Below are 68634 nucleotides of genomic sequence, written 5' to 3' on the forward strand. Positions count from 1 at the left end.
AGCTCCCTGGGCGGCGCGGCTGGAGCTCCAGCTCCCCCGAGCGGCGCGACCGGGGCGAGCTCCCTGGGCGGCGTGCCGGAGCTCCAGCGCCCTCGAGCGGCGTGGCCGGGGCTCGGCGGCGGTGGGGGTGAGCTCCCTAGGCGGCGCGACCGGGGGTCGGCGGCGGTCGGAGCTCCCTCCCTTGATGGCGCGGCCGGAGCTCCGCTCCCTTGATGGCGCGGCCGGAGCTCCGCTCCCTGACAAGCGCTTTGGATAAGCTCCCCCAAATAGACTAGATAGCTTCTCTGAAAAGCAGCTTTCTAGGGAATCAAGTGGAGCTTTTCCAAGTTGAGCTTTTGGAGAAGCTTAAGCTCCCCCAAACAGGGCCTTAATCTGTGGCTTCTAAGCACCTGGGTAGACCAAGAAAGTGCATGATTTAATTGGATTCATGGTCCAGGTGCTCTGTTTTCCATAGCACATCTATGCATCAACTGTTCGTTGAAATGCGTACCTAGGATATAAATGATATTACCAATAGTTTGCACATTATTCCATTATTAAAAAATAGCAGTAATTAGTCGCGCACACTACCTAGACTCATTTGTGCTGGTAGCTTGTTGCAATTTAACAGTACATTTAGCTTTTGCACTGCTCTCTGTTCCCTAGAAGCTGACTCTTTGTATTCTTTTATCTGACTTGCAGAGCATCACATTTCAGTGTGAATAAGGAGAAGAGTAACAATAATGGTTTTTACCATTTAATCTAACCCATGATTTTCCTGTTTATACAATAAGTGCACATTGGTAAAAGAATAAATCTTGCTATCTAATTTAAGGATGCATGCTCCTTGGAAATTTAATAACTCGGCTCATAAATAAATGTGGGATCTGTTTGCTTCATGCATATGTTCAGCTCTGAATGTCTATTGCATGATATTATGGTTCTAAAAGAAACATAGTGGTGCATTGATCTATTGCATTCTCACTTGATGATTGAAACCAAAGGGCTGGTTAGGCTTCAAGCCATTTTAAAAGGGCTGGTTAGGCTGGCACATGATTTGATTACAGATTACCATATTTTCCTATAGAAACATATCGTGCTCTTGTTAGAAAATAACTGACATGGTCGTGCAACAATTTAGTTTGTGAGCTTTTAGTTTTTTCGTGCAACAATTTAGTTTGTTTGTGAACTTTTAGCGTAGTATTAAATTACAGAATGGCTGGTGTGATAGTATTGGTTCTGTGGAAGATATCCAAACAAAACTTTTAAAGTGGCAGGAAGCTGCAGCTAAACGCGAGCGAGCCATGGCCTAGGCTCTTACTCATCAGGTAGTTTATCCAACTTTTATACCATATGCTGTAGCTACTTTCTCTGAAACTGAGCCAACCTCTTAAGAGCAAACCAATAGTATTGATATGCATATGTCTCTGTTTTGTAGGTATTTTGTGACAATCTTGAAATAGAAACACCTGCAGAAATAACTGTGATTGAAGTCAGCAAGCTAAGTTGGAAACAAAACACATGCTTTTGCTAAGTCAAAGCTAAGCAACAAGGTGGCATGTTAGCTTCTGGTGGAACTTCAACCTTTTGCAAGAACAAAACTTTGCTGTTGTAGCTTCATGTACCTTTGGTTGTTTCTGCTCCTTTTTGTTGTCTTTTGTCCTAAGCCTTTTTATTGTTTCTGATCCTTGAATGTTGGGATGCTAGTGCTACTGGTTGGAAAGACTGTATGTGATCCCTTATTTTGATGTTATTCTGGATGGAATATGGAATATTATGGTCATATATTTTGGTCTGGTATTTTTTGTTGTGGTTTATGGGCTAGAACTATTAATTTCATTTATGGGCTATATGAAAATTGGTGGGCTGAATTGTTATATGGGCACATCCACAAATGGGCTGTGGGCTGTGCTGCTGATATCACCATCCACGTCACCTATCATTGCCATGTCAGCAACCATGACATCATCATTGCCATCCACATCATCGCCATGTCATCAGCCACGTCATTCTCCATGTTATTAATTTGTGACATGGCAATTGAATCTATGACGTTAATTTTCGTCATAAAAAATGGGCTTGGGTTGGGCTTCGGGGGTCCAGGGCTATTTTATGACGGATTCAAAACGTCATGGATCAAGCAATCCGTGACGAATTTTTAAGGAATGTCATGAGGTATGATCTATGACGCTCAATAAATGATGTAATTTGAAATCGTCATAGATACTGATTTATGATGGTTTTTTAGTGATCTGTGACGAAATTTAATCGTCATGTATCAACAGATTTTTTGTAGTGTACTGTAGCACATTTCGTTGTTACTTGGCAAATAATATCCAATTATAGACTAATTAGGCTTAAAAGATATATCTCGTGCTAATCAGTTAGTCTGTGTAATTATTTATTTTTTCAACTGCATTTAATGCTCCATGTATGTGTCCAAAAATTTGATAAGTTAAAAGATACATCACGTGCTGATCAGTTAGTCTGTGTAATTAGTTATTTTTTTCAACTGTATTTAATACTCCATACATGTGCCAAAAATTCGATAAGCTCTTGGTCGTGAACTTCGAATTGCGGATGTACTGTAGAAAATTTTGTGGGAACTAAACATGCCTTGGTGAGAAAAAAAAAGCGCTAACAAATGTGGACTGCTAGTGGAACTGGAGCCATTTACCAGGAAAAAAAATGTGAGCAGCACTTACCCGCAAAATAAAAAAGTGAGCAGCACAGGAAATAGGAGCTAAGAAATTTTGGGCAGCACGTAGGCACAGAACGCCAGTCGTCGATAGGAATATGCTGAGGTGCATAACAGCTCAAAGTAGTTGTCATTCTTTGGTCATTTGTTCTTCGGTTACGTTAATCTGGATCAATGAAACAACCGACGGTAGCTAGATCGGAGTAGATTAGCCTCTGTTTAGTCATGGCAAACCCGTGACTTCACCCCCTGGTTGTTTGTTTGCTTAGTTGACTTGTGGGTTAAGGTACAGTACTCTATGTTTCCAGCTGCAAATAGACAGCGAGTGTCGCAGATGATAATTTTCATATATATAATGCAGCTGTAAGGTAGCTAGATTTTGATTAGATTATTATTAGATGCAGCTGTCGGGGCAATATTAGCAGCAGGTCATCTCTGTCGCGGCGCGGTGCTTGAGTTGCCGCCATGTCCCGCATTGACCTTGCACCGTTGCGCGGCGACGTGCGCTCCAAAACATTCCGATCACAGCAGTCAGCAGCACCTTCTTCCTCGCCGTGACGGGCTAGCTAGCCTATAAATAGACATGGAAGATGGCAACAACTCTTCGTCCCTGCAGTCCCAAGCCTCTCTAGCTCTGTCTCTCGATTGGATCAACACTCGAGCACGCAGAAGACACTCCTGGCAGAGTGCGCGAAGCAGACATGGCCGCCAATAATAAGCTCGCTGTACTCACCGTACTCGCGCTGCTCGGCTCCGTGTCGTGCCAAGCGGGCTACGGCGGCTACGGCTATGGCGGCGGCAATCCCACACCCCCGACGACACCCACTTATCCTCCGGCACCCAACCCACCCACCACCTATCCTGCCGCTGGCCTGAGGGTCGGATACTACGACGACAAGTGCCCCGGAGCGGAAGGCATCGTCAGGGAGGCCGTGCGCGGCGCCGACGCCGGCATCAAAGCTGGCCTCGTCCGCCTCTTCTTCCACGACTGCTTCGTCCGGGTAAGTCGTTCATCCACGGCTCGCTTCATGTACGTCGCGGCTTGCATCAAAGTCGTATGAGCGCTTCTCCATCTGACAACACTCAACATCGCGACACGTCCAGGGCTGCGACGCCTCCGTTCTGCTCCAGCGGACGGACGCCAACCCGCAGCCGGAGATGCTGGGCATCCCGAACCTGAGCCTGCGCGGCTTCGAGGTCATCGACGCGGCCAAGGCGACGCTCGAGGCGACGTGCCCGGGCGTCGTGTCCTGCGCCGACATCGTCGCCTTCGCCGGCCGCGACGCCAGCTACTTCCTCAGCGGCTACGCCATCAACTTCACCATGCCCGCGGGCCGCTACGACGGCAACGTGTCCCTCGCCAGCGAGACCCTCCCCAACCTGCCCCCGCCCTTCGCCGACGTCCCGCGCCTCAAGGCCATGTTCGCCGCCAAGGGGCTCGACACCGTCGACATGGTCGCCCTCTCCGGCGCGCACAGCATCGGCCGCTCCCACTGCTCGTCCTTCTCCGACCGCCTCCCGCCCAGCAACACCTCGGACATGGACGCCACGCTCGCCGCCAAGCTCCAGGCTGACTGCGCGTCGCCGACCGGCGCGGACAACACGGTGGCGCAGGACTACAAGACCCCCGACCAGCTGGACACCCAGTACTACATGAACGTGATCGGCCGCAAGGTGCTCTTCGCGTCGGACGCCGCGCTCCTCAAGTCGAACGAGACGATTCCGCTGGTGTACGCAGCCGCCCTCTCTCCCAAGCTGTGGCAGTCCAAGTTCGGGCAGGCCATGGTGAAGATGGGCGGCGTCGAGGTCAAGACCTCCGCCAATGGGGAGATCAGGAAGATGTGCGGCTTCGTCAACAAGCCATACTCCGGCTGATGGTTCGAACCTGACGTGTGAGATGGACACAACACGACGCGCCTACGCTCCTGTTCGCTCTGCTATTTCTCTTTTTGTTTCACTATTTCCATTCTCAATTCTGCTATTCTTTACCCTTGCCCCCCTAATGTTGCTTCATTGTTTTGTTGAATTTATATGATGAAAATTTGATTGTATTACCATTTGAGATTCCAGAAAGTAATGAAATGACAGTACTGATATTTACTACAATCTTCATCAGTAAGGAAACTACGCTTCAGAAGTTCAGAGCTGATATCATGTCTTGACTCGTGAGCTTACTAACTATATTTTGCTAAAAAAAAGCTTACTAACTGTATTTCCAAATTATTGATTTGCTATAAGTATAGGCTAATTTTGTGCCTGTGCTTATACTTGCATTCCATGAGCTCAGATCAAAGTATTAACTTGTCATCTTGGTGGCGCCAAGTGATGGATCCCGATATGTCCTCAGAAAAAAAAAGGTGATCCCGTTATGAAAAAATGGGATTTCAAGGCGAGATTATGTTCTTGGGCCCAACAAGTGATGTTCTTGGGCTGAGCAGTTTTCCCACCCATCATATTAGCCCATGGAAACATGGGCCTACGGCCTACCATACTCTTCTTCTACCTAAAAAAGGTTTTGAGTGTATCTCAAAAAAAAAGTTTTGGGAAATAGAGGTCCTTTTCGTGGAAGTTTTAGATTTTCTTGGATCCTACACAGTCCGGTTCTGTAATAATGGCATCCACAAGCTAGAGCTTGATCATTCACGTATGCTTATCATGCATTTATCTACAGCGAATGAAGATTATGCCTGGATGGAACGTCTTTCCTTTCCTTTCCTTTCCTGCTGTTCTCATACTACGCACCGACAGCACAGTTTGCTTTATTTTCTAAACAAGTAGCCTGACCGATGCAGACACATGGAGTAGCTGTCAGGTATGATTCCAAGATCTGACTGCAACACCGCAGAAGAAATAACTAATTACCTTTATTATTATTATTATTACAGCACAATAGAACAACAAAAAGAATGAATCGGAGTTAGGTGGGAAAAAAAGAGTAGATAAAACAACAGGGTCAGAGAGTTTGATCAGTAGTAGGCACGCGCACGACCGGCCGTCCGATCATCACGGCCTGCTGTTGACGACACGGCACTCCCTCCTGATCTCACCGGTGGCGGCCGTCTTGACCTCGATGCTGCCCATCTTCACCATGGCCTCCGCGTACTTCTGCTGCCACAGCCACGGGAACATCGCGTACACGCGCACCAGGTAGCTCGTCATGTCGTCCTTCTTGGAGGTGAGCGCGGCGTCCGACGTGAAGAGGACCTTGCGGTCGAGCACGTTCTGGTAGTACTGGTTGTCCAGCTCGTCGGGGGTCTCGTGGTCCTGCGCCACCGTGTTGTCGGCGCCGTCTGCCGACGAGCAGTTAGCCCGCAGCTCGGCGGCGAACGCCGGGTCCATGTCGGAGGTGGCGGCGCCGGGAGGGAGGCGGTCGCGGCTGAAGGAGGAGCAGTGCGAGCGCCCGACGCTGTGCGCGCCGGAGAGCGCGACCATGTCGAAGGCGTCGAGGCCCTTGTCGGCGAACATCCTCTCGAGCTGCTGGAGGCCGGCGAACGGCGGCGGCAGGTTCGGCAGGGTCTCGCTGGCGAGGGACACGTTGCCGTCGTAGCGGCCCGCGGGCATGGCGAAGTCGACGTCGCCGCCGCTGAGGAAGAAGGACGCGTCGAGGGCGGCGAAGGCCACGACGTCCGCGCACGAGACCGTGCCGGGGCACTTGGCCTCCAGCTCCGCCTTGGCCGCGTCGATCACCTCGTAGCCGCGCATGCTCGGGAAGTTGGGTATGCCCAGCTTCTCCGGCTGCGGGTTGTCGCTGGTCGGGTCGAGCAGAATGGAAGCATCGCAACCCTGAACCACAACAATGCCATTATCGGTTAATTACTAGCTCCTAATTTTATGACCATTTTTTTTTAAGAAAACAATTTTTTGATCATTTTACTACCAATGATGCACAATAATATTGCAAGGAATGGCTAGCTTGGTCGATCGAGGCCTTACACGGACAAAGCAGTCGTGGAAGAAGAGGCGAATAAGCCCGGCTTTCATGCCGGCATCGAAGCTACTAACGTGCTTCCTCACGATTGCCTCCACGTCCACGTGAGGCCCGCATCTGCTCTCGTAGTATCCGACCTCGAGCTTCTTCCCTGCGGCATCATCGTCTGAGCTGGGTGGAGGTGAAGAAGGCAAAGGTGGTGGCGGGCTTGGACTCGGCGGAGGATAGGTAGGTGGCTTTGGAGATATAGTTGGTGGTGGGCTCGACGAACTCGCCGGAGGATAGGTAGGTGGCTCTGGTCGTGAGATCACAAGCGGCGGTGGGCTCAGACTTGTCGGAGGATAGGCGGGTGGCTCGGCGGTGGTGGGCATGATAGGCGGTGGTGGGCTCGGCGGACTCGTGGGTGGCTGACTCGTCGGAGGAGAGGGCTTTGAACTCGATGGAGGATAGGTGGGCGGTGGTAGGATGGTCGGCGGGTACGCTGGCGGCTGTGGCGCTGGGGCTGGGCTACCACCTCTGGAGCCGGCTTGGCATGATACGGAACCGAGCAGCGCGAGCACGGTGATGAGGACAGCGACCGCGGCGGCCATCGTCCTTCTTCTTGCTTGTGCCTGCTTTGACTTGCTTGCTGGCTAGAGAGAGAACGAAGCCGGGGTAGTAGCTAGGGAGATGAATTATAGCGGTCGCCATCGTCTGTGTCCTATATAGCTCCGGCTTGGAGTGGAGTAGTGCAGTGGGAATGTTTTCTGGAGCGTGCACGTTGTGAGCCGTGCGAGTCAACCGATAGAGAACGAGAACATGGCGAGTAGGTGAGTGAGATCTACTCGGAGGGTTGACTTGCTGCTAGTTTATTTGACACCATAAATTGGAAACGGCCGGTTTCTTTGACTTTGGTGCTTCCGCATTTGGGTCACAGACGCATGGAGCCGGGCTCACATATCAGTGACCGGGACTAAAATCAGGGAAGACTTATATCCAATAAATTAACCAAAGCATATGCATGGTGGCAGTGCGGTGATTATGCGCCTGGCGCAAATGATATAATTAAAATTACAAGTGATTTCTTCTCATATGCCTGGATCAATACAGACTCCTTTCACATTATTGTTTTTTATAAAAAAAACACTCCATTAATTCCCATTGTTGGGGACGCCATGCTTACATTAGCAAGTTACATTTCACCTAGCAGCCACCAGGTGGAGTGAGAAATTCCTGATCCAGCTAAAGCCTGCTAAATCACGTACTATTTGAGCTAGCATGATTAATTATTATTTATGAGGAGCACCGTCCCAACCTCCAAACGAAAGGTAGGCTAGCTAGTTGTAAATCGAGCACTTCTTCCTGATCTCGGCGTCCGCGCTGGGCCTGGTCTTCACCTCGATGTTGCCCATCTTCACCATCGCCGCCGCGAACTCCATCTCCCACCTGCTCCCCACATCGGCGGCGTATGTATCCACCAGCGCCGCCGTTTCCGAGGCGTTGAGCGCGGCGTCCGAGTCCAGCAGCACGGCGCTGTCCTTCACGTTCTGGAAGTACTGGCTGTCCAGGACGTCGGGGGTCTTGTAGTCCAAGTTCACCGTGGCGTTACCGCCGCCGCCGCCGCACCTCTGTCTCAGCTCTCCGGCGAGGGTGGCGTTCATGCCCGGACGGCTGGTGGAGACGAACATGCAGCGGGCGTGGCCGATGGTGTGCGCGCCGGAGAGCGTGACCATGTCTTTGGTGTCGAGGCCCTTGGCGGCGAATCTGCTCTTGAGCGTCTCGAGGTCGGAGAAGGGCCCCGGCAGGAAGTTGGTGGTCTCCGAGGCGAGGGACACGCGGCCGTCGAGGCGGCCGGCGGGCATCGCGAAGTTGAGCCTGCCGTTGCTGAGGAAGGAGGACGCGTCGCGGGCGGCGAAGGCGACGATGTCCGCGCACGACACGACGCTGGGGCAGGCCGCCTCGAGCGCCGCCTTGGCCCTGTCGATCACGCCGAAGCCGCGAAGGCTCTCTCTGTTGGGTGGGCCCAACATCTCCGACGGGTCGCTGGAGCCACTCGAGTTCACGAGGAGAACGGAAGCATCGCAACCCTGAAGAATAACAAGAATAATGTATGAGCACGTGGCAAAACAGCAGGCAAATCTTGATTCGGAAAAGCCAATTTTTTTTGGTATACTTTGGCTAGCAATTCATCAAAGTACATGCAAGACACTACATTGCATAAATTTTGCAGCTATAAAATAAATAATGATGCAAATCAAACTTGTGCTATATGGGCTGGAAGAGAAATAAAATTTGTACCCGAACGAAACAGTCGTGGAAGAAGAGACGAATGAGGCCTGCGCCCATGCCGGGTTCTTTGTCGACGGCGTCTCTGACGACCTGCCTCACAATGCCTTCCGCGTTGGGGCACGAGTTGTAGTAGCCGACCCTGAGAGCTGCCCCTGAGGGGGCAGATCTTGGTGCCCTGAAAATTTTAGGGCTCGGCATGAGGCCTCCGGGGCAGCCCAGGCGACCAAGGGCTGATGAGACTGGACGAACCCAACCACCCAGGCAAAGGATGCCGCCGCCGCCGGAGCCCTGCTGGCACTCCACGGACCCGAGGAACGCAAGCAAGGTGATGATCAGCAGGGCGCCAACCTTATTACTAGCAGCAGCCATCTTTGCTCGCTTGGTCTGCTTGTGCTAAGTAGAAGCTGTTGGTTTTTCGTGCGCCAAGGCAAACTGCGTGTGCTCTCCTCCGGGGGCTAGTACGTGCCCTATTTATAGCTGCGATCCCGGGGTGCTGTCCAGTGTCCAAGCTAAGGCTAGCTCGCCACTAGTGCTCGCACGTTGCGATGGAGGACGCGAATTTCATCGAAGTCGGCGTAAGGACGACCGCCGCAGGCCCGCAGGCCGCAGCTGACCAAATCCAATCTAGGCGCCGTCACACGTAGTGATTGTGTGTGCGGTCGTTTGACTGGCACCGCTCTCCGGAGACGGATCTGATTTGAAAAGGTGGGAAATTTTTCAGTTTTGGTACCGTACATTTTTGTGCTGCTTGGCTGTAGTCATTCACCGGTAAATGATCGAGGCCGGAAGTTTCTATAATCTAAAAGAACATTTTTGTGCTGCAGTTATTACAAAACTATTTCTAGAAGTACTTTTTAAGAAACATCGTACGCCATTTTAGTGCTGCAATTATCACAACGTCCGGTTTCGTCGGTTGGGAGGGAAATCCGTTTCGTCGGACAAGAGGACGAGTTTTTTTTCCCCTAAAAAGTTGCCTTGGGTTTCGTCGGTACGGGCAGTATGCGATGGGGCCAACGAAAATGGTGCATGTGAACGGTACAGGCAAAGCATCAAAATTCAACAACTTGCCAAATTTATAAAAAATAAATTTAACTCCATATTCCATGAAGAACACACTATGCTAGATTTGTACTCCCTCCATTCCAAAATGTAGGTCGTTTTGACTTTTCTAGATTCATATATTTTGTTATATACCTAGACATATGTTATATCTAAATGCATAGCAAAAACTATGAATTTAAAAAAGTCAAAACGACCTACATTTTGGAACGGAGAGAGTACCATATTGCTACTATCATGCTTGTTAAAAATATGTTATCTCAAGAATGATAAATGTTGTTTACTGTAGCACGATGTTGTCTAATCATGGGTCAATCAGACTTAAAAGATTACATCCGGGGTTGTAGAATGAGCTTTATCAGTTATTTATATTTAATACTTCTAATTATTGATCAAATCTTCAGAGTTATTGTAGCACTGGAAAATTTTGAGAGGATGGAAGCGCATGGCACGGAGATGCACATGTGCACCGCAAGTCTTGGTCTTGCCGTGTGTCAGAGCTATACTCCTGCCTCACGTAGTCGCATCGTTGACCAGTAAATGGACTTGGAAATAGTAACGCGTTCTGCTTCTGCATGCACTGGTACGGTGGTGCTACTTACCACTATAGTACAGTCTTTAGCTTGGTATATATACCAAGCGAACTAGGAGCCTTTTGGTACAGAAACCGCTTCAACTCCATGCTACAGTCAATAATATTAATATTTTAGCGATACTGTTTTGCGCAATTCCGCACTATAGCAAAAAGCCGAAATGCACTATTGTATTATGCACTGTAGCAAAAGGCCGAAACGTGAATTATTGGATGAGTTCAAGAGGAACCTTAATTTATTTTTTCTCAAGCCATTCTTAGTAAAGGAAGAGCATTTTTTGCTTGTTGTAGAGATATAAGCCATGCGAAGGAATAAAGCATTCTGGCCGTTCAAATCAGGGTGAAAACTAATAAATAATTGGCGGATGATATAGAAATTCCGTACGCGTGCCGGTTTCATCTGGGCCTGTTTCATTCTCGTGTGGACGTGTTCAAGAGCTGAGCGGGCCCATCGATCCTCTGACTGAAGGAAAAAGCCCATTTTTCTGGTTATGGTGAAACAAGTTGCTTCTTTTCTTTGGTCCAGATGAAAGAGCCCATTTCCCAAGAAGAAGAGCCCATTTGCTGCGTGTGCCATCACCGAGAGAGTGAGCTTTCAGCATATGGAACCCCGCGGTTTTTTCTTTTTTATATTTAAAAAAAAAATTCAAAAATATATGTCCGTTTTGAAATATTTCAAAAATATACCTGGTCGCCCTCCCATAGGGCGACAGGCCCAAAATGTAATTTTTTTTCTTCAAATTTGCAACGAAGTCCCTGGAGGAAGGGGGGGGGGCTGTCGCCCCCCCAACGGGCAACAGGGGCTTGTCGCCCACCCCTCGGGCGACAGGGTCTTGTCGCCCGTTGGGGGGGCGACAGGCCCTTTTTTTTCGAGGCAATTTTTTTCCAGGGACCTATTTTGAGCTATTCGAGCGTGTATTCGTCATCATCGTCGGCAAGATCTCGACCGCTAACTCCTACCGCACGTAACTTGTCCTTTATTAAATCACGGAAAAAAATCGCAAGAACTTCCCTTATTTCACGAGCATTATGGAACCCACAAACATAATAAGTTCACATCAATAATATCTATAGAAAGAAATGACAAGTAACCTACCACAATCATAAACATCGGATACAAATAAGCGGTCCACAGCTATCTCATTACAAATAAACATCAGATACATCTAACCACCCCTAAGGCGTCGGACTCCATTTGGCCCATACATAACATTATATTCACCATAAAATACTTGAAACTGCATCTTGCTCGACATATCTGCATATCACATAATACTTATCGAGTTATACTCTTTACTTCACTACCTTATTCAATAATCCATAAAAACTAAGTATGAAATTCAACTACAACGTATAAGTATTCATAACTACGTGATGACACTCAAATTCTATACTGCATATGCCAAATTCTATTCTAAATCATAATTAATTTATAAACACGTCTCTAATAGTACTGCAATTGTAATAATAAATGCGTAGAACTAATTTTCTAAACTAATTTACTACTACGTAACTACAAACTAAAGTATCATTGAACTCCTACTTAAATGGTTCTACTATAGCACTAATTAAATTAAATTACTCACCCCTACTTAAATTACTCATATTTAAATACGTAGTACTTAAATATAACAATATTTAAACTAAATGTACTAACCTGCAGATCACAAGTGCTGAATCCGGCAGGGCTTCGCCGCTTTCCTTCTCCTCACTCCTCTCTTTTTTTTCTGAATTTTTGGTGGAATTTTCGGGCTCAAATGAGGAGGGAAGAGGAGGGCTGGAGCTTTTATAGGGGGGAGACCCCGGTCGCCCGCGGGGGGGGGGGGGGGGGGGGGGGGGCGACAGGCCCCCTGCCGCGCCCGTGGGCTGGGCCCAGCGGGAGGGCGACAGGGCTTTTTTTTCCCAGGGACCTCATTGCGAATTTGAAAAAAAAATTTACACTTAAGGCCTGTCGCCCTATGGGGGGCGACCGGGGGGTATTTTTGAAATATTTCAAAACGGACATATATTTTTGAAATTTTAATTTTTAAAAAATATAAAAAAGAAAAAACCGTGAATGACATATACCCCCGACACCCGGCTTCCGTTTGCACTTTCTTCTTGAACATTAGAAGCATTTTTTGCACAGAAAACTTTCCACTGCCATCAAAAGCCCAAAAGATAGAATCACAATCCTCAGTAAAGGTGATTGATTCTGCAATAGAAACTAAACTAAACTATTAGTTTCAGGGGTATTCTACCAGCACATACGCCGGCTGTTTGGAAGCTTTGTGTGCCAACAAGGATTCACATCTTCCTTTAGTTGCTTTCTAACAACAAAACTTTAACTAGAACGAATTTAGCCAAAAGAAGACATGTTGAGGATATTACTTGCCTCTTCTGTAATGAAAATGAATATGTTCATCATCTTTTTTTCGGTTGCTGTGTTGCCTCTGTTATGTGGCGCCATCTCTCTGAAATTTTTGATGTTAATCTTGGTGCTGACTATGAATCGGTGGCTAGATGGTGGCTGAGTAATAACAGACATGCTATTATGAACATGACTTGTGCCGCATTAATGTGGTCTATTTGGAAGTTACGCAATGATCTTTGTTTTCAGGGAAAGGCATGGCGAAGCGAGAAGGTATTACTGTACAAGCTCCTCGGGACTTTGAGGAACTGGCAACTACTATGCAAGGAGGCGTATCTGGTGGATTTGGCGAGTGTCTTGGAGGCGCTGGAGCTCAAACTACGCCAACCACTACGTCTGCAAGACGGGCCTCCGAGATCCAAGGAGCTGGTCTCGTCAAGTTTGGGGCCATCAGCTGGGAAGGCTTCAGAAAGAAGCACTTTTAGTACCAGCATCGGCATGGAAGGATCTTTGATTAATTTTCCGCAACAAGTGAACCAAATATCTGAACTATATATGTGTCCACTGAGTTTTGAGCAGCTTCAATTATTAGCTTGCATTGGCCCCCTCTCTTCTGGACCTATTTTCCCACAGACTTGCCTATAGTTTGTAGTACTCTTGGTCGTCCCCAAGCTAAACACATGCTAAGAGTTACACGTGTTGAACTTTTGCCTCATTATAATTTTTAGGGACCAAAATGAACCACCAGGACGAATTAAGTTAATTTCCATGTCAACCAATGAATTGATGAAATACCCGGCAGCAAAATTAAATAAGCCACAAGGTAAAGCTTTGGAGAAGCTAGCAGGCCAAAGTAAATTAAAGCAAGTCACCTTATATTACAGCAAAATGACATGGTGACATATATGCAATAATAACAAAAGTAGTGATGAATACAGTTGTAGTAGTATGGGGAAAAAACAACAACAACAGGTCATGCATGGTACTACTAGATGATCGAGAGAAATACTCTGCATGCATGCATATCTTCATCTCAATCACATGCATGCAGCAGCTACACAGTAACACACGACACGACCAGGGCCAGGCCGCCAGGCTAATAGGCCTTGTTTGGCAATGCTAGAATTCTAGCATGCACACATCCCGAAAAAAGAATCTTGCATGCATGAAGCACTAAATGAAGTCTATTTGCAAAACTTTTTTAGGGATGGGTGTAACTTTTCGCGACGAATCTAATGACGGTAATTAATCGATAATTAGCTATAGTGATGCTACAGTAACCATCCTCTAATCGCGCGGTCAAATGACTCATTAGATTCTTCAGGTCACTAGCACGGGGGTTCTGAAGTTGGTTTTGTAAACTGACTTTGTTTGACACTATAATTAGTGGTCAAAGTTTGTTACTATTCACTAGCGCTACAATTCTTCCCAAACCAAACAAGGCCTAAGCGTTGACTCTCGAGCATACCTCCCTGATTTCGGTTTCGCCGGGGACGAGGGCGGTCTTGACCCCGATCTTGCCCATCTTCACCATCGCCGCCGCGAAGTCGATCTCCCAACTGGTCGCATTGGCCTTGTTAACGTCCACCTGCTGTTTGGTCGCCGGGGACGAGATGAGCACGGCGTCCGACCCGAACAGCACGAATTTGTCGATGTTCTTGTAGTACTGGTTGTCCAGCACGTCGGCGGTCACGGGGTCCTGGCTCACCATGTTGCTGGGGCTCCCGGTGCCGTTGCAGGACGCGTCCAGCCGCTGGGCGTAGTCGCGGTCCATGGCCGCCAGCCGGCCGGTGAAGAAGAGGCAGCGGGCGCGGCCGATGCTGTGCGCGCCGGAGAGCGTGACCATGTCCTCGGTGCTGAGGCCCTGGGCGGCGAACATCGTCTGGAGCTGCTGGAGGGAGGAGTCCGGGCCGGGCAGCTGGACGGTCTCGTTGGCGAAGGACTCGCGGCCGTCCTTGCGCCCCGCCGGCACGGGGAAGCTGATCCTGCCGCCGCTGAGGATGTCGGACGCGTCGCGCGCGGCGAAGGCGAGGATGTCGGCGCACGACACCCTGTTGCCGCAGGCGGCCTTGGTGGCCTCCTTGGCGGCGTCGATCACCTCGAACCCGCGCAGGCTGTCCTTGTTGGGGCCCCCCTCCATCTCCGTGCCGGTGCCGGCGAGGGCCGTGCTCTGCAGGAGGACGGACGCGTCGCACCCCCGGACGAAGGCGTCGTGGAAGAAGAGACGGATGAGGCCGGCGCCGATGCCGCGGCCCTGCTGGTCGATGGCGCTCTGCACGGCCGTCCTCACGGCCGCCTCCGCGCCGGGGCAGTAGGAGTCGGCGTAGTCAGAGTTGTTGTAGTAGCCGACGCTGAGCCCTGCGCCTGTGGGCGGGTCCCTCCAGATGGGAGGCGTGTAGGGTTGGCCCAGGAGCCCGCAGATGAGAGAGCGCAGGAATAAAAGCCGCGGCCAACCAACGAAGACGACGCAGTCGGTGCCGGTGCCGATGCTGATGCTGATGCCGAGCAGGCCCGCCGATGGCCCAACGAGGAGCGCGAGCAAGGCGACGAGGACGGCAAGCTGCTTCTTATTAGCCATGGCCGATCGACCGATATTTGCTCGATCGGCTTCTGTGCTTGCTAGCTTAGCTCGGCTAGGTTTCTTTGCTCTCAAGTCGGTCGCGTGTGCAGTAGTGTGCTTGTCCTGGGGCGCGGTGCAATTTATTTATAGGTCCGATCGATCCCCCGGAAGGAAGGAAGAGGAGTGTGGCATGGCATGGCCACGCACTACTACTGTCTCCGGCCGTGCTTTGCATGTTAGCCATGGACGCGAACGAACAAAATTCAATTCCACCGGAAGGAAGGAAGGAAGCGCACGTACAGCTCAAGCAGCTGACCGGCGGCGATCAAGCTGCCAAGTTGGGCGTTGTTAAGCTCGCCGCGCGGCGCACGCGCTCTGATTGCTGCCTCTGATTGATTGACTGGCTCCTGACGAGGCGCGGCTTTGATGATAGGCTTTGCTGTTGTGTGCATGCTCTATTTAGAGTACTCTGAATACTATATGCATGCGCATCAGTTGTTCACCTTCAGAAAACGGTACAGTGCAAAATAGACGTTGGATGGTCACTACTGATCGATCGAAGGGAAAAGATGTACAATTACAATTGCATTTCGTATATATAGCTTTAAAAAAACAATTGCATTTACACACACACACGGACCGGGTCTACAACTCTGACTTTTCCGTGTCGACGACAGGGATGACGTTTCCCTCTCGGCGCGCGCGGCGGCGCATGCATGCAGGTAGCTAGCTAGCGATGGACAGAGATCCCATGAAAAAAAGTGAACATGCATGCATGGCGCCGCGGCCGGCTACTAGTTGCCTAGTTTAGCTCACGCGTACAGCTCAAGCAGCTGACCCGGGCAGCTCATCGAGCAACATGTTTACGCATGTCTACTCTCATCGTCATTCATCTAGTCGTCCTTGAGCTTCGTTAAAAAATTCGCCACGCGGCACGCGCGTTTGATTCTCCGCTCCAGAGATTTTTATCATCTGATCCATATATATATATATATATATATATATATATATATATATATATATATATATATATATATATATATATATATATATATATATATATCTCAAACGCGGCAGCAGCTGTTTTGATATTACTATTGCAGTAGGGAGGGAAGACATTATTGCATCCGGGACAAGCTAAGGGGCAAGGCTTCAAAAGTGACTTCTTCTTCGAAATAAATTCTTCTTCTTCTTCTGCAAAGCAAAATAGAGCACTAATACACAGTGGCGAAGCCAGATCAGAGAATTAGGAGGGGCCAACCTTAGTAATTGAGGTGCTAAACTAATAAACAGTGTTAAAATTACTGTTTATCAAATGGAGTTTTTGCATGATAAGGGGACCATGGCTCACTTTGGCCTCCACTTAGTGCGTAGCTGTCTCCAGTGCCCATATTGGATCCATAATGCAACGGTTTGAGTTGGCAATGTTCAGAACATAAGTGGCGTAGCTAGTATAGGGTGGCCGGGTGGGCCAAGGCCCACCCTAAATTTTGCATTTCCAAGGTATAGGTATCAAAGTTATTCATCTAACAATATAACTTATATGAAAATTTCAAGATTAATTGTTGATTTTAAATGTTTAAAACTGTATGACACCTTATTATGTGTCGGGTACCATGATTAGGGGCACCATAATCAGGAGACTAAAATTGTCCTAAAAACACAAACACGTGTTAGGCAACCGGGCCCACAAAGACCTATAGCCTCCTTCCGATCTGGAAGAAAGGAAATGACTCAAAGAAGCCCAATACGCGGCCCATGTACACAGAGCGGCCCATCCGCACCCCCTCGGACCCGCGGGGCAATCTCCACCTCGCTCGAGGGCTCCCCGCCAAGGCCCTCGACCGCGCCCCGCGCCTCCGCCTCGCTCGAGGGTAGCGAGCCTACCCTCGGGGGAGCGGAGCACCTCCGCCCCGCTCGAGGGCAGCGAGCCTACCCTCGAGAGAGCAGATCGACTCCGCCTCGCTCGAGGCCACCCCTCGACGGGAAGGACAAACGGCCCTTCCGCTCACCCGCCCGCCGTACGGAGGCATTAAATTCCAATCACTCCTCCACAGCACCCGGGTCAGACGGCGTCCGGCCGCCATTCCTCACAGTGGCTGTGAACGGAGTCCCGTCCGCCAACTCCGGTCACTGCTCCGCCATATCGGACGCTGTGGCGACACTGTGGGAACCTGCAACGCAGTGCAAGACGTGCTCGACACTGCTCCAGCCACTGTACTGCCAACTTCCCATACCTCCTTCAAGTTTCCCCTCCGCGGAGCCCTCGAGCGGCATGGACACGACCCTCGGAAGCGGCTCCGGCCTTGACTAGGACGAGACCCTGGCCCGCAGGACCCTCGGAACGTCGTCACGCCACGCCTGGAGGACGATACCCCCTACAGCAACGATCACGCCGCCTGCTGGAGCTACAAGGACACCGACGCGATCTCCGCAAGGCCAAGGACGACGCCCGGGACGACGGCCACGCCAGGTGCCATACCCCACAGTGTACTTTCCACAGTGCTCGACCACTGCACACCCGCGATTCGGGGAGAAGACGACGACTTCCACGATTTCCAATGCATTAACACCGCCCCTCCTTGTGTCTATAAAAGGAGGAGGCGGGCTTCCCCTTAGGGGTCGATCGATCGGGTAGAACACAACACTCGGCACTACTCACAGAGCACATACGCTCTTCTGAGCCCCGATATTGGCACTTGCCTCAATCAACTGCTCCTCTAGCAGAGACCTGGGAGCTTCCCTCCCTCTCTCGCCTCGCTTGTACCCCTACTACAGGCACCCCCCGTGCAAGACAGTACAGTGCTCTCGCACACCCCTTTGCTGGACGTACGCCCCCCCGGCCGGAACTAGGATAAACCCGTGCGTGACTGTGTTGCCTCTTGCATCAACTATCTGGGACGAGGAACACGCAGCATCATCACTAGTTGGGTCAGGACACCGACATTATGTGTCTTTGTTAACTTTTACACTTGTCTGAAAATTTTATGTCAAAATTGGACCACCCTATTCAAAATCCCTAGATACGCCAATTCAGGCTCAGTTTATGCTTGGTAGAAAATGCATAACAAAGATTACCAAGAGCAGCAAAAAGCTTCTGATGGTTTTAATCATCTACCTTTGGTGGCATCTATTAGGAAGGAAGGAAATAGAAGAACCTTTTAGCTAGGATGCCTCCAACTTGAAAAAATGAGGTACTAGATCATGTCAACCTTATGGCGATCCCCATCACTTATTTATTTATTTTTGGAATATGGCAATCCCATCATCATCCAACGAAAATCTCTTTTATCTCTTGCCAAATGAATAGAACTTTTGAGTTAGCATGCCTTTTAATATACGACATTTCAAATTTAAAAAGGGGTGAGTATCTCTTTTTTTTGGTGAAAATTGAAAGTCTAAGCTCCGTTAAAACAGAGAGTTCAGGTTTCAATCCACCAAATGGTGAAATCGCGAAAGAGTGTGAACAAATAAAATACACCAAAATCCCCAAGCATTCAATAAAAAATAATTAAATTTCATTATAATTTAATTTGTATAAGTGTGTTCTATATATGACATGAACATGTACAGTTGGTGGCTGGAAAAAAATAGTTGTATACACGGTGCTATAGTCAATCACATGCAGGCACCATAATTTAATGTGGCATGCATATGATGAAGCAGCAGTACGTGATCACAGCAAACCATCCGATTAGTAGTGGATACTTAGTTGACCATCCAGCATTTCTTTCTGATCTTGCCGCCGTTGGTGCTGGTCTTGATCCCGGCGCGGCCATCGTATAGCTGAATTATGTGATAAAACGATGTTCACGATGCTAAGCATGGAAACCAACCGGTAAACTTGAGTGCAGGGAGACCAAACTCTATATAGACAAGCTAATCATGATGGTAACGTGTTGACACATTTCTCTTGTGCAGTTCTTCCCTGTAGTCAATTTTCACCTAGAAAAATCTTCCAATATTGATTTCTCTTTAGCAGCTTTTGTTAGGGTTTTACGTTCATAATAGGGTAATGCCCTTATTAAGAAACCTCGATAAAATATTATGATACACTCATAGTTCTTAGAAATTCGTATAGTGAGTAGAATAGGAGAATAATTGATTTACATGGTAGTTAAAGTAAAAAATATTCTAGATTTTAATTGCTATGAATTTTCCATGAACAAAAAGATTTGAAAGGGCGTAGATAAACCACAATTATATCATCTTTACTGTATAACGCTGAGCTAGAGTTTCTTTTTTTTTTTGAAAGATGCCAGGAGCACCAGCCCAATTGGACATCTGCGCCGAGAGCGCGCTCGAATGCAGGTGGGCAGCCGACAAGTCTAGGACACGCCTACCGGGCTCACACAACCACACCCACACACTCCTCTGGGGAATAATCCCCGGTGCAACACCCCGCGTTCGTTACGGACGGGAATCGAACACGAGCGGGCAGCGCTGTGGGCTCACGCACGCACACGCACGCCCACGCGTTTGTTCCCGACGGGCCGCCCAGGAAGACGACACGGGGGCATTGCGTCGAGCAGCCAATGTTGGTGGCTGCAGTAGAAAGTTGTCTCTTTCTCGATAGTGGAAGCAGTATACGGTACCACCCATACATAACAGGAGACAAGTACTGCACCCAAGCAAATCATGCAGTGGAAGACGACTCCTGGTCTCATTCAATTACGTCTCGTTTTGCTTCCTGTTTTGGTGGTGGCATTGGCATAGCATGCGATGCATTCGCATGAAAAGCATTTTGTTTTTCGATCATAAAAACACACGCACGCAAGTGGGTTGGCAATACTTCAATGAACGGATTGACTTGTTGACAATGCTCCAGACCCAGATGCTGTTTCAAAAGTAACCAGGGACCCGATTGACGCATGACTAGCTATCACTGCAGATGCTACTCTTCACAGGAAGCAATAATTCTAGTATAGTAGTACATCACTTTGAATGAAAAAAAAACACATAATCTGGCTGGCGTGTTGAGCCAGAGAAAATTCGATAGCATTTTTATATTACCAGCATTACCATGTCAGTAAAATAAAGGACATGATCCAGACTTACAGCATTACAAGCATTACCAAGACAACGCACACAAACAGATTGTTTGGCATAGCAGCTTAGGGATACTTACTGACAACACCTGGTCCATACTACACTACAACAGCAAAAGGCTATGGTCTTGATTTACAGTTCCATTAATTGTAGCAACTAATAAAGCCATATAATAACACAAAATTATTTGGCCGACAGAAACATTAACTGGTAACTGGTGGTACTCCACTCTCTTCCATAACTGCGCATCATAGGGGGATCCACCAACCTGCAAAGTGCAAACAAAAGAACAATCAAAATCCACTACGACGATTGCCACATACCAAGCAAATTAAAGCAGCAAACAATAGCAACTCAAGATCTATGTTGTACCAACCATAAGACTTCAGGTGAACATAGTCATGGTGCTTCGCTTTCTCAGTTGGGTCATAAAAAATGACAGGGCACTTGTCGTAATCACACACCTTGTTTTTGTTCTTAGGGTGGAAAAGCTTGGAGCGGGAGCGGAACTAAATGCAATAGAGATACAAACTTCAGTTCAATATCCATACATGAATCAAACAAAGTCACAATTTCAGTTCAAGCAAACAAGTAGATGAAGCATGAACTGCGGCAAACTACATGGTGGAACTTGATGTATACAGGTGAGGAGTTAGGCTGCTCTTTCATGCAGAGGTGGCAGGAAAAGAACTCTTCTGGGCGAAAAGCATAAGCAATTGAGTAGGTCCCGTAGAACAGCTTCTCCTGGTCCGGTTCGGGATGAAGGGCATTGACAAAATAGTCATTTCCGCTGGCCATTTGCTGTTGTCAAGCAAATATAGACGGTAGTGGCACTGGAGTCCAGAGAAAATTGGATTGATGGTTGAGGTCTTCCCAAAAAAAATTCAATAGTACCCGTCACATCGAATCTTTGGACACATGTATGGAGTATTAAATGTAGTTAAAAAATAACTAATTATATAGTATAACTATTCCACACGAGATGAATCTTTTAAGTCTAATTAGTTCATGATTGGACATTAATTGTGAAATAACAACAAAATGTGCTAAATCTAAACTTTTTCGCAAACTAAACATAGCTTGAGTAGGAATAACAACTTTTTCAATGATATATGAAGAATTGAGAATTTTTATAATTATTCGTAGGGACCAGGGAATTGCCTCTAATAAATGGGTGGGTTGGGTTGGGAGGATAAGCTGGCGGTGGGGTGATTAAGAAAAAAGAAAAGGCCACCATGACGGGCCATATGGATTATGGGCTAGGTATTGGAAGAGTCAAGAGTCAACGGCCTGCGCATCCAGAATCCTTTTCTATGTCAGACTCGCGGTCAGACTTACTCCGCCGATCCGCAAGTGAGGGACGCTAGAAACTCCGATAAATCCTCCACCCTGCGAGGCTCGATCCCCTGTTCCACAGGCTGCCGCCTCCAACCAGAGCCGCCCCCATGGAGCCGCCGCCGGCCTCCAACGCCGCCGACTGGTCCAAGCTGCCGGCCGATATCCTGGCCTCTGTCCTCTGCTATTTCGAGTTCCCTGACCTCTTCATCTCCGCCGCTGTCTGCACGTCGTGGCGCGCCAGCGCCCGCGACCTCTGCCACCGCAGTCGTATCTACACCTGTCCGCAAACCCCCTACCTCTTTTACATCTCCCCCGCCAGCGCTGAGCTCTACAGCCTCATCGCTGGCAGGTCGTACAGGCTGCCCGACCTGCTGGACCCCCTGTCGCGGACCGGTACATTTGGGGCTCCTCTAACGGCTGGCTTGTCACCGCAGACCTCTGCTCCGATCTCTACCTCCTCAATCCGGACACCGGCGAGCAGATTGGCCTCCCGCCCATCGCGACCATGGAGCATGTAACACCCGTGCTCGACGAGGCCGGCGAGCTCAGCAGGTACGACCTCTCTTTTTTACCAGTGTTTAAAATAGCGGGCTAAGACATTTAGTGGTTGGTGTTTGTAGAGGCTATGAAAGGCTATAGCGGGATATAACCTAGCTAACTCATTTAACGGTTCTGTAAATACTATGTGTGGAGAAATTGATGACTATAACCAACTCTATATGGGAATCTAACTCTTTATTCACCATAACTTAATACAACACAGAACTCTTGCATTTTTTATGTAGCTACCATAGCATGACACTATTACATTACATGGCAATCTTGCCATCTCCTGCTTGAGACCTCTTATACCATGGTATGGCAAGAGGGGAGGGAATCACCCCCTATTTATAGGACTCTATGGCTCATATGATTTTGCCATTTATTCATCTTCTACACACTTCTTTAACAAATATCTAACTCTAGATTTTTTTTCATACTTATCTAACCATACAAATATCTAATTTCTAGAGTATTTTATATTTCACAATGAAAGATGGTAACCATGGTTCATGTATACTCTCTAATGTTCTAGAAGCTTCTCACAAATATGCATTTCTACCCCACCATGTATTAATTTTGCATATAAATATGAAATCAAGAAAATTTCATATATGAAGTACGTTTTGGGCTTCATTCCCTTGTTACATCATTGACGAAATACTAAATTTTGTAAACGATGAAGTTCAATACTAAACTAAAAATAAATAGAGATTAATTATATGGTTTAGCTAGCTAAATAAACCTTAATTTAGCGGCTATAGCGAGATATAATTGTCTATTAGCGGATTTAGCCTTTTAGAGCCAAGAGGTGGATATTCTAGCTTTCTCCTCTTCCGAAGGCTGTAGCAGCCTATAGCGGTGGCTATAGCCGGCTATTTAGAACCTTGCTTTTTTCGATGCCACGCTCCCGAGGAAAGAAACCTGTCCGCCGCAGCGCTACGAGTTTGGCGAGCTCAAGGAAGTCCTCTGAAGGCGGTCTTGTCCTGTGACCTATCGCGAGGTGAATGCATCGCCATGCTCATCCTCCATCCCAAGAGGCAGCTCTCTTTCGCGAGGGTTGGGGGCCAGCAGTGGCATTGGATCACTACCTCACCCCTGTACTCACAGTACTCCGATTGCATATACCATAACAATGCTTTCTAAGCGATGACTCTCTAGGGTGGTATCCATTGTTATACAATTGAAGGTTCTTGTGCCTCGTGTGATGTAGTTTTCAAGGACACTTTGCCATACATTGCATATAACGTGTAAATTGCTCGGACATTGTTCGGCGATGTGTTACAAATCTGGAGATTCACGGACACCCCATGTGAAGGGAAGGAGGTGCACACGGATGGTATTGAAATCTATAAGCTAGACTTTGACAATCAAAGCATCATCAGTTTAGATTCCCTTTGGGATGATGCTCTGTTCATTGGACACAGCTACACATGTTGCCTTTCGACAAGAGATTACCCAAAGCTGCTCCCAGGGATCATGTTTATTTTACCGACGACGCTGAATACTGGCTAATCGAGTACAAAAACGTCCGTCGAGATGTTGGAATATATAATTTAGAGGACGACACTTCTCTTGATGTATCTATTCGCAACCATGGTTGAACTAGCCTAATCCCATATGGATTACACCAAGTTTTACAAAGATCAATCAATAGGTACGCAATTTTACAGTCACATTTTTTTCTTTTGCTTCACTATTTTTTCTCATTATATGTCTACTAGTGACCGAGGAAGCATTTTTTGTTTTGATGTGTCAAGCGCGTAGCATTATATTGAAATAAACATTTGCTAGTTGCTGATGAAACTTTTTGTCCTGAATTATAATTTGACCTGTTTACTTAAAATTGAAGAAGCATAATACAGAAAAACCGTTGCCTATGTTTCAAGCGCTGCTACATATACAAAGCACAACCATTAGTGTACAACTTAGGATCCAACAATTGAGATCACATGGTAGGGCCGATAGGATGGTCTAAATACTTGGAGTTATACCCGAATGGTTGTACACAAAGCATTTTCCCTTCTGAAATTAGCATATACATCTTTGAGGATTTTTTTTTTTGGTAGGAAGACCTATTTCTATTACATAATGATAACACATAGTGTTTTCTTGCAACAGTATTTACCACCATAAAGGGAAAAATAATTGCTGCAATCTACCTTTCTCATGAGGCTGAGCAATTTTAAAAATGCAACAACAAATCTTGAAATGCTCATAATTAGTAACCTCTTTACTAACCTTTTGCCCAAAATAACTTTTTAATCAAGAATTGTGCTATTTAGATTTTTTGCACACCTAACGTCCAAAGCATGGAACCTCATACAACTATTATAAGAAATGTTACCAGAAGACGATGCGAGTCAAAATAAAAAAATAAAATTGGTGTTAGGGAAATGAGTAGGATCAATTGTGGTTGTATCAATACTTTCCTCAATTTCGTAGGCTAATTAATAATAAGATATATGACAGTATATAAAGTACCATGCAGAGGTTTAAATTATAACTGGAATTTTGTCAATTGTATTAAGAGTTTTGTACAACTGTATTTCTTGTTAATCCCTTTTTTTAGCTGACCGAAGGTTATTTCAATCTTTAGCAGAATTATTATTGCTCCACAGGGGAAACCTTTTTTCTTTGGCCATTAGTCGCAGAGTGGACTATGAAGAAATAAAAAGGCAACTGTCTGATTGAGCTGCATTGTTCTGGCAGGCTAAACAAACTTGGGAGTTTACTGCTGCAGAAGACTATATAAGTATATCAGTGTATTGCATAATAAGTCATTTTGACTTAGATTTGTGTTATTAACTAGCCCACTAGTTGTGTCTGTATTACTTTCTAACCAATTGAGGGCACAGATAGTGTATAAGCTGTCCTTGAATGGATTGCAAAGAAGCCCATTCGGTCTATTTGCATAAATTTGGGAAGCACTATCTGTGTAATTGAATACATTATCATAACTGCGTAGAATCCAGATTGATATCAATAGCAATTAGTTTGTTGGTTTTATGTTGGAACTGGTAAATGAACGTTTTAGCCAGGATCTTCACTAAACAACTAGTAGGCGCGCGCACAACTTTTTACAATTCAGTTTGGCATTACCAATCAATTTGCATTGACATATTTGGGTTGAATAAAGCTTGCTTTGTTGAAATGTTTGCTCATGTCTGTTAGGAATGGAAAACAAATAAAAAGAAACATGTCTACATTGCTAGACCATCATATAGCTGAATTATGTGATAAAAGGATGTAGTCCACAATGCTAAGCATGGAAACCAACCGGTAACTTGAGTGCAGGGAGACCAGAATTATATATAGACATGTTAATCATGGTGGTAACGTGTTGACACATTTCTCTTGTGCAGTTCTTCCCTGTAGTCGATTTTCACCTAGAAAAATCTTCCAAGATTGATTTCTCTTTAGCAGCTTTTGTTAGAGTTCTACGTTCATAATAGGGTAATGCCCTTATTAAGAAACCTCGATAAAATATTATGATACCCTCATAGTTCTTAGAAACTCGTATAGTGAGTAGAATAGGAGAATAATTGATTTACATGGTAGTTAAAGTAAAAAATATTCTAGATTTTAATTGCTATGAATTTCCCATGAACAAAAAGATTTGAAAGGGCGTAGATAAACCACAATTATATCATCTTTACTGTATAACGCTGAGCTAGAGTTTCTTTTTTTTAAAGATGCCAGGAGCACCAGCCCAATTGGACATCTGCGCCGAGAGCGTGCTCGAATTTAGGTGGGCTGCCGACAAGTCTAGGACACGCCTACCGGGCTCACACAACCACACCCACATACTCCTCTGGGGAATAATCCCCGGTGCAACACCCCGCGTTCGTTATGGACGGGAATCGAACACGAGCGTTGAGCAGCCAATGTTGGTGGCTGCAGTAAAAAATTGTCTCTTTCTCGATAGTGGATGCAGTATACGGTACCACCCATACATAATAGGAGACAAGTACTGCACCCAAGCAAATCATGTAGTGGAAGACGACTCCTGGTCTCATTCAATTGCGTCTCGTTTTGCTTCCAGTTTTGGTGGTGGCATTGGCATAGCATGCAATGCATTCGCATGAAAAGCAGTTTGTTTTTCGATCACAAAAACACACGCTCGCAAGTGGGCTGGCAATACTTCAATGAACGGATCGACTTGTTGACAATGCTCCAGATCCAGATGCTGTTTCAAAAGTAACCAGGGGCCCGATTGACGCACGGCTAGCTATCACTGCAGATGCTACTCTTCACAGGAAGCAATAATTCTAGTATAGTTGCACATCACTTTGAATGAAAAAAAAAACACAAAATCTGGCTGGCATGTTGAGCTAGAGAAAAATCGATAGCATTTTGATATTACCAGCATTACCATGTCAGCAAAATAAAGGACATGATCCAGACTTACAGCATTACCAAGACAACACACACGAACAGATTGTTTGGCATAGCAGCTTAGGGATACTTACTGACAACACCTGGTCCATACCACACTACAACAGCGAAAGGACATGGTCTTGATTTACGGTTCCATTAATCGTAGCAACTAATAAAGCCATATAAAAACACAAAAGCCGACAGAAATATTAACTGGTAACTGGTGGTACTCCACTCTCTTCCATAACTGTGCATCACAGGGGGATCCACTAACCTGCAAAGTGCAAACAAAAGAACAATCAAAATCCAACGATTGCCACATACCAAGCGAATTAAAGCAGCAAACAACAGCAACTCAAGATCTATGTTGTACTAACCATAAGACTTCAGGTGAACATAGTCATGGTGCTTCGCCTTCTCAGCTGGGTCATAAAAAATGACAGGGCCAGGGGCGGGCCCAAGATTTGGGCTCTGGGTATTCAAAATTTTTAAAGGGCCAAATTTTTTTGGCACCCGGTATGCTGGTATGCCACTACGCAGATGTGTGCCGCCTACGCAGCTGCGCCGGGCCGCCCTACACCGCGCGCTAGGTTGCCGCCTCTACCCACTGGCCTCTGCCCGCCCACGAACACATTACTGAGGACAACGTGCATGCCCCGCGCTTCGTCACTGGCTAGGGAGGCCACTACCAACCCCTCACGGCGGCGGTGGCGCCGGAGGCAGAGGTGTCGAGGCCGCGTGGTTGGCTGTGGCGGGGGCGGAGATAGCGTCTGTGGCGGCGGCAGCGCTCCACTCGTGCTGTCGCGCGCGCAGCAGGCTGCGGCGCAGGTGGGTCGCGTACCAGGGTCTGTGCGCATGACGGCGGTTAGCAAGACCAAGCCGGTGCCCGTCATCCGCGGCGTCTACGACGCGAGCCACCACTGCTTGGGCGAAAGCTACTTCCAGGAGCTCATCGACAAGGCACCCAGGTTGGCTTGCATTGCTCACGACTCCAACAGCAAAATCTTGCCTTCGGTCTCCTCGCTATGGGAATTGCCGGTTAGAACATTGAATCGGAGTCAGCAGCTTGTTAATTATGTTTGGTGCTAAGACCTCGTAATTGTGTCTTTGGTACGGGGCCGGCGATCGAGCTCCGTCGTGAGACTGGAAGGGGATTGGCCCTTGGGGAAACCAGTGTGATAACTTATTTTTGGGCCTTCTGGGGGTATGTGGGCTGGTGGTGGAGGAGGGAAGTTGGGCTGCTGAAGGTTTTTGGGCCGAAAGAGAGATTGAGACTCTAGTAGTTTGGTTTGTTGGGTTATTTTTGCTTTTTTGAATCATATACATAGAGTATACTCTATATATACACCAAATTTTTGTCTAAAAATAATGGGTATTTAGTTGAATACCTTTGAATTCAATGGGCCCGCCCCTGGACAGGGCACTTGTCGTAATCACACACCTCATTGTTTTTTTCTTAGGGTGGAAAAGCTTAGAGTGGGAGCGGAACTAATGCAACAGAGATACAAACTTCAGTTCAGTATCCATACATGAATCAAACAAAGTCACAATTTCAGTTCAAGCAAAGAAGTAGATGAAGCATGAACTGCGGCAAACTACCTGGTGGAACTTGATGTATACAGGTGAGGAGTTAGGCTGTTCGTTCATGCAGAGGTGCCAGGGAAAGAACTCTTCTGGGCGAAAAGAATAAGCAATTGAGTAGGTCCTGTAGAACAACTTCTCCTGATCCGGTTCGGGATGAAGGGCATTGACAAACCCCACTGTCACACCCTGAAATTTTTGGATTTCAATATGTGATTAAAATTAAAAATAAATAAACAATTTTCTCATAGTTTTAAAATTTTGCAACATTTTCTTTTGTTCACAGGTAATTTAGTAAAAATAAATAAAGTTTGTTTGAATTTTTTTTAAAAATGAAGTTGGTTGTGTGTTGCACTCATGCTACCCTTGCATTGTTTTAATGTTGTGGTTCAATTTGAATTTGAATTCCTCAAATTTGAATTCAAATTGAATTTATTTGAATCTCTTGCAAAAGAAAGGAAAAAAAGCCTCTTTCGGCCCAAAACGCCTCAGCCGGCCCAGCCCTTCTCCTTTTTCGTTTCCTTTCCCCGCAGCCCAAACCGCAGCCCGTTTCCTGTCCCAAATCCCGGCCCAAACTCCCCTTCTCGCCGGCCCAGCTTCTCTTCTCCCGGCCCAGTCCGCCTCCTCCCTCTCTCACCTCCAGGTGGACCCCACCTGTCGGGACATCCTTCAACCTCCCGCGCATGCCTGCGCCGCTGCCCATGGCCCTGCGCCGAGTTCCGCCGCTGCCTGTGGACCCCATCCAAGCTAGGCCCGCACGCCGAGAACCTCCAGTGTCCGCGCCGCACCCGCACCAAACCGGTTTCGCCCCCTTCTCGCGCTCGAGCCGGACTCGGGTTGAAACCGAGTCCCGGCACTGCACGCCTCCCCGCGCCGTGCCTTGGCCCGCACGCCAAGGATCCCCGGCCTCGCCCTATAAATAGCGCCCCCCTCGCCCCTGTAACCCTACCGGGCCTCAGCCGCCTCCATCACCCTTGCTCGCAAACCCTAGCGCAAGCCGCTGCCATTGGGGCTCGTCGAGCTCGGCCCGACCGTGTTCCGCCGCACCGCCTCTCCAACCTCGCCAAGAGCCACCACCGGAGCTGCGCGTCGTGGTAAGGATCCGCCCCTTCTATATCTCTCTGCCTTCACGCGCATGGAATCGCTCGCCGGAGCGAGTTTCGGCGACCCGCTCCGCCCCTCGCCGTAGCACGCCCCTTTCCTGCCTCTGTCTCGTGCTCCCGAACCCATATAAGTGTTCGCCGTGATCCTCTCTCTCTCCCAGGCCAAACCGCGCTCGAATCCGTGTCCTGAGTGGCGATTTCGGCAACTCCGGCGATCCCCGCCGCCGTGCGCCACCATCGGCCGGCGTCAGCGCTACCGCCAGCCTCGCCCAACCAACCCTTGCCCTTGGATCGAGATCCAACAGTTTAGATCTGACCAGAGTCAACCCAACCTCATACCGGTCAACCCTTGTCCATTTTGCAAAAGAGCCCTTCCGTTCTGCTAAAATCAACCCACGATCCACACATATTCAAAAGTATTTACAAGGTAGCCCTTTATTTTATGATTTAGCCCCTGCCTTTTCCTCAAATCGAACCCGCAGTCCGAGACCCCTAGTTTTGCATTTTGACCCCTGAAGATTAGGTATAAATATGTTTTAGTCCCCTAGTTTCTTTGATGCTAGCCCCTGGAAGTTCAAAACTCTCACAAACAAGTCCCTGTTGCACTGTTTTAGCCTTATCTTTCACGTTTCAACTCCGTTTTCAGCGATTCTTGCGCTCACGTGATCCTTGTGACGTGTGCGATAGCTTTATGACTTTGTTATCCTTTGTGAGCACACTTTATTGTGCCTCACAAATCCTTTTCACTAGCCTTTCACGTTTATAGTTAATCGCGACTAGATCCCTGAAGCACCGTTTAGTCCATAGATTTGCCGTTTTAGTTCCGTTTTCCGTGTTTCTTGCGTCTCCGTAACCATAGCAACGAGCTCTATCCTTTAGTGTGTTCTTTTAAAGCTTTTATCTTGTTTGGTGTATTGTTCTTAGATGTATCTTCTTGTTTGCTTTGTATGTTTGCCCGATGATTGTTCCGAGTAGAAGGATCATTGTTCGAAGATCGAAGATCAAGAGTTGCAAGCGAGTAAAAGCTGAAGATTAGTAAGAGTAGTTTTTCGTTGGAGAAAGGCAAGTGACCCTAAGCATACTTCTATCTATGCTTTATTTACAAGAGTACTATGATTTAATTGGAACATGGAGAACCACCCAAGAAAATCGTACAACCACAATACTATATGGCTCTGGTCTTGGCTAAGTAACTAGATGATCTATATGTCGTGCTGGGGCGGTGATTGGTGGATTTTTCGGGTTATCGTGCTTTGAGGAGCGAGTGAAGGAAGCTTCGTCTTCGGAGGCACCGCAGAAAAAGGGACCAGTGCGTACATATAGTGATTCTTTGGAAAGGTCTCGTAGCGTCCCTATGCAATCACACCTCGGAAGTGTGGTATTGTGCCTAGCTAGCACATTGCGTGGTTGGGTTCAAAGTTCTTCGGAACTTTTACGCGAATTGTGGTGAAAGTGTACAACATCTGCAGAGTTAAAACTAACCGGTTAGCCGTGCTCACGGTCAAGAGCGGCTTGGACCCTCACATGATTAATAAACTTAAAGATGGATATAAATCACATTCTGGTTATTTCTTGTGGCCTTGCTGAGTACCAACCATAAATGTATTCACCCTTGCTTACTGTTGCTCAGAAGAGAAAGTTGCTGTGAAGTCTTTTGAAGATGTTGCTGAGTTTTAGGCGTACGCAACCCCCAGTCGATTGCCTGTGAAGTTTGGAGCCTTCGTTTCCAGGATAAGCTGTATAACTCTGATAATCTTCTATTTGTTGTAATTCTCTTTTACGAGATACCGTTATTGATTATTCACTTATGATGTCTCTATATGTATGAAACTTGATCCTGGCATACATATAGTTATGCATTCGGTTTTCTTCTTAAAACCGGGTGTGACACCCACCCTCTCCACCATCTGGCGAATTTCCACTTTGAGGGCTTTGCGCTCTTTACGAGGCATCTAGGTAAATGATTATACAAAATATACATGGTTAGAGCATCTCCAATAGTATAATAAGACAGTTTATAGCCTAAAGACGCCCACTTCATAAAAACTTGCACATAGAAAGCCTGGTTCTGTGTAGACCACATATTTGGTTGTCTTCTTGTGTTTTTAGTGCTTGCATGTGTATACGGACAGTATTTCCAAAAAAGAAACTGTAAACTTGCTTACACATCATCTCAGGACAACGCAAAGACTAGCTACTAACTGAACACTAGCTACTCACTAACTGAACAACACGGTGTTGACAAAGTCAATGTAACTATATGAACCACTACCAAACATGGTAGGCAAACTGCCAGCCTAAGGCAACAGGGGCATTACAGAACATGGAACTACGAGTCTACGACAGCCTATTGAATCAATGAATTTAAACAATCAGCCATGTGTAGAGAACAGGAGTAGTAACATAGCAGTCTTTTTTTATGGACATGAGACATTACAAAAGAAAAGGAAACGATAAAATAATAAGAGCTGTACATACATCATAGTCTAGCCAATTTAAAATATTTATAAAGTACCTCTTTTTTTTTCTAATATAGATAACTACGCCAAACTAGTGCTTGGAGGCCATTTATAGACGCCACGTATACTAGGTGCTGCTTAATGATAGTAGTAGGGTGCCAAAGTTTTTTTTCTAAGATACAAGGGAGGTTTATTTATTCTCAAAAAACAAATTACAACAATTGTTACGAGTACGATGGACCCATATTAGAGTCCGTTTCGCTAGCAGTGCGTGTGGTATCTCTAGAGATGGCATCGGGTGCCTCGAGATTTTCCTCAGAAACAGTGATGAGATCTTCATGTATATACCACCTAGCTTCGCAAAATCGTTGTAACGCTTTGCCAAGAACAATGTAACATTTAAGATTAAGGTTGAAACATAGAAATTGGTTTAGCATGGAGAACTAGCGATGTCGTGCAGAAATGCAGGACATGTGTCAAGGTTCTGGCATCCGGGACCGGGACCAGGAGAGCCAATCAGCATCAGCACATTGCATGCCGGAAGAGTTACACTTTCAGAAGGCGGAGCCCTGCAGGGCTGCAAGGTGCAAGCCTCCAAGTCAGGTAATGGAAGGAAACTTGGCCGATTATTGTAACGGAAGTGATATCCCTGGAAGCTCGTTGTTTAGAAAATTACAAGCATTGATGACAAGATCCACAAAAAGTTGTGTGCTCATGTTTTTTTCATACAGTTTAACCTTGTAGCAATTTTTACAATTTTAGATGTTTACTAGTTCGTGTCCGCTATGGGCATGTAAACTTAGAATGAGATAACAATCATTTTATAAAACATGCAAAAAACAGATCACGAAGGCAAGATGCTGGCCAATAAACCAAAACTGCAATATGAAAAAATATAGTCCAACTCGCAATGTGTACTTACTAAGGCAAAATATCAGGAAAGTAACATACATCTCCTGATTTTCCTGAGGGGGTTTTCAAGGAGTTTTTCGATTGATTACAAGACCACAAGAAGAATAAATTAATTACAGCATCACAAGAACAACAAATTGATCAAGGGGGAATGTTAAGAAGAAATTAGGATTAGCGATATATTTATGCAATTAATTAATTAGATTAATGACATCACTAGGATGTCATTAGGCAGTTACTGATTACATGAAAGGGTCAATCTCGAAGGGGCATGTCCCTTCGAGTCCAGACATCCTTACAGACATCCTTTGACTCCTTGGGTATATAAGTTGTAATCTCAATCAATAGAAACAATCTCTCTTTCACTTTTCACTCACAACAAAAACGAGGTACTAGATCACGGCGATCCCCGCTCACTTATTTATTTATATTCATTGAATATGGCAATCCCACCATCATCCAATGAAATCTCAAAATATTATGAATACAAGTTTTGAGATAGCTCGCAACATACTTCCTCCCCTTGTTTAAAAAATATATGATGTCTCGGATTTAAAAAAAGGGTGAGCATCTCGACGAAAATTGAAAATCTAAGTTCTTTTTTTTTTAAAAAAAACAGAGAGTTCAGGTTCCAAACCATCAAACGGTGAAATCGTGAAAGAGTGACAACAAACGAAATACACCAAAATCCCAAGCATTCAATAAAAAATAATTAAAATTCATTATAATTTGTATATGTGTGTTCTATGACATGTACATGTACAGTTGGTGGTTGAAAAAAAATTGTATAAACGGTGTTCTATAATCCTCAATCACATGCAGGCACCATAATTTAATGTGGCGTGCATGATGAAGCAGTAGTACGTGATCACAGCAAACCTTCCGATTAGTAGCGGGTACTTAGTTGACCATCCAGCACTTCTTTCTGATCTCGCCGCCGTTGGTGCTGGTCTTGATTCCGGCGCGGCCCATCTTCACCATCGCCGCCTTGAACTTGGCCTCCCACAGCCCCAGCGTGAACGCGTTGTCTCTCACCATGCCAGCCGTCTGGTTCGACGCCAGCAGCGCGGCGTCCGACCCGAACAGCACCTCGTGGTTGAGCACGTTCCTGTAGTACTGGCTGTCCAGGCCGTTGGGGGTCACGAAGTCCTGCGGCACCGTCTGGTCGCCGCCGCCGCCGCACTGATCGGTCAGCGAGGCGACGAGCGTGGCGTTCATGTCCGAGGCGTTGGGCGGGAGGCGGTCGGAGAAGGACGAGCAGCGGGAGCGGCCGACGGTGTGCGCGCCGGAGAGCGTGACCATGTCCTCGGTGTCGAGCCCCTTGGCGGCGAACATGTCCTTGAGCTGCTGCAGGCTGGCGAACGGCGGCGGCAGGTTGGCGAGGGCCTCGCTGTCGAGCGACACTCGGCCGTCGTAGCGCCCCGCCGGCATGTCGAAGTCGACCGCGTTGCCGCTGAGGAAGTAGGTGGCGTCGCGGCCGGCGAAGGCGACGATGTCCGCGCACGAGACGACGCCGGGGCAGGCGTCCTCGAGCGCCACCTTGGCCGCGTCGATCACCTCGAAGCCGCGCAGGCTCAGGTTGGGCGCGCTGGCCCTCTCCGTGGGTTGGGCGGAGCCGGTTGTGTTGAGGAGAACAGAAGCATCGCACCCCTGAAATCACATCATACATCAATGCAGGTCGTAGTAATTAAGAACAGAGAAATTCAGAACTGCTACATAATTAAGCAAATGGATTGATAGCCATCGATGAATGGGCTTTGGCTGAATGGAATGAAGGAGATGATCGAGGAATACCTCAACGAAGCAGTCGTGGAAGAACAAACGGATGAGGCCGGCGCCCGTGCCAGGGTTACTGGCTGTGGCGTTCTTCACGGCCTCCCTGACGATGCCTTCCGCATTGGGGCACGAGTACCTGTAGTAACCGACACTAAGCCCTGATGGAGCCGGGCTTGGGCCAGGGCTTAGACTAGTACTACTAGGAGGGTAATTGGGTGGACTTGATATTGAGCTAGACGAGATTGGGCTAGGGCTTGGAGCCGGATAGGTGGATGGAATTGGGGTTGATGGGCTTGGGCTTGGGCTTGGGCTTGGGCTTGGGCTTGGGCTTGGGCTTGGTGAAGGATACATTGTTGGTGGGTTTGCCCTCGGAGGATAAGCCATTGGACCCGGACTAGTGCTCGGAGGGTAGGTGGTTGGACTTGGACTCGTGTTGGGGGGGTAAGTAGGCGGGATTGATGGGTTAAAAGGACTTGCACTGGGAGGATTTGCAGGTGGAGTCGAGGTCACTAGGCTCGGGCTAGGTGGATAATAAATGGGAGGGCTTGGGTTGGGAGGATAAGCTAGTGGTGGTGCTGGAGTTGAGCTCAATGGACTTGGACTTGGTGGATAAGCCGTCACTCCCACTGGACCGGGGCTAGGCTGAGGAATAGCGGGCCGGCTTGGGCTCGGAGGATTATTGGTAGGTTGGTTAAAACCCAGTGGGCTCTGGCTTGGAGGATAAGAGATCATGTTTTGGCACGCCGCGGACCCCAGGAGCGCAAGCAAGGTTATTAGTGGGAGCGCAAGGTTAGCCATGGTTGCTTGCTCGCTTAGCTGATGATGATGGTCGCGTCTCTGTCTGTCTCGATCTCACACCAGATCGATCCTGTGTGTTTGTGGCTTTGAGATTACGCGCGCCCACCGGATTTATAGCCCAGAGGCGAGGAGAGAACGCGCAGGAAATTAATCGAATGTTCCCGCGCGTCGCGGGGCCTGATGGGCGCGTCTGCGGCGGTGGACTCGAGATCGAGGAAGTTGAGACAGGACAAATACACAAGTGCAAGCAATGAGGCAGGGTAGTAACATGGAGGACAGGGACACAGGTGCACAGGCACAGCTCAGGCAGTTGACCCGCTGCACGGCGTGTTCAACTAACTGTTACGCAAGCAGCTGGGCGGCACACGCACTGCACTGGGATCCGATCATGCATCGATGGAATTGCGCGTACGACCATGGATGCATGATTGGCCTTGCCTAGTCTAGTCTAGCTAGCCCAGAGCGAGGCTGTTCTGAAATCGCGGCACGTTGTGGGGACTTGGTTTATTTAATTTCTAAAAAAAATTGGAGAACAGGCCGGCCGTATGATAAGATAGATGATGCATGTAGCTAGGCGACCGCAGCAGCTGATTGATGGCCGTTCCGTCTCACATTTCTCGTTTGCGTAATTGATGAACGATCGAAATGATGCTGGTGCCAACGGCGGCGCATTGTTTTATGCGCAAGCACCGTACCATTGCATGTGATGTCGTCGGTGCAATTAGCAATGTAAGCACGTACTAAATTACGCGAGGTGATGCGGAGTACGTGGAGTACGTAGCTTGTTTCCGTCAATAAACTAATAATTAAACTGGCCACATCATGGATGGACCAGCTGGCAACACGCAAATAGCGCACCGGCCGGTCGGCTGGCTTCAGATTAGTTACTTCTTGGAACGATCGCGACAACACACGGCGCGAATGTTTGGGGCCATGCATGTAACTTAGTTACATACTGCTATACTCTCTCTTTAGCCCCTTTCTCAAATGATTGCACACGCAAAATCTGGCATCAATAAAATTGTTCAGTCTGGCTCCAGACGACCCGCCGTAGTTTTACTAGTTTTCTCTTATAAAAAAAAACAACAAACGGTGCTTTGACGCTTGCTTGCACAAATCAGCAAGAAGCGCCAAGCTTTAATTAGCCGCCGCCCCGCCGCATGTGACTTCTTCCCCACTTTTTTTTTTCCTGAGACGGGCGCCGCATCCGACTCGTGCGCACAGTAGCAAAATTGTTTTAGACAAGGATAGGAACAGAACACTGCCGTGCCGGCCTAATCGAACCACCGGCCGGTTGGTGCATGCAAATCTCCATACCTACACTACACACGCAAGCAAGCCGGCGGCATCTCCAAGCCGAGCCAGTCGTCTTCTTCTACCACTACTACTTTACTCCACTGACTGAATATTCATAATTCTAGTATGAATGAAGCAACAAAAAGAAAAAAAACAGGTAAAGAAAGAGGCCCAAAATGGTAAAAGGAGGCCAGCGAAGTGATGCGGCCCAAAGCAAAGCTCGAATTCGGGGGCCAGACACATAACACACAAAAGCGGCCCAAAGTTCCACCGCGTGATCACGAAAGAAAGAAAGAGGCCCGGCCCTCTTGTCCATTATTATGGCGGGCTGCTTCTTCTCCCCGCCTGTGTGCCTTTATTTCGGCCCACGTCTGTGTTCCATTTTCTTTTCACCTTTTGGTCTCTTCAGCTGTGCTTCCTGAATCTAAAGCGATTTGCTACGGTACACCAAAGTGACTGTGGACCGTTGATCTAATGTCATATTTCCTCTTAGGAGGTAATAGTTCTAATATTTAGTTTATATATTTTAAATTAGAAAATAGAGAATTAGAACTAACTTGCATGCTTATTAGTTGAGATCTTATATTTCTGTTTTTTCCATGTGATGTGCGGTCATAAGCATTAGTTGATGAGATCTCAGATTTGTTTTAACGTGAACAAAAGCAAACGTGAGGTGTGTGGTCACTTTGAAAAAAATACATGTTAGTGACAATAACATGTATACGTGACAAACCTGATCAGAAAAAATATTTTTACAACCATGTAGCATGACAGCTGCACATATGTATTCTGACATAATAATCTAGTGGTAGGACTTGGTCTAACGTGACATGATTGTAACGAATGACTTGAAAAAAAGAGAGAGAGATGTATGTAGCTTAGAGGTTGGCGTTTATTTTCTATAGTGTGACATAAATACATGTGCGCATGTTATTTTTAACTATTAGAAAATTTTTCTACACTCCAACGAGACTAATATTGCTTTTTCCATACACGTATGTGCATGCATGATTTAGGTGAAACAACCTGCACGCATGATTAGAAAACAAGATTTGCAGTTCCATGATTTTCGGATCTGCAATTCTGCATGCATGCAAGATAATTAAGCACGGATATTTTTTATGTTTAAGATGAATTTAATCCTTGAAAATTTAACGGCTCAGATTTATTTGACCTCTTACCTCCTAAGAGGTAAATGGAGTACCGTAGCAATGCCCGAATCTAAAACCATTCTACCCTCACAAATTGGTCCATCCACCTCCTCCATTTTTAAGTCACTAACCGACAGTTAGCACTATGCACCGACAGTTATTACAACCAAGTACTACAATCAAACAGAATAAGCCTATGCATGGTAAGCTCCAGCTGGGGCGACATTCATGTACTTATTTTTACTCACGACAATCATGCACTTGTAGCAGTACATTAACACACGAGATGCCTCTGTTTGCGTGCAAAACAGAAGCTTCCGCTTGCTCCATAAAAAAAAAAAGAAGAAGAGAAGCTTCCCAGGTTCCCAGCTGCATCCTGCGCTTGTATGCCCATGTATCGTGTATCGATCGAGCCTAGCTAACTACCGGTCGGTAAGCAACGGATGCGTGCATGCAATTTGCAGCGAGATGGCCGGTATGATTAATACCACTTCTGGGCCATCTCTGCAATCTTAGATCCAAATCGTTCCAATAATCCATTTTCTGGTTTAGACGCGATCCTGGCTAGCTGTACAATGTTAAGCGTTTGTCGATTTCTTCTTCCGTGTTTCAATTTTCAAGGTAGAAGAAGGCCTTTCGTTCGGGCAGATCCCAGCAGTGTCTGTTCCCTTACAAATTCGTGCAAATTTTCTCTGAACTTCTTTTTGATGTCTGACAGCAACAGCTTAACGCTCGGATAGACATTTCTGAGCAGTGAGTCGTCCTTGCATTATGAGCACCTTCCAATCTTTCGAGGGCTCGCTAGCTGGCTGAAAGCCTGAAGCGCGAAACACCTCGCACCAGCAGGTTCGTGCGAAGAAGGATTGAAGGAAAGCGTCGTCTCTGCCTGCCACTCCGTTCCTCGACACACATGCCAAGCTGTCAGCAGATCGACACCCCGGCAGGAAGCTAGCGATCGAGAAGGCCAATTGACATCAGAATTATTGTTGGAAACAAATGTGCGCAGCAGCGACCTGTCAGCAGGAGACGTAGTTTATTAAGCACCCCGCGCGGCAGAAACAAAAACAATGAGCAAACTGAATGCAGGGCTTATCCATCCTACAGTGAGCGAGAAGGCTGCCGGTCAGATCACCACTGAACCTGCCACTACATACCCCCACATGCAATGGTTTGGTCGCCCCCCAAAGTCAGAGCTGAGTTGTGTTCTCTGTTTTCCAGAAACACCGAGGGCATGTTCCCGGCGCGTGCATCCCGGGAAGAACATGCACTAAAATCTTTTTATTTCCACCGTCTCCTGCTTCGTGTTGGCGACAGTTTGTTTGCGTTTGTTCAGCTCTTCGGGTGGCCTCTGTTTGGGTGGCTTGTATTTTTTCTATTGTCTGTTCATGGCTGTGGCCATCTGTGAGTTTGTCTGTATTTTTTCTTTAGTGTTTTTTTTATTAGTTCTTTGTGTTCTTGTGTGGATCAAATTCTATTTGGCCACAATAAAGTTGTGTCTGTAACTGCTTTTTTCTTAATGAAAAACGTGCTCAGACACGGTCGCGAAAAAAAACTCACCAACAGGTAGCTTTCCCGTGTATAAATAGCTGCCCTCCAACTCACAGCAGCAGCAGCAGCAGCAGCAGCTTGTTCTATCAGCACACACAGTGTGCCGAGCAAGTGAGCAGCAATAACAGCTAGCTGCCCAAGAAGATGGCCAGGCTTGGCCTTGTCATCCTGGTCGCGCTGCTTGGCGCCGCCGCCGTGGCTGCTCAAGCTCCAGGGTCCAGCAGCTACGGCTATGGCGGCGTTCCTCCGAGCCCGGCCCCGCAAAGCCCGCCAAGCGCAAGCCCACCCGCTCCAACTCCAAGCCCACCGGCCCAGGCTCCCCCGCCGCGCCTCAGGTTCGGCTTCTACAAGCGCTCGTGCCCCAACACGGAGTACATCGTCCGGGACGCCGTGAGGAACGCCACCAGCGTCGACCCCGGCCTCGGCGCAGGCCTGATCCGCATGGCCTTCCACGACTGCTTCGTCCAGGGCTGCGACGCCTCCGTCCTGCTCGACCCGACGCCCGCCAACCCGCGCCCGGAGAAGCTCGGCCCGCCCAACTTCCCCAGCCTCCGCGGCTTCGACGTCGTCGACGCCGCCAAGGCCGCGCTCGAGAAGGCCTGCCCCGGCGTCGTCTCCTGCGCCGACGTCGTCCAGTTCGCCGCCCGCGACGCCGCCTTCTTCCTCAGCGGCTCCAGGGTCAGCTACAATCTCCCCGCGGGGCGCCTCGACGGCCGCGTGTCCTTCGACAACGAGACGCTCGCCTTCCTGCCCCCGCCGTCCTTCAACCTCTCGCAGCTCGTCGGCAGCTTCAATGCCAAGGGCCTCGACGTCGACGACCTCGTCGTGCTCTCCGGCTCCCACACCATCGGCCGCTCCCACTGCTCCTCATTCACCACCATCTCCACGCCGCCCTCTGACCAGGACCCGGGCCTCGCCACCATCCTCAGGGGGCAGTGCCCGGCCAACCCCAACATCACCAACGATGCCACGGTGGTGCAGGACATCGTCACCCCCGACAAGCTCGACAACCAGTACTACAAGAACGTTCTCAACCACAAGGTGCTCTTCCAATCCGACGCGGCGCTGCTGACGTCGAGTGTGACGACGAGGAAGGTGCGAGAGAACGCGCTCATCCGCGGGAGCTGGGAGAGGAAGTTCGCCAGGGCCATGGTGAAGATGTCGCTCATCGAGATCAAGACCGCCGCCAACGGCGAGATCAGGAAGAACTGCCACGTCGTCAACTAGATGACACTTAAAAATTGACCATTCCTCTAATCCTCTTGCAGCTATAGCAGCATCTTAATTATTGGTATGTTACATCCGTTTCTTCAGAGGCACGTACGTTGTTCGATTCTTAATTTCGTTGCATCATCCAGATGATCATCAGGTTTTTTTATTTAACTCGCCAGAAGATAATGTACTTGACTAGAGATCAGATGATTCAATAAAAAGCTACTTGTCTTTTTTGTCTGAATCTGGAGGTTCCCTTTTGAGACTACAGTGAGTCTGTGAATTGTGATGAACTAGTCTATCAACCCGTGTTCCTGCACGTGCTAGTTAGGGATATCTAATAATTTTCTATCTCATACTCTCTTTAGCCAATTAAATATTCTAATTCAGTATTCTTATCTCTTCTCTTATACATGAATATATGGTGACACACACATTATGGTTAGTATTTTTATATAAATAATATACTAATAATGATAGAAATGGTAATTTAGAATTTATATTGATGTGCTTTAAGATTTTATTATAATAATATAATTTTGATTCAGATTTGGGGTTTATTTCAATTTTTATTATGATATCATTGGATAGTATATACAAAAATTTAGGAGGTTATTTGATATTATTTTATAATGGCATAAGTGAGTAATTTACATGAAGATTAGGGGTTACTTTAGATTATTTTTTATAATGGCAGAGGTGGGTAATTTAGATACATGTGTAAGGGGTTACTTTATTTTATTTTCATAATAGCAAAGGTGGGTAATTTATTAGAAAAAGATATTAGATCCAATGGCTATTATGATTAGAGTTGCCGAATTGATGGCTAGATGTTTCTGAATTTTGTGAGAATTTATAGAATTTCTCTATTTTTTTAGGCTGTCCACCTAGAATCCTATGTGGCATCACCTGGAGGTTTCAAAAAGGAGCCTCCAATTAGTAATAGTAAGATGGAGTTTGTTTCTCCATGTAATGCACACTACTGAGCCGATCTAATCGCCTGATAACACTTCGACACATGCCGAGAGAAAGAGCTAATTGCTTGCTCATATACCATATACCCGCCTACTGCCAAGTAAGCTATATATCAGTAGCCATCATTTTCAGCCAGATGATGAGGTGGTTCATGGTATTCCTGAGACGATATACTAGATTCTAGTACATTTTGTTAACTAGCTACAAAAATGTGTTAATGAGTTTTTGGAGGATTATTTTATTGGCAATTTGCAAAAACTGCTGGAAATGATACGAATCATACTAATAAAACTGTTGGCCACTCCACTAAAAATACTGTAATGGGTACTAAACTACTAATACAGTTAGCCATTTTGTAAAATAAAATGTTGGGAAAGGTCGTGGAAACTCCTGGAGTGATGGACGCCTGGCCAGACCAGAATGAAGGTATTATGACGAGCATCTGAAACGTCAAGGAAAATTTGTTAACTCCTGATGACACTAACCAATAGGAAAGATGACTAGCTAATCTCTACTAGCGAGTTTAGAGCGACAGGGAATACTTTCCTGACGTTGCTTTGACAGCCATCAGGAAATACTAACTAGAAAATTTGCGACCGAGACGTGCTACTCTCTCCCCATGTCCTGATGCCAAAATAAAATTTTCAACTACGGGCATTTAACCAATATAAGGCCTTTCAGGCAATTTATGATAAACCATTTTGTATCAATCTTTGATCTTATTTCAGTTTGGAATGCTTGCCTATGGACTTATCTTTACTCCATGAATTTTCTTAAAACGGAGCTCAAAATGCAATGATCATACCTTATTTTTGAAACTACCAAGAATTTGGGTACGTTTTGCAAAGAAAAAAAAACACTGCTCGTTGTTCATCATAAAAACAAATCCCTATTGATTCCTTTGTGCAATTCCTTTTTTCTTCAAGGCTTTGTGTAGTCGCAATTTCTACTTATCATTCGTGTTGATTTTCTATACTATCCGATTACAGTTGTAAATACACAATATTCTGATAGATCCATCGTAACCTTGAAGCATTTGTGCGAGTAGATGTGCTCGGCACGTGGGATGTGGCTTTGTGACAATGTTTGCCAGGGCACGGGCTCCTCCAAAAATGGCTCGGCTCCGGCTCCTCTGGTGGAGCGGCTTTTTTTATAGAGCTGGAGCCGTTTTAGAAAATATTTGGCAAAATGGCCCCTCCTAATTGTTTAATATACATAGAAAAGATTAAATGACCATACTGCCCTTATCCATCTCTTGCTCCTGCCGCGGCGCCGTCGTCCTCCCTCGGCTCCGGCTCCTCTGGTGGAGCGGCTTTTTTTTATGGAGCTGGAGCCGTTTTAGAAAATATTTAGCAAAATAACTCCTCCTAATTGTTTAATATACATAGAAAAGATCAAATGACCATACTGCCCTTATCCATCTCTTGCTCCTGCCGCGGCGCCGTCGTCCTCCATCCGAGCTCCGGCCATGGGCCGCCGCCGCCCAGCCTCCAGCCCTACTACGGCACACCTTGTACACGGAGCAGCGGCCGGACGTTGCAAGGAGGCAGAGCACGTGAAGAGACCTCCTTGTCTGTTCGCGCCACTCTCGAGGGCAAAAGTGGCAGTCCACACGGAGGAGCCGCTCGGAGCTACATTTTCTGGGCTCCTGCTCCCTCCGGCCGCTCTAATCACCGCGTTTTCAGGGGCTCCTGCATCAGAGCCCTTCCGTTTCCTACCGTTTGGCAGGGCAATTTTGGAGCCGCTCAAGAAGCCCCGCCAAAGAGGCTCGGGCCCCTTGGGAGGGCTCTGGCTCCTTTAGCAGCTTCTGCTGGGGAGCCCTGTCAAACGGGGATGCAGCAAGCGGCTTCAGCGTCGGGGCACCGTGAATCCCGCGAACTAGAGCCATTCGGCGGAGCAGAAGTTGGAAAAACTGGCTTCGCGTGGCTCCTCCTCGCGTTTTCCGTTGTTGTCCTTGTGAGTGAGGAGGGATGCGGACAGAAGTCGTCGTCACACACACTGAGGCCGAAGGCGGGTGCCGAGGTGGCTGGTGGTCGTCACGGAGGCAGGTGGCAAGGCAGCGGGCGACGGCGGCTCGCGACGAGGGCAGACGTAGAGACCGGCTGCGCCGGGGCGAAGGGTGCAGAGGAGGCCGGCAACAGCGGGCAGATGGATGGCGGCGACGAGTGGTAGAAGAAAGGATAAGGTGGATATAGAAGGGAAGGAAGGGAAATAAATGAGAAGAATGAAAAATACAAATAAGGGCATTATGGTTATTTCATCGTTTTTATGTGTTTTATACAACTTGGAGGAGCCATTTTGCCAAAAAAAATCAAAACGACTTCAGCTCCACCAGAGAAGCTGGAGCCGAAGCAGTTTTTGGAAAAGCGAGAGTCCTGCCAAACAGACTCTTAATTAATCACAAAATTTTGTTCAGAGAACTATATATTAAGTTTTTCAGATAGCATTGTGGCAATAATCTTTATTAATCACAAACTTTTGTTAGATCCAATCGACCTACTAGCTGATAGCGTTCGAGTCCAAAGACACAAGAACCATTTGACTCTCGGCAAGAACTGAGCATAAGTTACTTGGGAATTATTGTTCGGAATGTGCGCGCGGCGCCGCGACCCGCTGTCATGGAAGTAGATTAAGCACCGTCGAGGCCGCGACAGAAGATAAAGCTTATCCATGGAGATGATGCTCCCTACTCCACATGGCGCCTGCTTGAATTTGGTTTGGTTTGGTAGCTAAAACTATCCTCCGAAGTCAGAGCGATCGACGATCATGATCTTCGTCAGATAGATGCTGAGTTGTGTTTGGGTTTAATCTTCAGAAAATGCCGAGCTGTGTCAGCATTCCCAGCGCGTGCATCCCGGGACGAGTTAGCTGTTGAGAACGTGCAGTTCCAGCACTCATCATCAGAACCCTCTGCATGCCCCCAAGACTTTGGTGTGTATAAGTAGCCGCGCAGACGAGAGTGTTACTCCAGCTCAGTGCAGCAGCAGCCTACCTTGTTGGAGCAGAAGATGGCGAGCAGGCTCGGCGTTGGCGTCCTGATCTTGATTGCGCTGCTGAGCTCCGCGACGGCTCAAGCAGGCGAGTATACAGCTGCAGCTCCAGGCATGGCGCCGGAGGGCTCACCCACATCAGAAACTCCAGTGCCATCGGCCCAAACCCCTCCTCCCCCTGCTCCAGCAGGGTTCAGGTACGGGTTCTACAGGCGCTCGTGCCCCCCGGCGGAGTACTTCGTCAGGGAAGTCGTCGCCAAGGCGATCCGGAAGAACCCTGGCATCGGCGCCGGCCTCATCCGCATGGCCTTCCACGACTGCTTCGTCCGGGGCTGCGACGGCTCCGTGCTGCTCGACGCGATGCCGGCGAACCCGCGGCCGGAGAAGCTCGGCCCGCCCAACTGTTGGAAATAAACCCAGCGCGATCGTGTTCGCGGCTGGTGCGCGTGTGTGCGCGCGGGTGGGAGCTCGGGTCCGGCCGTGTGTGCGCACCGGGACGAGCGGAACACGATCGTGTGCGGTGATCGTCGTGGCGTGAGTGGAGTCAAGATCGGAGGGGGGGGGGGTGATCGAGCTCGTCCGAGCGAGCAGAAGGGAGGCCGTTGGGGTTGTTAGAGCGCCCGCATTGACCGCGGTATCTCCGGAGCACGTCGAGCGCGTAGGAGCGCGTCGCGGCGGAGCAGAGGAGGTCGTGCCGGCGTTCCAGGGCAGTAGGTGGGTCGTGCGTGCGTCCACCGGGCTATATAGCCTCCTTGTAACCCCGTGATCAAGCTATCGAGTTGAATTGGAGAGCGGCGTCCGGCGCCGTGCGTTGGAGCGCAAATTCCTCTCGTGGGTACTGTTCATCGTCTACCTCTCGCCATCCAAAATTCGTTCTGCGTGGTGTCCAATTCGTGAGGCTAGCGGCTTGGTGAGTACGAGGGAGGTGTGGTGCGTCGATTTCGCACCAAGGCTGGGGCTGGAGTTGCCCGGAAGGGTGACTTCACCGGCGACCCCCCCCCCCTCGGCGGCACTCTGCTCGCCGTTCGCGGCGGTGTTCTGCGTCGGGAGGATCCCAACAAGTGGCATCAGAGCTAGGCTAGGGCGGTGCACTGGTGCATGTTCTACGACGGATCGGTGAGCCCACCTCGACAGCCGGCGAACAAGAAGCGCGTGGTCCCGCGGCGGAGTGCGACGGCGACGACCATGGCGAGCGGCGATGAGAAGACTCCTCCAGGCTCTCCGAAGAAGCCGTTCGGCGGCAAGGGCGGTGAAGACGCCGAGAGCAGTGGGAAAGGAGAGATTGTGCGTGTTGTCCGCGAGTTCGGCGGAGCGCCGAATTGGCCGATGCTCCCCAAGACAAATTACACGGCGTGGGCGATCAAGGTGGAGGCTATCCTCGACGCGCAAGGCCTCTGGGAGGTCATGTCTTCGTCGAGCGGCGCCGAGGTGGACGTGCGGCGTGGCAAGACGGCGCGCGCGCATCTTCTTCAAGCCCTGCCAGAGGACATTCTGATGCAAGTTTCGTGCAAGCCAACGGCGCATGAGGTGTGGGAGGCGTTGAAGACTCGGTTCGTCGGCGCGAACCGGGTGCGGACGGCGTGCCTCGCCACACTCAAGGGGGAATTCGACCAGCTGCTCATGGCGGACGGCGACACGCTGGATGAGCACGCTGGGAAGATCAGCGGCATGGCCGCGAGGTTCGCTAGCCTCGGGTCCACTCTCGACGCCGCTGCCATGGTGAAGAAGCTCCTCGACACCGTCCCCGATCGACTGTACCCTGCGGTGGCAGGGATCGAACAGTTTTGCGACGTGGCGTCCATGCCGTTCGAGGAGACGCTCGGGCGGCTCAAGGCGTTCGACGAGCGATCAAGGCGGCGGGCTCAGCTGACGGGCGGACAGGCGACGTCTGGTGGTCAAGGCAGCGAGCGGCTTCTGCTCACGGAGGAGGAATGGCGGGCGCGGCACAAGGCGAAGTCCGGGATCGGGAGGTGCTTCAACTGCGGCGTTCGCGACCACTTCGCGTGGGACTGCAGCAAGCCGAAGAAGGAGGTCGTCATGGCGGCCACAGCGGATGTCGGCGAGGAGTCGACCGAAGCAGCTCTCCTGTGAAGACCGGCGCCGGTGGCGCTGGGTTTAGGGGGTGATTGTTGGAAATAAACCCAGCGCGAACGTGTTCGCGGCTGGGGGGTGCGTGTGTGCGCGCGGGTGGGAGCTTGGGTCCGGCCGTGTGTGCGCACCGGGACGAGCGGAACGCGATCGTGTGCGGCGATCGTCGTGGTGTGAGTGGAGTCAAGATCGGGGGGGGTGATCGAGCTCGTCCGAGCGAGCAGAAGGGAGGCCGTTGGGGTCGTTAGAGCGCCCGCATTGACCACGGTATCTCCGGAGCACGTCGAGCGCGTAGGAGCGCGTCGCGGCGGAGCAGAGGAGGTCGTGCCGGCGTTCCAGGGCAGTAGGTGGGTCGTGCGTGCGTCCACCGGGCTATATAGCCTCCTTGTAACCCCGTGATCAAGCTATCGAGTTGAATTGGAGAGCGGCGTCCAGCGTCGTGCGTTGGAGCGCAAATTCCTCTCGTGGTTACTGTTCATCGTCTACCTCTCGCCATCCAAAATTCGCTCTGCGTGGTGTCGAATTCGTGAGGCTAGCGGCTTGGTGAGTACAAGGGAGGTGTGGTGCGTCGATTTCGCACCAAGGCCGGGGCTGGAGTTGCCCGGAAGGGTGACTTCACCGGCGACCTCCCCTCGGCGGCACTATGCTCGCCGTTCGCGGCGGTGTTCTGCGTCGGGAGGATCCCAACACCAACTTCCCCAGCCTGCGGGGCTTCGAGGTGATCGACGCCGCCAAGGCGTTGCTCGAGAACTTCTGCCCCGGCGTCGTCTCCTGCGCCGATGTCGTCCAGTTCGCCGCCCGCGACGCCGCCTTCTTCCTCAGCGGCTACAGGGTCAGCTACAGGCTCCCCGCGGGGCTCTTCGACGGCCGCGTGTCCTTGGAGAACGAGACGCTCGCCTTCCTGCCCCCGCCGTCCTTCAACCTCACGGAGCTCGTCGACAGCTTCAGGGCCAAGGGCCTCGACGTCGACGACCTCGTCGTGCTCTCCGGCTCCCACACCATCGGCCGCTCCCACTGCTCGTCCTTCTCCGACCGCCTAAGTTACCCGGATACGGATACGCGTATCGGTATCGAGGCCGATACGGATACGCCGATATGGCACTCTCCCAAAAAACTCCGATACGTGGATACGTTTCAATTTTTTTAATAAAATTAAATAAAGACAATGCATATCAAAGTTGACAACAATAAGAAATAGATGTTCAACATAGAGATAGCAGTCAATACAAATACATAACAGGTGCTTCATGGTTCGATGTTCAACATAGGTAAATAGCTTATAGCAGTCAATACAAATACATAACAGGCGCTTCATGGTTTAATTTTTCTTGACAGCTTGGAGTTCAATGCTTCATAGTTTATTCTTCTACATCCTCAACAGGTGCTTCATTCTCTTCCAGGCTGACAATCTCAAGACCAAAGGACACAGCTTGCAATTCAGGCTCATCAAGGGAGAGTTCAGCCACTTCAAGAAGACCTACACCAGCCATAGTGTCAAAAGAATCTCCTCCCACATCCCACATTCTTGTCTCTCCTGTCTTGTATGCATCTGTTTTTCTTGACATATGCCTCAGATTTGAGTGCACAAAGACCAAATCTTCAGCCCTCTCTGGAGTTAAGGCATTTCTTTTGACACTATGTATGAAGCTATATGTACTCCAATTGCGTTCACAGCAAGAAGATGATGCTGGTTGGTTAATCAATTTGATCGCCAAATTCATCAATAGAGGAACAGACTGCCCATGATTTGTCCACCAAGTCATGGGGGAAACAGCCCATCTATCATGAATTGAATCAGGATCATTGAATTCTTCTGAACAACTTGAGAACCTTGCATATTCTTCTTTTACTTGAGCCAATTCTTCTGGTATGCGAAAAAACTTTTTGAAGCAAGTCATCCTCATTTGGGATACCTCTTTGTCCTTGTGGGGTGGTACACGGCCATCAATTTCCTGAATCCATTGCCTACTGTAGTATCTACAATTTCAACATTATATTTTACTATTTTATAACATGAGTAAGTGAAGAACTGAAGAGTGAAGACAATCTGAATTGTACAAGTATTGTGTAGATTGTTACCTTGGATTGAGTGAGTGAGCCAAACAATGCAATGGATTATTCCCTTTTGTCCACCTAGCAATCAATATGTCATGAACAACTGAGTAATAATCAGACACCTCATCATGTTCCTTCCCTTCCCAGAGATATATCTCTTTCTTCACTTTCTCAATCATAGAATCCCACATTTCATAAATTAAGTGAAGACATGGCGTGTCAGTGTCTGCCACACGTATCATATCATATATAGGAGAAGTAACCTTAAGAATATGCTCAACATTGCTCCACCACACATCACTCAGTATCTTTTCCTTGACAGTTTGGGCATTTTGGGCAGTTGGAGCATCCTCTCTGTAGACAGTCCATTTGTCACTTATCACCATTTGCTGGAGTGCCATTTTTACCTCAACAAAGCGTCTCAACATACACACTACCGAGGCAAATCTTGTTTCAGCAATAGACAATAACTTCAAATGGCTAAACTCATTGAACATTGAAAGACGCATGCTATGGTTCATTATGAAATTTTTTATCATGTTAGCCTCAGTTTTAACAGTATTGTAAAATTCAAGCTGGCTCCAAGCAAATAACTCTTCCATAGAAGGATCCCTTGAGAGTTTAGGCTCACATATACTTTTCAAAGCCAAATTAAGAGTATGCACAACACATGGTGTCCAAAATATGTTACCATATTCAGCTTCCAGTATTAGACCCGCACCTTTACAGTTCGAGGCATTGTCGGTAATGATCTGTACCACATTTTGCCGGCCTACTTCTTCAATAACAGACCTCAACTTCTCAGCAATGTATTCTTTTGTCTTGATCTCTCCCTGACAATTATCGGCCCTCAAGAACATAGGTGCTTTCTCAGAAATGGCAACAAAATTGATGATTGGCCGTCTCTGCGGATCTGACCAACCATCGCAGCAGATTGTGACTCCCTTCTCTGCCCATGTACTCTTTGTACTCTCCATTAGAGTCTCAATGTGCCTCCTTTCCTGAACCAGGAGTCCCTCCCTTGCCCTATTGAACCCAGGAGGCGTGTATCCAGGCATGGTGCGGCTACAAGCAAATGAAAAGGCCTCTCGAAAATATGGTTTTCTCAAGAAATTGAAAGATATACCTCCAGAGTAAATTGATCTTACAATTAGAGCATCCAAATGTTTGCGGTCTTCCAATGCCCAAGCTTTCTCCAATGCTGAAGCAGGTCCCCTTTTCTTCTTACTAGTATTGCCTGAAGGAGCAGGAGCAGTAGGCATGGAAACAGTGCGTGCCTTTCCTCTTTGCACTAGTTCTTCACATCTTTTAACTTCCCTCTTCATCTCACAGAGCACTTCATATGGCATCTTGTCACACTTGATAATTCCCCTTCCTGATTTCTGCAGCAAGTGAGCCTCAACTCTAGTGTAGCTAGTGAACTTCTCCATTGAGCAATACTTGCATTTCCAGAGAACATTGCCACCTCCTGTTTTAGGCTTATCTAAAATGTTAACATAAGCCCACAATGGAGCCTTTATATCAACCGTGGATGCAGATCCTGATCCTGTACTACCACTAGCATTTGTGCTAGCAACTCCAGCAGTAGCACTAGCATTGCTCGATGTAGCCATCTACGGTCTAAGAACTACAGAAGAAAGCAAGAACAGGCCTGAGGTAGTGAGCTCTAGATCTGGGAGGAGAAAATCAGAGAGGGAAAAGGTGGGAAGAAGAAATCAATCCTAAGGCTAGAGGACGACGGGAACGGGAAACTCACCGGAGATTGTAGCCGACAGTCCTCCTCGCCGGCGGGCGGCGGCTCGTCGCCGGCGACGGCGAGCGGCGGCGCTCGTGCGCTGCGGGCGGGCGGGCGCTTGCGTGCTGGCTGCTTCCGTCGAGTGCTGGCTGCTGGCTGCCGTGACGGGCTAGGCCATCACTTGATGAGTGCTTCGTGGGCTGTTTAGGTGGGCTGGGCCGTATCCAAAAATGTCCAGATACGTGTCCGGCCCGCGTATCCGTTTATTTGCCATTTATTTTTATCCCGATACTCCGCGGACACGTATCGGCGCCGTATCCGCGGCGTATCCGTGTCCGGCGCGTATCGGACACGCGATACGTGGCCTGTGCGGCGTGTCCGGGTAACAGAGCCGACCGCATCTCTTCCACGCCGCCGTCCGACATGGACCCGGGCCTCGCCACCGTCCTCAGGGGACAGTGCCCGGCCAACCCCAACTTCACCAACGACCCCACGGTGGCGCAGGACATGGTCACCCCCAACAGGCTGGACAACCAGTACTACAGGAACGTGCTGAGGCGCAAGGTGCTCTTCAACTCCGACGCGGCGCTGCTGACGTCGAGGCAGACGGCGAGTAAGGTGGTCGAGAACGCCGTCATCCGCGGGAGGTGGGAGAGGAAGTTCGCCAGGGCCATGGTGAAGATGTCGCTCATCGAGATCAAGAACGCCGCCAATGGCGAGATCAGGAAGAACTGCCGTGTCGTCAACTAGCAGCTACTAGCTACGACGAGACGAGACAACGTTGACGGCTACGACAAGTTACCACTTGCGGTTAATAATTGACCGCTCATGTTGCAGCATAGCATCTTTGTTTGCATTTGTTTCTTCAGACTCACGTTGTTAATTTGATTATTCTTTTCGCTGCATTCCGATGATCATCAGGAGTTCAGGGTGTTGTTTTCTTTTTAGTTGCAATTGCCAATCGCAAGATGTTGTACTGGATTAGAGATCAGATGATGCAATAAAGCTCCATTGTTTTTTTTTTGTGGCTCAACCTGAATGTTTCCCTTTAATTTTGAGATTGCAAATTTTGATGTATGGTGGGTGGAATTTCCAGACCTGCACACTAGAGAGAGAGAGTGAGAGAGAGAGAGTAGGGGCCAATCTATCTACTAGTTATCAAGAGAGCTTATGTGATGTGCAGCTCCTAATTTCATCAATTTAGAAGTCTATTGGCTCATTTGTTATGCAAAATAAGTTCTATACATGTTTTTTTTCGATAGGACGGCAAGAGCTTTGCCGAATTTTTATTAGAAGGAAAATAAGTTTAAAAATACAACTGCACCCAACCCGACTACGCACCACGACCACAAGCCACCAACAAAAACTACAAACTACTAGTAAGAACGCCACTCCAACAGCAAAAACACGTACTTGATCTCAATGCTAGAGTTCTCGTAGTAATCCCAGAATTCTTGTGAAGTGAAGTTTGATCCAAGATCGGTTATGATCGTATTTGAAAAACCAAATTTGTGGAGTATTTCACTTATGAACTCGACTGCCCGATCTGATGATAATTTCTTGATTGGTTTGACTTCAATCCATTTAGTAAACTTGTTGACTGCCACCAATACGTGTGTGAAACTTCCGGGTGCTGTTGGGAGTAGTCCTATCATGTCAAGGCTCCAGCAGGCGAACGGCCAGGACGGAGGTATGATTATTAAGTTGTGAGCAGGCAAGTGACTTTGTTTGGCAAAGTACTGACATCCTGGACATCGTTTGATGAGTAGTTCTGCATCTGATAGTGCTGTTGGACAGTAAAATCTGGATCTGAATACTTTGCCAATCAGCGTACGTGAGGCTGCGTGATTTCCACATGTGCCTTCATGAGCATCTTGTAGGATTTCTTTTTCTTCTTATGCTGTGACGCATTTCATGAGGATGCCGGATCCTGCGCCTCACTTGTGTAGTTTATCGTCGGCAAGGACGTAATTCTTGTTGCGACGCATGATGCGTACTGCCTCTGCGTCGTCCTTTTTGATTCTCGGGGAAAGTACTTGGTGTTTGATGTAGTCGATGAACGTAGTGCGCCAGTCGACTTCAATCATCATCACCTCTCGACTGGTTTTCTGAGGAACTATGTCGATTTCCATCGGGGTGGAGGTGTTGATTGATGGATGATGCTGATGAGACAGGTTCCATCTGAGTACTTTGCTGATAATGGGAGCGGAGGTCGGACGCAGTCGACGGTCCTGAGAACTAGCCGAACCTCTCGGACTAGAATCCTAACGGAACTCGACTAGGACTTTCATGTAACCCTGCTCCCCCAGATCATATAAGGGCGAGCAGGACCCCTCCAAAACATCAAACAATATCTGAGGGAATACAAACCACCACACAGTACGTAGGGTATTACGCTCCGGAGATCCGAAACTGTCTAAATCTTTGTATTCCTTGCACCATCGCGTTCTGAAAACGGAAAAGAAATCCATCGTGTCTTCGACTTGGACTCGGTTTGGGAGGCTGCCGTTTAATATTGGTAGTTGCAATCCGAGGACAGAGTATGCCTTGTTCGCTTCTCTTGATGGATAAGGATACTACCTCCTTCATGTTATTGGCTTGCATGACCATGTAGATCGTATGACCTCCTTGCTCCCATGTATGCATGCGTAAGCTTGTGTGCAGATACAAGCATGCACTTATGAGGACTTCCATTATGTTTCGGATTTTGACTTTGTCTGCACGTGGACATGGACGGAGGTCTGGCAGTGACAGCAAAACGGAAAGTGGAGTCCGGACCCGACGCAAGTAGAGGTCAGGTTGGACTCAAACTCCTTGCGATTAGATCGAAAATTTTGGTTTCGCCATGAGTTGGCCGATGGCGCGGCTGGAATTTGGTGCTGATGCCTCTGACTTCCCGAGATTGGCAGGGTGGTCATCGAAACTGCTCACTGTTGGCAATGCAGATCCAAGAAGCGAAGACGAAATTCGTGCCCTCATCGAGCATGACAATGGTGAAGTTGATGCCATCGAGCCCTTCCGATGATCCCCGGCGACGTGCCCCACGGTGGGCGCCAGCTGTCGGTGTTTTACCGTCAGGTTTACCCGAGGAGAGTGGTTATGAGTAGGGACTCGCCGAGATCAGAACGCGATGGTGCAAGGAACACAAGGATTTAGATAGGTTCGGGCCGCCGGAGCGTAATACCCTACGTTCTCTGTGTTGGTTTGTATTCCCTCTGGTATTGTTCGATGTTTTGGAGGGGTCCCTGTTCGCCCTTATATAGTCTGAAAGAATAGGGTTACATGGAAAGTCCTAAACAAGTACGTTTAGAGTCCTACTCCGAGTGGGTCGGATAGTTTCCTTGTACTTATGCTAGTCCTACTGTTGTACGAGTAGTTACAGTAGAAGTAGGGCGTACCCATGTGGTACTCCCTACTTAGAATATTCCACGCATGTGAGCAGTCTTGCTGCCCCGGGTCTGACAACCACTTCTGTGAAAAACCTTTCATTTTCAGTGTTTGTTGGATGAAACTCCATTTAAATTTGTCATATGCCTTCTCAAAGTCAAATTTAAAAATAACTCCATTCTTTTTTTCCTGTGTAGTTCATGAATAGTTTCATGTAACACCACAATCCTCTCCATGATATTCCTACCAGGTAAGAATGCAGTCTGCATCGGACTAATAACCTTTTGTGCTACCATTGAAATTCTATTCATAGCCACTTTCGTGAAAGTTTTAAAGCTAACATTAAGCAAATAGATAGGTTTGTATTGTTGAATTTTGATAGCTTCTTTACACTTGTGTAATAAAATAACTGTTCCAAAGTTGAGGCTCTCTGAGAACAAGTCCATCAGGTCACCTTTAACCGTATCCCAGAAGGCCTAATAGAATTCAGCTGGGAAGCCATAAGGCCCTGGTGCTTTATTATGTTCCATTTGAAAGATACCCTCTTTTATTTCCGCTTCTGTAAATTCCGACACTAGGATCTCATTTTCAGTGTCTGTTACTTGTGGGATATCATCAATTCGAGTCGCATCCAAGCTAAAGTTGTTATTTTTTGGTGGACCAAAAAGACCTTTGTAATATTTGGTGAAATGTTTCTTTAAATTTTCATCACCGCTTATTGTAAGGTTCCCATCTTGTAACCGATAAATACGTGATTTCCTATGTTTTCCGTTTGCAATCAGCTGGAGATATTTGGTGTTTGAGTCACCTTCCAGTAATTCTTTAACCTTTGCCCTCTGGTACCACTTAATTTCTTCCTCTCAAGCATCTCTGCTAGTCTATTTTTCAAGTATTGTTTTAGATCAACCTCCTGTGGAGACAACAGGGAGGTTTCCGCATTTTTATCTAGCCTATCCAGTTTGTTGTCTAGAGTTTTTTTCTTTTCCTTTTTTAGTACACCACTTGTGTTCATGGCCCAACCCCGTAGGTGTTGCCGAAGTCTCCTAATCTTTGCTTGCCAATGTTCCATCGGTGTGGAACCATGATTTTCACTTTCCCAAACATTCTTTACCATCTCCATGAAACCGTCACGAAGCAGCCAGCCTAACTCAAACTTGAATTGATGTGGGATGGCGCTCGGGGATGAGTCTCCCATGTTCAATAGTTAATTAGTATGGCCTGAGATATCATGAGTAAGTGGAATGATATTCAAAAGTGGATATTTTTCTTCCCACTCCGTAGCCATTAAAATTCTATCCAGTTTTTCATAAGTCGGTGTTTGCAATGAATTCGCCCAAGTGTACTGTCTACTCGACATTTGTAGCTCTCGTAAATTAAGACCATCAATTATGGCATTAAAAAGAAAAGGCCAACGATGATCATAATTATCATTATTTTTTTTCAAATTGGCTCCTTAAAATGTTCCACCAACTAGTAGTGAAAGTTGCTCATGGCTGCACATTTGAACTAACTCTGTTAAGAACTGCTCTTTGAATTCAACTTGCGCTAGACCATAGACTACTACTAGAGCCCATTTGAACACGAATTGTTATCTATTACAATGATCTTATGTTATGTAGCTGAATGTCCGTAAGAAAGGGCAATTGAAAATTGTACATATAGTATTCTGTTGATAAGTGAGTGATCCAGGCATAGGTTTCTTGCACATACCACTCAGGGAGTCAGGGTGACGATACTTTTTACAACCTGGAATCCCAATTGGACAAAAAAAAATATTAAGTCGAAAGATTCAGGCATAGTTCACTATTTAGTGAAACCGAAGGAAGTAGTATGCTAAAAGATAGAATTCTACGTTTTGGTACTGGATCCTTCCATCACCCATAATATGGCACCAAGGTCATACTTAATCTTGTGTTGAGCCCCAGGCCCCCAGCTAACCAGGTTCATAAACAGAAGTCGATCTAGCCAAAAAGGAAAACAAAATACAGCTTGAGATTTCCAGGGAGTACTACTAAACAGCAAACTAATCTTGTACATTTTTAAATGCTTGCTAACTGGACATGATAAGAAACAGTGAAGGTGTCATAGAGTCCATTGGGTGTGTTTGGTTAGTTGGCTAGTTCTAGCCTGGCTAGAAAACTAAAACAGGCTAGACTTCACCAGGCTTAACCAGTACATTCATCTATGTTTGATTTGGATGGCTACCGATAGCCTGTATAGTCTAGCTTGTGTTTAGTTGCCTGTAGAAATTGGTAGTATGACCCTGTATTGGATACCGGTGAAGTTACCATCTCTCTTCCTCCCATTCAAGGTGACTGCCGGCGGTGCAGGGGACATGGCGTGGAGAGGTCCGGCAGCGAACGCATCACAGAGGCCACAGCCCACATGGACTGGAGGAGCTCCAAGTGCCCTCCCGCTAAGTAGAGGTCGTTGTCCGAGAGGTCATTGGGGACGAGCAAGAAGTAGAGGCGCGGCGAAGCGACGAAATAGAACTCTGCCTCCGCTAATTGGGCCACGATGCGACCGAATCGAGCTCCGCCGCCCGCGAATCCCTTCCTTGTCGAGAGCTGTCAGGCTCCAGCATACTGAACAACCTGAAGATGATGGCCAACTCTCTGAAGAATATATTCAGAAGAAGGGGAAGACAAGAAGAGGAGTGTAATGCTCCAGCATACTGAACCGCCCTGATCGGAAGATAACGCCTTGCAGTGCATCTGACGGCGTGAAGCAGTTCCGTTAGCTTATTCACTTGTTACTTGTAATGCCGTTGTCGGCCGTTAACTTATCTGTAAGACTGTAACCGAACTATAAGAGCCGAGAGAGAATAATCAATCGGTAGAAAGAGAATTGCTAGTTCATTAGGGTAGAAACAGTTCTCGATCTCGTTTGTATCGTGAGATTTTATCCTGGCTTAGTGAAATTCGTCCTCGGGAATCAACTGTTTCCAGTTCTTGTTCTTGAGTTTTCCTTGAATATCTTGTCTGGATAGATCGGGTCCTGACTAGTGACAAGAGCTCGTGAGCCTCCCTACGTGGCAAATTGAGCTCCGGGAGTTCGGGGACGGGCAGCACCGCAGCAGCTCTCACCGTCACCTCCGAGAAGCTAGCAGCAGCAGCACCCACCGAGCAAGCTAGCAATCATAGCAGACCCGCCAGTGCTGCATCTCGTCTCTGCTTCTCTCTTTCCCTTTGCTCACCTCTCCAATTGTCAAAGCCAGCTTTTTCCCTGTTCTGAATTTCCTCCTATCCAAGCAGTTTGAGCTCCTTCCCCTCTCTTTCTTTGTCAATCCTGTGCTGCTCCCCCACCAATCCAAGCACGATAGCCACCATCTTCCATCTAGCCCTTCCTTGGCTCCTTGCTTGAGCACGAGCAGAGCAGCGCATCATAATAAAATCCACCACCAATCACCTCCACCTGCAAGCTATGGCGGGTCTGAGCATATGCGCCATGGGCTATGCGCCAGCAGGAGTGTACCGCTGGGGAGCTGCCCTAGCCGCGCGTGGCTGCTCCGCCGGCCCGCTGGGGAGCCGCCCCGGCCGCGGGGGTGCGCCGCCGCCTCGCAGGAAAGCCGCCCCGGCCGCGCGTGGCCGCTCCGCCATCGCGCGTGGCTGCTCCGCCAGCCGCGGGGGAGCTGCCCGCCTGCCCGGCCACGCCAAAACACTGCGCCGACACGTCCCACGGCCGTGCAAGCCAGAGGGCGCTGCTCCGCCGCGTCAAGCGAGGGAAGGACGTGGAGTTCGTCCAGGTGAGGAGAGAGAAATTTCATCCGGGTTTCGTTCCTTAGAAAAGAAAGATACTCCCCGAGCGGGCCCGCCACTTCCTTTTCTTTCATGGGCTGGATGGCTCGTGGGCTGACCGGAGTTCTTTTACAGTGGACTTGTGCAGCCAGCACGGGAGCGTTTCGTTGGCCGGCCCAGTTCTCCCTCCGGGTTTAGTTTGTTCTATTTATTTGCGCTACGCAAACCTATTAGAACATCGAAGGGTTTCCTAGCCAAGCTCAGAGCGCTACCGGCGGCGGTTGCCCTTGCCGTCCCCGTGCTGTGTGGTCGTGTGGGAGAAGCCGAGCCGCGGAGGGAGGGTGTTTGGCAGGATGAGCGGCCGTAAAGGTGACGACAAGGTTAGTATGAGCAACAAGGACTCGAAAGAGGAGAATCTGCTGGCCGAGCTGACTTCGAATCGGGAGTGGAGGAGGGAGTTGTTGGCGGAGACGAAGATTTGGAAGGATTGGGAGCTTCATGGTCCGTGTTCTGAAGAAGCCTATAGTAGTTATATTTCGAGTCGTTATGGGGACAGGGGCGGTCAGGTGGGTTTATGCGATATCAAGGCGTCGAATCGGATCGAAGAACCCGCAAAAAAAAAGAATCGGATGGAAGAAGATGTCCTGAGTTTCGGGGCGCCGAGTAAGATGGAAGAAGATGCCCTGAGTTTCGGGGAGCCGAGTGAGATGGATGAAGATGCCCTGAATTTCAAGGCGCCAGGGAAGACGGAGCTGGCATCCTTCATTTGTTTGGGTGGTGAGTTGTGGCAGACCGGGGAGCCAGAGTCTCTAGAGTCTGAGGTGCCGCCCAGGAGGATGGAAGTCGAGAAAGAGGGGCACTCGGAGGAGCATGAGACACCAGAACTTGAGGTGAATGGGCCAAATGACCAGTCACACTGGATGACTGTTCGCCAGTTTCGCTGTTACTGGAACGAACTATGGTCTGGCCTCTACGGTTCATTTGAGGACACCAGTGAGTTCACCATCAGGCCTGGTTTGCTTTTGTTCTCCATTAAGAAATCTTGTTTGTATCTCTCTTGATAATAGAATAATACTTTGTCCCTTTCTTAGTACTATAATAGAATAATACCAGTTTAGCCATATATCTCTTGACAACTTGTGACAAGATCTGCTATGTTCTTCACCGTCCTATTTGTTTTGTGCTGTATGACCTGATTGTTGGATTTTGCTTTTTGCTATATAATTAGATTAGATTATTTTGGCTCTGTAGCACATATTGATTTATGGGTTTCTAGTATCTGATGTTAGTTAGATTGGATGGTTTTAAAATTTGATCGTCACTGCTGCATTTTCTGTTTGTACTCGATCTTAATCCTTTTAAAATATTTTACAACTGCTTGCAGCCAAGATCCCCTCCATGCGTTTCACAAACGAACCTGTGGAGGAGTTTCCTGCCCACATGGATACTCTACAGATCTTCTCAGTGAAACTTGCTGCAACAAGAGGGGCCTTACAGTTGCCGCTTGATGTGTTTGGTATGGTTGCCATTCGCGACCCAGTTGATCACAATCGCAATATTATCTTCCACCGCAAAAGAGAGAACTGCCAAACCCTCACCGAAAAGGTTTGTAGCATTTTTTACGCATCATTCATTGTTTTGGGCAGCTAACACGACTGTTTTGTCTCCAGCTGTGCTACCTAACACAGCTCATAATTTTTTACCTTTCCCATTGACCTGTTTGCCCTTCTGAAATCTCATTATTGTGAAGGCATGCATAGAATTTTGTTTATGTTGCACTGCCCATTGGATATGATCATAGATCACATTTGGTGGCTTGTAAAAGAGATCCTGTTTACAGTGATCATGTTTCATTGCTTCCTAGGAGTTGCCATCTAGCACATGCCGTTACTTTACTTTTTTACTAGCACTGGAATCAGCAGCTCAACCTATGTGTAATCAAGAAAGAGGAATGCATATAATAAAAATCAGTGATGTCTTTGGGCTTGATCAGAGACATGCATGCTATGAAAATAAGTCAAATAACCATTTTGTAGGACAACACAAGCCAGGTTCAACTGATCACTTATTCAGGGCATGGACTGAAGCCTTTGCCTCAATTTTAGGACACAGTGTCAACTATAGGTGGGGCCTAGGGATGAGTGCAATGTAACCTGACCCTGTTGCACCCTTATGAACTATGGTCCCTTAACATGCTCCCCACAATGCATTGGTAGACCTCTTGACTCCATTCTGTTGTACCTCGACCGCGTGTTATAGTTTTTGGCATTTTCATAAATTCATGCCAAAAAATGTTTCAGCCTTATTTGCTAGGGATTGGCAGATAAATTTTGTAAGACATCTTTAGTGACTATGTTTGTGCAGAACAAATACCATATTCTGTCACTGATGTATTATGTTATGCTTCTCCCATCTTTGATGTATGAAGCTACATCATTTATGCTTTCATTTTGCGATTCTTACACAGTTACTTTGATTGTGTTGCTCAATATTCACACATGCTCAATATTCACACATTCTGTCCTTCCAATTTGAAATTATGGTGTTGCATGCAGGATCCATATTTGGTACTGGCAGGTCCTACCCGTGCTGTTATGTTTGCATTGAATCCTGCGATCATCGAGGTCGACCTTCAAATAAAGGGTGCTACCGAGTCTGAGGATGAGCAGCTGAGCTTCCTAGTTTCGCCATTAAGACGCTTTGACACCAGATATTCGCACCTATTCAACTGTTCTTACACTAGCAAGCTTAGCACACTGGAGTTTAAGCTTGGCCACATTGCTTTCTCTGTGGAGGCCACAATATTTGTGCGTGTTGTTCGTGGGTCATGGCCAGATTGTTATCGTGGTCAATTCAATGCCTTCACTACTGGTTTCACTGACAGATGCCCCATGCCTGTTGGCAACAAACTCTCCACTGGAACTGGTCGTGAGACAATCCTCTTGCTTGATTCTGGAGGTGAGAAATTGCCTGTTGATGGCGATAGCAAGATCAAATTTTCAAGGCGTGTTGTTTCTGTTGAATGTGTTGGGAAGGTCACAATTAAGGTCAATGTATTGGAAGGTGAAACTGAAATTGTGGAAAAAGCAGCTAGTTTTGACGCATTAGAAGCTGGTAAAAGTGTTGATTGGATTGATGTTACCTTCTGTAAAATGGAAGTCACCGTTTTCTGGTCGTCCATTTCATGTTATCCTATGTGAGAAGCTGACAATTGGGAAGGCGACAGCAGTGCTGTGTAAGATTAATTGGTTTATTTGCCTTGGGAAGCCGATGGTACCAATGCATTCCACTGCTGTGGATGCGCTTTTGGAAGTAATATTTATTAGTCGTGGCTTGTAAGTTAATGCCTGGATTTGTTTGTAGCCGCTAATGCGGATAAATATGGATCTCCCTGTATTAATGAACTTTATTTCATTTATTCCGTAACTCTGCCTATGCTGACTGGAAGTCTCTCTCCTGAGTCGTCTCAGCATAGCCGGTCCCAAGCCCGGGTAAAGGAGGAGGGTTGCGTTAGGTTTTGGCAAACCAACATAAAAAATAGTCACTCTAATGGATTTGAAACCCACAAAAAACTCGTTGGGGCGTAACCCTCTTAGCGACGCGCTACATCGGAACCCGGATGTGGTGATAAATGGGCAAGGGTCGGGTCGCCATCCCCCCAAGGGCGCGTCGTATCGTGACCTGGGTACGATGATAAGTGAGCAAGGGTCGGATCGTCACCTGAATGGCGCGCTACATCTACGCTCCGGTGTAGTGAAAAATGAGCAAGGGTCTTCGCACTTCCCTCGACGGGTGTGAAGGGTAAAGAAGCTAGCCGAGCCAACTAGGATTTGTATAGGTAGCTGGAACGTAGGGTCCCTAACGGGTAAGTTGCGAGAGCTAGTTGATGCAGCAATTAGGCGGCGTGTAAATATTCTATGCGTTCAGGAGACTAAATGGAAGGGCCAGAAGGCGAAGGAGGTTGAGGATACTAGCTTCAAGCTTTGGTACACGGGAGCAACTCCGGGTAGGAATGGTGTAGGCATCTTGATTGATAGGAGCCTTAAGGATGGAGTCGTAGAGGTTAGAAGGCAAGACGACCGGATTATCCTAATCCGGTTGGTAGTTGGAGATTCGGTTTTGAATGTGATCAGTGGCTATGCCTCTCAGGTAGGCCTTAGTGAGAGCACCAAGATGCAGTTCTGGGAAGATCTAGATAGCATGGTTAGTACCGTGTCTACCAGCGAGAAACTCTTCATATGAGGAGATCTCAACGGCCATGTGGGTGCGACTAATGTAGGGTTCGAGCGAGTGCACGGGAGTTTTGGGTATGGTAGCAGGAGTCAAGAGGGGGAGGATGTGTTGAACTTCGCGTTAGCCTACGACTTGTTGATAGCGAATACCGTGTTTAAGAAGAGAGAATCCCATCTTGTGACGTTTCGTAGTGGACAACACTCGAGCCAGATCGACTTTATCCTTACTAGGAGGGAGGATAGACGTGATTGCTTAGATTGTAAGGTGATACATGGGGAGTGTGTTGTCCCTCAACACAAGCTTGTGGTGGCGGACTTTCGTCTTCGGGTACGTGTCCATCGGGACAAACGTGCCAAGATTGCGAGAACAAAGTGGTGGAAGCTTAGAGGGGAAGCGGCACAAGCGTTTAAGGAAAGGATGCTATGTGAGGGGCCTTGGGAAGGAGAAGATGCAGATGATATGTGGCTAAAGATGGCAACATGTGTTCGGAAGGTGGCCTCAGAGGTGTTTGGCGTGAGTAGGGGAAAGATACCTGGTGATGGAACGACGAGGTGCAAAGGACTATTAAGGAGAAGGAGTGTTTCAAGCGTCTCCACCTTGACAAGAGTGCAGCCAACATCGAGGGCTATAAATTAGCGAAGAGGGTTGCAAAGCGAGTTGTGAGTGTAGCAAAGGGTAAGGCGTATGATGACCTGTATCAGCGGCTAGGCACGAAAGAAGGGGAGAAGGACATTTATAGGATGGCTAAAATCCGCGAGCGGAAGACAAGGGACATCAACCAAATCAAATGCATTAAGGATGGGACAGATCGGCTGCTAGTGAAGGATGAGGAGATCATGGATAGATGGAGAGAGTACTTCGACAAGTTGTTTAATGGGGAGAGTGAGGGCCCTACCCTTGAGTTAGATGACTCTTTTGACGATACCAACAGACGTTTTGTGAGGAGAATTCAGGAGGTAGAAATCGGGGAGGCTTTGAAGAGGATGAAGGGAGGTAAAGCGATGGGCCCCGATGGTATCCCGATTGAGGTGTGGAGATGCCTATGAGATAGAGCAATAGTATGGTTAACTAAGCTTTTTAATCTCATTTTTCGGTCAAACAAGATGCCGGAAGAATGGAGGAGAAGTATATTAGTACATATCTTCAAAAACAAGGGCGATGTTCAAAGTTGTACTAACTACCGTGGGATTAAGCTGATGAGCCATACGATGAAGCTTTGGGAGAGGGTTATCGAGCATCGCCTAAGAAGAGTGACAAATGTGACCCAAAACCAATTTGGATTCATACCTGGAAGGTCAACCATGGAGGCGATTTTCTTAATACGACAATTGATAGAGAGATATAGGGAGCAGAAGAAGGACTTGCACATGGTCTTCATTGACCTTGAGAAGGCATATGACAAAGTACCGAGATATGTCATGTGGTGGGCCTTGGAGAAGCACAAAGTCCCAACTAAGTACATTACCCTCATTAAGGATATGTACAAGGATGCGACGACGTTTGTCCGCGCATGTGATGGCAACACCACTGACTTTCCTATTAACATAGGCCTACACCAGGGGTCAGCATTGAGCCCTTATTTATTTGCTTTAGTGATGGATGAGGTCACAAGGGATATACAAGGTGAGATCCCTTGGTGTATGCTCTTTGCTGATGATGTGGTGCTAGTTGACGAGAGTAGGGCAGTGGTTAATAGGAAGTTAGAGCTGTGGAGACGCACGTTAGAGTCGAAAGGGTTCAGACTTAGTAGGAGCAAGACCGAGTACATGATGTGCGATTTCAGTGCGACTAGGCATGAGGGGGGAGACGTTAGTCTAGATGGGCAAGTGGTGGTCCAGAATGATACTTTTCGGTATTTAGGATCGGTGCTACAAAAGGATGGCGACATTGATGAAGATGTTAGGCATAGAATTTCAGCTGGCTGGTTGAAATGGCGGCAAGCTTCTGGCATCCTTTGTGACAAGAGGGTGCCACAAAAGCTAAAAGGCAAATTCTATAGGACAGCAATTCGTCCGGCGATATTATACGGTGCTGAATGTTGGCCTACAAAAAGGCGACATGTCCAACAACTGAGTGTAGCAGAGATGCGGATGTTGCGGTGGTTTTGCGGGCACACAAGGAGGGATAGAGTCCGGAACGAAGTTATTCGGGATAGGGTCGGGGTGGCACCAATTGAGGAGAAACTTACCCAGCATCGGCTGAGATGCTTTGGACATGTCCAACGAAGGTCTCCTGAGGCGCCGGTGCGTAATGGGATTCTTGAGCGGGTCGATGATGTAAAGGGTAGAGGTAGACATAAACTAACGTGTGATGAGTCGGTTAAGAGAGACCTTAAGGATTGGAATATCTCTAAAAAGATAGTTTTGGATATGAGCGCTTGGAGACTAGCTATCAATGTGCTGAACCTTGAACTTATTTTTTTCGGGTTTCATCTATAGACTACCCCAACTTGCTTGGGAAAAAAAGCTATGTTGTTGTTGTATATCATTTATTCCGTATACTTATATATGTAGTCGTGGCTTGTAATTTAATGCTTGGATTTGTTTGTAGCTGCTGATGCGGATAAATATGGATCTCCAAGTATTAATGAATCTTTATATTATTATTATGGGAGTGTGGCACCCAAGTGTGCATGTTGTGGCCATTTTAGGTAGTGGCTTTTACTGGATTTGTTCCGAAGGGTTTTTTTCTGATAACCATAGCGATTGCTCTCATATACTCGCTCAGTCTCAAAATATTATTCATTTTTGAAATTCTAGAATAAATTGACAAGAAGATAAAATGATTATATTTGCCACTATTTGATCCCTTCTACGTGCTGCTGGCTGGCCGCCGTCGGCGCCGGGCTGCTCAAGACGGAGGAGATCTTGGAAGGCGTGGCACGGCTCCGCATTTCCAACGACATCGAATTTGAGGAGACCTTCATCGATATGATAAGAGCGGCAAAAGAGGTGAACACCTTTCTGCTGCTATAGCATTTCTTACTATCTGCATTGCAATGGCATACTAGAAACAATGACAGAAATTATCTGCTGGAGGCTAAGAGATAGTAGATGAATGAATTGTGATGCAGAAACGAGTAAATCTCAAGGCTCCAGCTCCGCAGATACCCATGGAGACACAGGCGGAGAAGGCCCTGGAAGCCATCTACGTCTGCTGCTTCGGGCAGGACATGGTCGAGGAAGAGGACGAGAAGCTCCTCCGCACCATACTCAACGCGGTCTTCCCGTCCGTCAGGAGGTCGGCGATCGAGAGGATGGTGGCGTCCATGGCCAAGCAGGTGGCCTCCGGCGAGAGGAAGCAGGACGGGAAGACCGTGTCCAAGGAAGTTCAGCAGCGGCAGCTCAAGAACCTGGAGTTTCTGAAACAGAATAAGCTGGACTCGTCATGAGCATCGAGCCGCAGAAATTTGTCATAGAAGACAGTGTAGTCCAGCATCACAAATTAGACGGCATGTTTAATTTGGCCGAGGTTGATTCAGGTATCGACGAAGTTCATAGTTGTAGGAAGAACAATTGAACAAGGCAGATGCAGTGTGGTTTTTACTATAGGTGCTAGGAGGAATCAGCCAGGATAGCTTACATTGCAACACAAATGAAAGTAACGAACTCTTTTGGTTAGACTCTGCGTCAGCAGCCAATGAACTATATAGCGAGTAAAATCTACAAGGAATATGACAATTGTGAGCTATGCTGAATAGGAAGCACAACACATGTAGTAATAAACAGAATTAAACTGACACTGAACCTTGAAAGATCCTGGAAATTATCAAACCAACCATAAGATTAGGGGGCATGAACCTGTCTAAACGGAATTGACAGCAAGAAACGGAGCAGTCACCGCACATGTACGATCGAACGGTTTCAGGGCGGAGCCCGCCAGTGCCCAGCGCAGTTATTCGTCACTCGTCAGGCTGCTGCTCACCCCCGGTGTCTTCAATTGAGAAATTGACCGTGTTCGACAACTTAAAAACCACAAACCACAAGTCCATTTTAGCATTGATCTTATCGCTAATGTTGAGCATCAGGGCCATACATGCATGCACACACGCAGGAATTTGTTCCTGTCCTGTGTCTACACTTCAATCAAAAGCTGAAATATTAAAAGGGAGCTCTTCTAACATCAGATGCTCCCACTGCTAGGCAGGAGCACTCGAACAAGCCTCTCCTTGCTCTCTGCTCCACCCACTAGCTACTTCCATCCCTAGAGCTAGCACCACTATATATGACAAGCTTCGGAAGGGCGGCAACCAGCAACCGGCCTTCCCTTATCTAGGCCCCGCATCACCCGGAGCTCTTCCAGACGCATCTCCTTGTCATCCTTGCCACCCTTCTTCTTCTTCCCGAACGCGCTGCTGATCAGCTGCTGCTTCTTCTCCTGCAACGACAGTATCCTCTCCTCGATGCTGCCCTTCACGATGAGCCGTATCACCTTCACTTCTTTCTTCTGCCCGATCCAGTGCACTCTGTCCATGGCCTGCTCCTCCACCCCAGGGTTCCACCAGGGGTCGAAGAGGTACACCGTCGAGGCAGCCATCAGGTTCACGCCGGCTCCCGAGGCTTTCAGGCTGGCCAGCAGCACGGTTGGAGTGTCAGGGCCACCATGAGCGAACTGCTTTATGACTTGCAGCCTCTTCTTCATGGTCATTGACCCATCAAGCCGCAGAATGTTGAAGCCTGCATTTTTTAGGGGCGCTTCCAGCAATATCAACATCTGCTTGAACTGAGAGAAAACAACAGACTTCGACGAGGGGTCTTCATTCTGTGAAGTCTTCGGCAGCTTCAGTAGAGCTTGAACCTTGGAAGAGAGGGACCTGTCAGACCTAGTGTTGCCTGATCCATCTTCATCGGAATGATTTACCTCTGGAGCAAGGAAGAGGTCCTCTTTAGATAAGGAGCGACGGCATATGGGGCAACGCGAACTGGAACTCTTGAGGATTTTCATAATACAGGTATGGCAGTATATGTGAGTGCAGCTGGTTATGACAGTTTTAGTAGGTGGCGAGAGGCAAATTGGACAGTCAAAGTCATCTCCATCATCAACCAATGAGGCCAGTTTCTTCAGCAGCTCTGGGTTTGTAGACACATCTGTATCAAAGCACACAAAAGTGAAAGACATGAGAACAGTCGTAGAAAAAATTAGGCTTGTAACAGTATACAAAAAGGTAAGCAGAGGAGGATAAGAATTTGTTGAATTCATCATACAATTAGTTGCACAAGTATAGCAAACTTAGCAACAAGAAGTCTAACCATGGTAAATTTATGCTGATGATAAATATATTGTTCCTTTTTCCAAATTTTTTCACAACATCTCAAATCATATCTCATGCACATGATGATGACACAATATTCATATGGGCACTTTGCACCATGAATGAGCTTTTAATAAGCATCACTAACATAAAGAAGTTGTTTGACTGGACTGATATTGACCTAACAGAGGAGAATAGTTGGAATACGGTTATGGATATTAATAGTGCTATAAAGTAACAATGGCAGGCCAGGAGCCCTGGATAACACGCCAACAAATTTTGTGTATAACTTATGAAATCCTTAAATTTGGAAAAATAAAAATAATAAAAACAGGGCTGCTTTCTATGTGATCCGACAGACATCCAAACCATTAATTTCTTGACAATGCCCGTCTTCAAACAAGAGTAATCTGGACAGTATTGGGCTTTTGGAGGAAACAATTTGAAGGAATATGCTTTTGCTGGCTATGTAATGATTTTAGGATTCTTGGAAGAACACCATGATATTGTGCACTTCAGTCCCAGATGACCAATGTTGGTGAAAATAAAATTGTTTCCTTCTCTAAAAGTTCCCAGTCATTATATGCACGTCAACCATCCCCTTCAAAGAGAGAGAATACCAAATAAAGCATAAATCCACTTACTAGCATTTGGCATTTGCACATCTGGAATTGGAAAACCAACAATACTTTCTGCTTGCTAGTTGGTGGTTAAACTCCATTTCAGGAAAAGAAAAAAGTAAACTGAAACTTCAACTAAACACTAATATGATATGCCTCAGATATGATATTTAATAAGCAACAAGGCCATCCAATCCAAGTCTGTATGTTTTAATTATCATTTTGAGCAGATGAAAAGCTTGATCAGGCCATACTTCATCATGGCAAGTGGTAACATATATTCAGAATAAACAAAGATAGGGAAAGGGCATACCTTCGAGGGAGTTGGAGGGAAGCCATGATTTCACATCTAAAGGACACAATGTGACATCGTCACACAGCTGGCAGAGCCTCAGAATGAAATAAAGCACAGTTGAATAATTACGCAAAATTGAATCTCTGTCACCAAGTTCCTGCATTTTATTTTTCCCTTCCAATTCCATCTGATCATATATCTCACGCTCCTCTGCAGAAAGATCAATATAGCATTCTAAAACAGTTTTAGGGGGAAGCTTAATCATGCTCTTGGTTCCAATGTCTGTATCTTTGATTCTGCGCAGGGAGATGGCACCTAGGAGGTTCTGGAAAAATCAGACAAGACCAAAAAAAAGAGTGAATAAAGTAGCAAATTGTGTCTTTTTTTACTGCATGTAGTGTCATGATGGAATTTATACAAATAATATAATGCTAAATGTATATGCAAGGAAGTTGTGATGGGAACTGCCAAGTAATATGAGAGTTAAGAACATACACCACGCAACACAACAGCACATACACACTGCAGGACCTCCAAAACTCAAATAGGATGAGGAATTGCATAGATAAGATAAGTAGTTAACTCTACGAGCAGGTTTGCAAGTCATCTTCTTTTACCATTCAAGAACATTTGATGCAGATGCCCATTCTTTCTAGTTCCTAGCTCTTACCAGTTGTGCAACAATAAAGAT

General features: G+C 47.6%; 10 protein-coding genes, 1 long non-coding RNA gene and 1 pseudogene across 12 annotated transcripts in view; 6 read left to right on the top strand and 6 right to left on the bottom strand.

Annotated features, from left to right (window-relative positions):
* Positions 1–373: 373 nt before the first annotated feature.
* Positions 374–1779, top strand: LOC120694642. Its single transcript, XR_005683577.1, has 2 exons — positions 374–1307; positions 1418–1779. It is a non-coding gene; the product is annotated as an uncharacterized LOC120694642 (long non-coding RNA).
* Positions 1780–3315: 1536 nt separating this feature from the next.
* LOC120696244 (peroxidase 2-like) lies at positions 3316–4758 on the top strand. The gene is made up of 2 exons (XM_039979369.1): positions 3316–3678; positions 3782–4758. Exons 1-2 carry the CDS (start codon positions 3379–3381, stop codon positions 4550–4552), a joined length of 1071 nt encoding a protein of 356 aa, XP_039835303.1. The 5' UTR covers positions 3316–3378; the 3' UTR covers positions 4553–4758.
* A 777-nt stretch (positions 4759–5535) lies between these two features.
* LOC120695593 (peroxidase 2-like) lies at positions 5536–7195 on the bottom strand. Its single transcript, XM_039978800.1, has 2 exons — positions 6611–7195; positions 5536–6460 (listed from the first exon to the last, which is right to left on the bottom strand). Exons 1-2 carry the CDS (start codon positions 7193–7195, stop codon positions 5681–5683), a joined length of 1365 nt encoding a protein of 454 aa, XP_039834734.1. The 3' UTR covers positions 5536–5680.
* A 526-nt stretch (positions 7196–7721) lies between these two features.
* On the bottom strand, positions 7722–9300 carry LOC120696245 (peroxidase 2-like). Its single transcript, XM_039979370.1, has 2 exons — positions 8883–9300; positions 7722–8671 (listed from the first exon to the last, which is right to left on the bottom strand). Exons 1-2 carry the CDS (start codon positions 9240–9242, stop codon positions 7922–7924), a joined length of 1110 nt encoding a protein of 369 aa, XP_039835304.1. The 5' UTR covers positions 9243–9300; the 3' UTR covers positions 7722–7921.
* Positions 9301–14318: 5018 nt separating this feature from the next.
* On the bottom strand, positions 14319–15526 carry LOC120695594 (peroxidase 1-like). Its single transcript, XM_039978801.1, has one exon. The coding sequence runs from the start codon at positions 15450–15452 to the stop codon at positions 14319–14321; it is 1134 nt and encodes a 377-aa protein (XP_039834735.1). The 5' UTR covers positions 15453–15526.
* A 6402-nt stretch (positions 15527–21928) lies between these two features.
* Positions 21929–22416, top strand: LOC120695595 (annotated as a pseudogene).
* Positions 22417–33500: 11084 nt separating this feature from the next.
* LOC120694643 (peroxidase 2-like) lies at positions 33501–35434 on the bottom strand. The gene is made up of 2 exons (XM_039977826.1): positions 34591–35434; positions 33501–34446 (listed from the first exon to the last, which is right to left on the bottom strand). The coding sequence occupies exons 1-2, from the start codon at positions 35368–35370 to the stop codon at positions 33697–33699; spliced, it is 1530 nt and encodes a 509-aa protein (XP_039833760.1). The 5' UTR covers positions 35371–35434; the 3' UTR covers positions 33501–33696.
* Positions 35435–39447: 4013 nt separating this feature from the next.
* On the top strand, positions 39448–40821 carry LOC120694645 (peroxidase 2-like). Its single transcript, XM_039977827.1, has one exon. It carries the CDS (start codon positions 39510–39512, stop codon positions 40590–40592), a length of 1083 nt encoding a protein of 360 aa, XP_039833761.1. The 5' UTR covers positions 39448–39509; the 3' UTR covers positions 40593–40821.
* A 6981-nt stretch (positions 40822–47802) lies between these two features.
* LOC120694646 lies at positions 47803–50805 on the bottom strand. Its single transcript, XM_039977828.1, has 2 exons — positions 48710–50805; positions 47803–48607 (listed from the first exon to the last, which is right to left on the bottom strand). Exons 1-2 carry the CDS (start codon positions 50296–50298, stop codon positions 47989–47991), a joined length of 2208 nt encoding a protein of 735 aa, XP_039833762.1. The 5' UTR covers positions 50299–50805; the 3' UTR covers positions 47803–47988.
* A 5839-nt stretch (positions 50806–56644) lies between these two features.
* Positions 56645–60970, top strand: LOC120694647. Of its 2 annotated transcripts, none has more exons than XM_039977831.1 (3): positions 56645–57552; positions 58929–59149; positions 60100–60970. In XM_039977831.1, the coding sequence occupies exons 1-3, from the start codon at positions 57231–57233 to the stop codon at positions 60742–60744; spliced, it is 1188 nt and encodes a 395-aa protein (XP_039833765.1). In that variant the 5' UTR covers positions 56645–57230; the 3' UTR covers positions 60745–60970. The 2 variants fall into 2 exon arrangements, with proteins under 2 accessions (XP_039833765.1, XP_039833763.1); XM_039977829.1 differs by lacking the exon at positions 56645–57552 and adding an exon at positions 57703–58537.
* A 3587-nt stretch (positions 60971–64557) lies between these two features.
* On the top strand, positions 64558–65360 carry LOC120695596 (photosystem I assembly factor PSA3, chloroplastic-like; the record flags this gene model as incomplete). Its single annotated transcript, XM_039978802.1, has 2 exons — positions 64558–64728; positions 64851–65360. Coding segments are annotated over 2 exons (489 nt in total), but the record flags the coding sequence as incomplete, so codon positions are not given.
* Positions 65361–65742: 382 nt separating this feature from the next.
* Positions 65743–68634, bottom strand: part of LOC120695597 (putative SWI/SNF-related matrix-associated actin-dependent regulator of chromatin subfamily A member 3-like 1) — a gene marked incomplete at its 5' end in the record, with an annotated part of 3407 nt that continues 515 nt past the window's right edge. Inside the window, 2 exons of the mRNA XM_039978803.1 lie at positions 65743–66864; positions 67962–68268. Coding sequence (XP_039834737.1) covers positions 65996–66864; positions 67962–68268 — 1176 coding nt within the window. The remainder of the gene's footprint in view (positions 66865–67961; positions 68269–68634) is intronic.

The sequence above is a fragment of the Panicum virgatum genome, chromosome 2K (genome assembly GCF_016808335.1).
Source record: "Panicum virgatum strain AP13 chromosome 2K, P.virgatum_v5, whole genome shotgun sequence".
Taxonomy (NCBI): domain Eukaryota; kingdom Viridiplantae; phylum Streptophyta; class Magnoliopsida; order Poales; family Poaceae; genus Panicum; species Panicum virgatum.

What these genes read in the sequence shown, in the direction of transcription:
- LOC120696244 (XM_039979369.1), top strand. Translation starts at nt 3,379, where the DNA reads ATGGCCGCCAATAATAAGCTCGCTGTACTCACCGTACTCGCGCTGCTC. An exon ending in TCCACGACTGCTTCGTCCGG is followed by an intron (nt 3,679 to 3,781) that starts GTAAGTCGTTCA and finishes CGACACGTCCAG; the next exon opens with GGCTGCGACGCCTCCGTTCT.
- LOC120695593 (XM_039978800.1), bottom strand. Translation starts at nt 7,195, where the DNA reads ATGGCCGCCGCGGTCGCTGTCCTCATCACCGTGCTCGCGCTGCTCGGT. An exon ending in TCCACGACTGCTTTGTCCGT is followed by an intron (nt 6,461 to 6,610) that starts GTAAGGCCTCGA and finishes GTTGTGGTTCAG; the next exon opens with GGTTGCGATGCTTCCATTCT.
- LOC120696245 (XM_039979370.1), bottom strand. Translation starts at nt 9,242, where the DNA reads ATGGCTGCTGCTAGTAATAAGGTTGGCGCCCTGCTGATCATCACCTTG. An exon ending in TCCACGACTGTTTCGTTCGG is followed by an intron (nt 8,672 to 8,882) that starts GTACAAATTTTA and finishes GTTATTCTTCAG; the next exon opens with GGTTGCGATGCTTCCGTTCT.
- LOC120695594 (XM_039978801.1), bottom strand. Translation starts at nt 15,452, where the DNA reads ATGGCTAATAAGAAGCAGCTTGCCGTCCTCGTCGCCTTGCTCGCGCTC.
- LOC120694643 (XM_039977826.1), bottom strand. Translation starts at nt 35,370, where the DNA reads ATGGCTAACCTTGCGCTCCCACTAATAACCTTGCTTGCGCTCCTGGGG. An exon ending in TCCACGACTGCTTCGTTGAG is followed by an intron (nt 34,447 to 34,590) that starts GTATTCCTCGAT and finishes ATGTGATTTCAG; the next exon opens with GGGTGCGATGCTTCTGTTCT.
- LOC120694645 (XM_039977827.1), top strand. Translation starts at nt 39,510, where the DNA reads ATGGCCAGGCTTGGCCTTGTCATCCTGGTCGCGCTGCTTGGCGCCGCC.
- LOC120694646 (XM_039977828.1), bottom strand. Translation starts at nt 50,298, where the DNA reads ATGGCTACATCGAGCAATGCTAGTGCTACTGCTGGAGTTGCTAGCACA. An exon ending in GCTCACTCACTCAATCCAAG is followed by an intron (nt 48,608 to 48,709) that starts GTAACAATCTAC and finishes TTGAAATTGTAG; the next exon opens with ATACTACAGTAGGCAATGGA.
- LOC120694647 (XM_039977829.1), top strand. Translation starts at nt 57,898, where the DNA reads ATGAGCGGCCGTAAAGGTGACGACAAGGTTAGTATGAGCAACAAGGAC. An exon ending in CGGTTCATTTGAGGACACCA is followed by an intron (nt 58,538 to 58,928) that starts GTGAGTTCACCA and finishes AACTGCTTGCAG; the next exon opens with CCAAGATCCCCTCCATGCGT. An exon ending in GCCAAACCCTCACCGAAAAG is followed by an intron (nt 59,150 to 60,099) that starts GTTTGTAGCATT and finishes TGTTGCATGCAG; the next exon opens with GATCCATATTTGGTACTGGC.